At 39.1% G+C, this 60,948-nt stretch overlaps 1 protein-coding gene across 1 annotated transcript; it reads right to left on the reverse strand.

Annotated features, from left to right (window-relative positions):
* Positions 1–42,571: 42,571 nt before the first annotated feature.
* Positions 42,572–60,659, reverse strand: rce1a (Ras converting CAAX endopeptidase 1a). The gene is made up of 8 exons (XM_067580971.1): positions 60,363–60,659; positions 58,983–59,085; positions 58,733–58,816; positions 56,326–56,404; positions 54,774–54,941; positions 50,986–51,057; positions 50,806–50,868; positions 42,572–49,706 (listed from the first exon to the last, which is right to left on the reverse strand). The coding sequence occupies exons 1-8, from the start codon at positions 60,521–60,523 to the stop codon at positions 49,477–49,479; spliced, it is 960 nt and encodes a 319-aa protein (XP_067437072.1). The 5' UTR covers positions 60,524–60,659; the 3' UTR covers positions 42,572–49,476.
* Positions 60,660–60,948: the final 289 nt, after the last annotated feature.

Consider the following 60,948-nt stretch of genomic DNA (forward strand, 5'->3'; position numbering starts at 1 on the left):
GCTTAAAACTGAATAAAAGTCCATTTATGACTGTTTCTGTCGCCAATATATTATCCTGTATGGGATTACTCTTTGGTGACACATGCACACAGGATGATCACCATCTTGTGTGTGTTTACTCTTTGGTAGAGGAGGTATGACACCATTGACAGGTGACCAAATGAAACACATTTCCTTGATTAAAATGACTGATTTCAGGGTAATGTAAGTACACAACTGAACAAAATATATAACATAAGTCAAGTCATTTTAATGCAGAATAGTTACATTTTATAGCTTTAAGTCTTGCAAAATTGTATTTATTGTTTTCTATTTTGCTTTTATTTCATTTTGTTTGTCTGTGTTGTTTGAATCTTGCTATGTGAAGCACTTTAGCCTGCATGGTTGTATGAAAAGTGCTATATAAATAAAGTTTAGTTGAGCCTTCATCAATGGAGCTCCGACACTACGATTCACCATGACAACAGGTAAATAAAAGGCAGAGCCTCCATTTCAACCCAGTGGATGTAAAGACACTGATGCATGTGTATGTGGACAGTGCATATTCATCTTTTTTTTTAAAATCTCCAATATTATAGGAATTATTTTCTATCAGTGTGGCCAATTGATAATTATTCATTGATCTTACATGTCTAAAGCTTCATATCGATTTTGTAGATTAAACTGAGATTAAACATTATGTGCAATAAAGATTTCAGTGCAGTAGCTGCTCTAACAAACTGACAACTGTCTTGTGTGTAAAGAGTTAGAAGAAAAAAGAACTTCAACTCGCAAAAAGAAGTACATGCAGAGATGTTATTCTGAGCTGAAGGTGAATTCACACTGTGTAATATTTGAATGTGAGAGCAAAAACCACTAATGAATGTGCTTCAATATGTGCTTTGATATGGAGCGAATGAAGGAGGAAATGAAACTGTAAGAGGAAGGAGACAAAGAGAAACTCAGGGTTTGTTGAAGAAAACCTGCCAGAGAGCAGGTTAGATTGACACAGTCAGTTACCATGGTAACTGACAGAGAGTTTACGTTACCTCTCTTTATGGAACTGAACGCCCAGAGTTTCTCTCATCTCAGGGTGAACAAACTCAGAGCTTTTACTAAACCCACTCTCTGGAATACCACTCTGGTGTCATCAGGTGGTGTTTTTCAAACAGAACCTTTGTTGCTTGGGAACACAGATATCACTGTACTTTCTACTGGAAAATTGTACCCGACCACATTAGAAAAATAGGTTGTTGTGGCCAAAAACTTAAGTCTGGCTGGGTGTAGTGCATTATTGTTATTGCTTAGAAATCTAACTTTTGTTTTTTTTTTTTTATGAGAAAGAATGTACATTTTAATTTGTTAACTACATTAAATGTTAATTTTTGGTGCTGATGTAAGCACATCTTCTGGTTGAAGAGTGTTTAACTTATACAGAATATTGCTTTGAATATAAATGCTATTTTAATTAGTTTGTTCTTGTTGAGATGTTAATGCTGCCCACCATGAATATGATGGCCAGCTCCAGTTTCCTGGGGCCAAAAATTTTGACCACATCACTCCAGTTCTCAAACATCTCCACTGACTCCCTGCCCATTACAGGAGTGTGTGTGTGTGTGAGTGTGTGTGTGTGTGTGTGTGTGTGTGTGTGTGTGTGTGTGTGTGTGCCATGTCTGCCTGTACCCATGTGTCTGTAAAGCACTTTACAATTGCTTCTATATGAAACTGTACTCTACAAATAAGCTTGACCATTGAGGGGTAAAATTTCATATAACAGAGTCCAGTTTTCTTTGGATGGAGCTCTCACTCACTGCTGTTTGGTATTTCAGACAACACTCTCTATGTGGAGAAGGCAAAACAACAAGGACATCATTGGAGTAAACAGAACAAATGTACATGTCAGTGTGAAATGAAGGCTTCTTTAAAGGCTCTTACTTTGATTTACCTTGCTATGAAAGATTGTATTCATAAAAATATTGCCAGCTTTGCTTTAATGTCAAATGAACTTATTTAATTAAAATAAAAAATAAATAAAACAAAAAAGCAAATGAAGGACAGATGGTGTCATGTTCATGAAGTCTGCAGACCAAGTCTCTCATGGCCACAAAACAGCAAGCATCTTTGAGGAAATCATCTCGGCATTACAGTCTAGACACAAACAAGCTACAATGAATGCACACACAAATGACTGACACTGTAAATGTGCTGGATTTTATACACAAAAACAGCAGATTGTCAGTCAGTCAGCTCGGCACTGCTCTTGGAGACAGCAACACGAGTGATGGCAGTGGCAGGGGAAAAGAAACCGGGCCAGAGACAGCATGTACAACAACAGATTGCAGCACACAGCCATCTAATCCAGGAAACTACATCTCCCACTGCAGGATGTTACGGGCATGACTTCACAGACTTGTTTATCAGCCATCAATGTTTGAATAATTAGGGAGAAAATGAATTGATAGAAGCAGACTGTTTGTTTGTACGTATCCATGACTGCCTGAGTTGATGAAAGATGAATGACTGGGCTTTCTAAATGTTGATTAAATCGCTTTTTTAAACTTGTAGTAGTATTGAGCAAATGGAGACAAATGATTATTGTCTCTCTTGTCACCCACTACATCGATAGCCATGCTGAAATCTGCCAACAATCTTACATTATGGACATCACTGTGCAAGTTAAAGGTGTATTCTAAAAGCAGTAAAGATGATGCAGGTTCCATTTTACAAAAGCCAGAATCATGACTTTGTTGTTAATTGTATAGGTGGCCTCGTCATCAGCTCCTAACAAGACTGACTGTTGCTCTATTAGTTAAGTCATTGCGTTGCACCATCTTTTTCTTTTTGTGGTTCACTGCACTTAATAAGAAAATCAGCGCCACCAACTGTTTACTTCGATGAGCTCAACTATTAATATTTGCAAAAAAGAAATGGATGGAAATGCACATCTGAATTTTCTTTTATTGATTTTCTGTAATTTCAGTTAAAATCTGTGCTACATTTAGATGGCATGAAAACCTGACTAATGACAATTCTAATGTCTTGATGTTTAGCAGTATGTTTACCATCTTCACCATTTTAGTTTAGCATATAAGCATGCTAATATGTGCTAATTAGTACTAAACACAAAGTACAGCTGAGGCTGATGGGAACATCATTAACGTCACAGGTAACGTCACATAAACCAAAGTATTGGACCTGATGACTTGACCTGATGGTGTTAGATGAAAACAACCGACTGACCAACCAACCAATACCACTCTCCCTAGAGCCATGCCACAAGCCTTGCTAAAAATGTCATCACTGTTAATTGCTTCCCTGTTCTTTCATTAATTTTATAATTTTTTTTACAGGTTCAAACACTCAACTGCAAATTGTTTCATTGCAAACAAAAGGAAAACAGCTCCCCGGGCATTGCCATTGATGTCTGGTTGACAGGTCATTAATCATGTGGTTCGACTTGAGATAATAACTTGCTGACCTCAGCATAGATGCCTATATAAGTCTCTTGGCTGAATTGGCAAGAGGCATCCACCCTCTCATTGCCTGTATCATATACATAAAGTTTGACCCTCCTTTAGTAGCTGTATGCTAGGATGAAATGCTATCAGTTCATTTACATAAGTCTCATAAGGTGCATTGAGATTGAACACAAAGCTCATCTATTGTTGGGAATAAACAAAGACAATGTACTGACTGTACAGATAACCACATAGGTAGCTAGCAACATGTTCAACAACCTTGCTTGTGAACTCAAACTTTATGTATATTATGTATATGATGCAGGCAATGAGAGGGTGGATGCTTCTAGATTCAAGCCAAGGGAATTCCATAGGCATCTATGATATGCACTGCACTGTTCAGCTCTATGCTGAGGTCAGCAAGTTATCAATCTCTCAAGTCAAACCACTTGATTAATGACCTGTCAACATGTTCAACAACCTTGCTTGTGAACTCCACAACTTTCAGCTAAGAGTGTCAAGAGTAGAGGTTTCCAAACTGTGAGCTGACCCTATCCAGGAGGCAGATTTGCATCAAAGCTTGAATTCCTTTTTTGAGTTATAACTCAGGATAAATCTAAACACACAGACATGATACACATAATTTTAGATTAAGCCTGACTTATACTTCCCAAGGAATAAACATCCATGAATCTGCTCAGAAGTCACAGAAAAAAGACACTCCCTATTACTCAGAAATGTGATGATAAGCATAATTTTAATGGTGCCAAAATGTAAACAAGTACAGGCTAAAAAAAATGGGGCTCTAGTTGTAGCCCACAGCAAACTCACTGAATCCATGGCAACCTTATACATTCTGATTATGTCCCCCAAAGCATTATAGGAGTTGTAGTGCCAAAACTGAGAGGAAGATTATCCCCCAAATCGATGTAAGCTTAGGAACAAATAATAGTAACATGAATAACAAAATCTAGTAATATGATTTTTTTCAGTATTTTATGACATTATAATGCTAAGAAGAACAGACAAAAAACTGGGGGGTGTTGGGGGGCGCAATTGCCTCAGTTATGTCTGATGGGGGGGCCCACTCTGTCAGACTTTACAAACCCCAGAGCAAATATGGGTTACGTGTTTACAATCAGGCTACTTTCTTTGCTTCAGGTTCAGTCTGAACACACTTTTAGATGTACAGTGTTGCTAAATTTGTCTGGCAATATACCAAGTAGTTCAGTTTTGTTATAAATTCTGTGGGGAAAGTATTAAGGGGGTTGGGTGAGGAATTATTACTCACAGTTTTGGAATATTTTGTGGTAAGGAAGCTGTGTTTTATGGTGACGAATAGCCATCAGGATGTGTCCATGTTTAAGTTGGAGGACATAAAGTGTGGAATGGTTGGAAGGCTTTTTAAGTGTGTGTGTGTGTGTGTGCGCATCTTTGTGGTCAAACTGCCAACCCCGAAAATTACAGAGTGGAGACCAGCCATTTCCAGCCACCCACAGAACACAACCACCACTACGCTCAGCCATCAGCCTGACAACCACTAATCCAACCAGACTGTGATGCAGCTCCAAACCAGAGGCTGTAATGAACAGTGTATGAGAGCTCCAGAGGTTGTGAGGGGAGCCAAGGTAGCGCTCAGCCCTGCGAAGGCAGAGCACACTCAGTCGGGCTCTGCAGGGGCTGTGGGCCTTGGTGTGGGAGCCCTGGAGGTGAGCCAGCTCGGCTGTGGGAGAACTCTGGGAGATATTTACCATGCAAAAACCCCAGGGAGGTCCAGTCTTTAAATCCCACTTCAAATTGGCCAATCTGGAGTCTGCTTTGCCACTCCACCTCCAACCCCCACAACTACTTCCTGTCAGATTGTTTCTGGGAGGCATTATTTGACTTACGGTGTGATGAGTGACAGCTGTGGAGCTGTAGGCAGGCTGTAATGACAGGGTTATGATGACTCACAGTCACAGTAAGCCTCTGATCAGGCTGGTCGATGAGTTTAAGCCACCATGCCACTGTCTGGTGCTACATACACAAGGAAACCATTAGCCGAATTCATGTGGTTAAGTAATTGGTGAGAACAAGAATCCTTTTTTTCTCTCTTCCTTTTTTAATTGAACCTGTGTTAGGGGGGGAAAAAAGTCAATTTTCAGCTGAAAAGCATTACTATATATACACACACAGAATATGGTATCAGTCAGTCTTGGATTGTCTCTTTTGTCTCAACAGAGAACCAATCGAATCTGTATTATACTGTGACAAAAGGTATGAAATCCCTAATGAATCTCAGGATCTGTGTCCTCACATCAGGGCGAGGTTGCCATAGAAATGTCCGAAGCTATGTGTGTATGTTGCTTCAAATACCAATGGGTCAAGACAGCCTGCCCCAAAAGCATTCTCACGCTCCAACTGAGCTTTCCCCAAAATACAACAGGAAGTAGGGGGTTAGACCATGAGGAGAGGGGTCAGGCAGAGGGGGGAGTGGAAGGTTGGTTAAATGAGTCACTGAGAAAAACAGAGTGATTTGAAGGCACATAGTATTCTAGTGCCATATATGTGTATAAGGAAACTGCCTTTTCTCAACTCTAGAGTATTTTTAGCATTCTTCTGGCTCAGGCTGACTTGTATCTTGAGTTCCATAAATACCAATAATAATAACACCCAAGTGAAACTTTAACCTTGAACCTCTAAGACATTTTATATCTCCACCAGTATGAACAGGCCAATAAAAGCAACAACAATCTGTTCTTGTAAAAGAGAAAAAAGAGTGTACCTGGCAGCTGTCGTGCCTCAGGGCACCACACTCTGCCCTTAAAATTCTTGTTAAAACTGTAAAACATTGGTCCAGACTGAATATTTGAACAACTATTGGATGGATTGCCATGAAATTTGATGCAGACATTCTTCCTCTCTTGATGGTATTTCTGAATAGCTTGTCCTAAAAGAAACAAGCCTATAAATGAAGGAAATTTAAAAAAAAAAAAAAAAAAAAAAAGAAAAAAAAAAACACAGGCCCTGATTGATATCTATGTACTCATCCAACTCTTGGAAAGAAAGTGAACAAGATTATGCAGTAGGGTTTATACAGCATCTAATTCCACTTGCCATGTACACAGTAGTGCAGGTCTAGTTGCTCACAGGCACCCATAATGTATCGGATAGCTGTGTCATTTTGCCAGTTGCCATTTAGCCTGAGGTAGGTTTTTGAACCTGAAAAATGTGGCGAAATTCCTCTCCAGACTAAAAATGGCAGCACAGAAGTGGACACAGGCCTTCCATCCAACACAGTGAAGAGCAGAGGGGTTGCTTAACTAGCTAGTTTCAGTGATGTCTGCATGAGCTCAGTTACATCAAGTTACACTTATTTTCTATAATGTGGAACAGTTCCTTTAACTTTATGGTTTGCCCAGTATCTCTAGGAATTACTTTCATATCTGAAAATTCTGCAGGATATCATTTATATCCAGTGCCATCATCCAGTGCCAATACAAGAAGTAGTGCACCCTAATGGAACCATAACTATGATCTTTACCTAACCTTAATCAAGGGCTTTAAATAGTTACTCTAACCACACATGAACTGTACCATAACTATACTGTAGTTGTCATACATTGTGTAGAAATAAATTATGTAAAAAAAACAAAAAACATTGGCATCAATTGACCTGCAGTATCTCTTTCCTGGACACAAAGAGCTGGATGAGAAGATCAGTTTCATTTCAAAAAAGCAGTGTTTTCAAAAATGTTAGAGTGTTCTTTAAAAAGGTTCCATTTGAAGCTGCAGCCTCCCACACAGACAGGATGTGACCTCTAAACCTGTCTACAGACAGCTTTTGAGTACTAAGGGAATGAGGAGCAGAGGAACCCAGCATTCCAAATTGAGTCAGTGCTCTAGGTGTTAATAATAAGACCCCAAGATACAATGTTTGGCACCAGAGTGCTTTCAGCATGCACATTTGATTACAGGGTAGAGAACGACCTGCTTGTGACAGTGCACACACATAAATTATGGGCCCAAACTAGAACTATCAGCATTTTAATGGCCAAGTTAGAAAACTAAACAGGCATATGGAGATACACTTGTTACTGCTGTGAACACTCAGGCAGCTTTCTGGTGATGTTAAGCAACCCTGCACTGAAACAATCTTCATCTAAAATCATTTTTCTTAAAACAAATGTAGCCCATGGAATTAGATGCCACACAGGACACAATTACTTCAGAGTTCTAGTTGTTTCTTTAATGTTATTGTTGACAACATTTGCAACAGGTAATTTTAACAGAGTGCATAAGCTATTGAGCCCTTTTTAAGTCACAGTTTGTTGCGGTCTACAGCAGTGGGCTATGACTACTGACAGAAAACATAAAATAAAACCAGATCAATACATATTTAAACAACCATAAACCCACAAAAATAATCTGATAATGTACAATATATGATTTTAAAAAGGACACTTGCATTCCAAAAAGTTACCAACTCTATTTGGGGAAACAGAGTTAAAATTAATGTAAAACCTGTACCACTTCCCTAGTAACAAAGTACAATAGCACAGTGCGGCTTTATGCACGCTAACATTACTTTGCCATGCAATTTAGATCACAGTGGTTGACGGTTTGCACCAAAATTGCAGGACATGATATTCCAGTACTTTCTGAATCAAACCATTGTGTTAAATTATTGACAGATAACTTCCTCAAAGTATTTGTGCAGGAGTATTTTACAAGGTATGTCCGTATTTACCTACTACTTTACTTAACGGGGTCACAGCACCGTCCACACTGCAAATCTCCAGGTTGTTCCCAACAAAGAACGCATGCGTAAACATTTAAACTTTGAGAGCTTTACCAAACCTAAGTGGAAAATTACATCTTATTAGATTTACTACACAGCTTCACAAGCATTAACATTTGCCAGTCCGATAAAACTGACCAATATTTTTTAGTGCACTTCAAAGCCTAACACTGTCATAATGATGTAATTTAATGTAAAACTGACTTTTCATTTTCAAATTTGCAGACAATGTGCAACCTAAGCTTGAAGATGTAATTGCAAACTGGACCTTTATTTGTGAAACTGAATTGTCATGAAGCTGTGTAACTGTTCATTGTCTGGTTAATATCTAATCCAACAGACTGGGTGAGGTTGTGCATATAATGGAAATTGATCTGATGAGTGAAAGCTTTTCACAAAAATCTGTAAAGCTTTTTGAAGACGGTCCCTAACTTCAGCTCATCATTTTCTGTCTTTTGTCGAGTCACGCAAAGTTTTCAAAGCACCAGACTTTAATATCAGATCATGTAACATCAGCTAAACTCTATTTTGCACTGCACAACAAATTTGGTGAAAAGTGATGATGATCTTAGTTTGCTTTAGCTCCTGGCAGTTCCTGTTCACACTGCAACCATGGACTTACAGACAAAAATCACTGGAATACTTTGATACTGAAGAAAAAAAGTGTGAAGATCTGAAGTTATAAGAAGCAACTTTTTATTTTAATTCTAAGTGGATTTATGGAGTTTGTTCTTGATAAAAATTAGATACTGCTATCAGTAAAAAAAGGGTTTTTTCCATCCCAAATAAGTGCTTCAGGAGTACGCAAAAATATCTAACACAACTTGGGAACCACAGGAAGAGAATGTTATTTATCTTCACTATGGTTGCTTACTCAGGCCTGCACCATGCAGTCTCAACAAACAGCCCCTAAGATAACAATGAGATTCTTGGATATCAGGTGACAGGAAAAGATCAACTCAACATCAAATCAAATGATTGATCATCACGTCTAAATTGGCAGCTAAATGGACTGAGTATTAGACACACAGCTGTGGAGCTAGACTTATTTCACTGTGTCTCCTAGCAGTTACTGTGCTGCAGCCTTAAATGGGAAAAAAGAACATTTGATCAAAGATTAAGTCCCTGCAAACCACCACATTCTCAGCACCTCTGATCAGCTTCAGGACACATGGGACTCGACAAGTCAAAGGCACCACCGAGAAAATATGCTGGGTATTTCATGTTTTGAGACTCCTGATGTAGAGAGACGGAGGATGGAGGATAAACAAAAGCAAGAGCAAGCTAAGCTCTGGAGAGGAACAACAGGCTGCGGTTTCTCTATTTCTCAGCTGTGTTTCTCATCCGGATGAGGAGAAAAGAGGAAGGCCGTGGGCAAGAGAGGATCTGTTTATATGAGAGCAAAGGGGTGGAGGGACAAAAGAGATGCAGAGGATGACAAAGTGAGGGAGGAAAGGGTGCGTTCTGTCCTCTTCATCCCGTAAGGAGCTGACCTCACTTGCTCCCTAAGCCACTTTAGGGTAAAACTCCTCCACTCGGCAGCCCCAGAAGCCATGTCTGGGCCTTTACACGCTCTATAAATAGCTGCAAATGCTCCGGCTGAGTGGGAACAAGCTGTACCCGTCACCCCGAGGGGAAGAGAGGAGAATGGGAATCACAAAATCCCATGGAGATCCCATCAACAGGACTAGCAGCTTCTCACTGTGGATCAACAAGAACTGATGGTTTATGTCACCGCAAAGTCACCCTTAAATACGATTAGTCATCATGTGTTTGTGTTGGAAGACAAATTTGTTGGGACTTCTTAAAGCAAAGTTATCCACTTACTTTGAGTTCTCTAGCAGTGAACATCTAGCAACCTCTATCCTGCATTACATACTGACATTAGTAGCACATCACCAATCAATCCATCTTTATAAAATTAAAGTTGTTTTTTTTTCAGAATGTCATCTGCAAAAAATCTTTTTTGGAAAATTACAGTTAATTTGCATATTGTGTAAAACAAAAATTTAGGGTTGTCGTATTTTATGAACTTTTATGAAGGTTGTCGTAAGATATGAAGTCATTAGGAACAAATTGAATGACATAGTAATAAAAAATTGGAATGATAGAATAAAGCACCCGTGAGATATGACAAAAAATGTACCTCTGGGGTCTGCAGGTACACCAGCTGGTAGGATTAGGGTTAAACAAACTCTACTGTGTGTGTGTGCATGCGTGCATCTTATTTTTAATCCCACCTCCACCACCCCTAATTGGACAACAAATGTCTTTATTCTTTATTACACTTATTATTTAAGATACTGTTATTTTTTTCCTGATACATTAAAAGTGAATTATTAAGCCTAAATAATTAAAAGTCCCTGCAATTTAATGTCACAGTAATAATGGAGAGTAAATGTTTCAGTCAATTGTTTCAGTTGATCTAATCAGTTAATTACCACCCCCTGCCAATTTGTGCCGCTTGCATATGCACTATAATTATACCTTACAATTTTCCAATGAGTGATGATTTAAGGGATATTTCATATTTGTGAATTTAGCGATTCTTCACATCCAAGTTCCTATTTATTGTATAAATGTTTGTATAATTGTATCTGGTTTACCATTCCAAATAAAATGAAATATTTTCTGTTCTAGAAGTTTAAAGAAAGAGCCACTAAAGCTGGGTGATACTGTTACAACCCAGCCTAGGAGAAAACCTGGCGTGACATGAAAATGAGACTCCCCTCTTCCCAGCTCCAAAGAACCACCAGCAACAAGGGACTGCAGCCCTTTAAATGTTTATTTCAGACTTTTGGCTTCAGGGTGGGTTAACAGCAAAAACAAAACAGAACTTGAGCTAATCAACCTGAAATTGTCAACTCAGAGTAGAGAGGTCTAATTTCATTTGCCCTCCAATAAATATAGTTCTAATACTTACCAGGGAGACTGAGATTAAAAAATAATCAATATAATTCACTTGGTTGAGTTGCCTCCAAGTAAAACCCTTTCTATTTGGATTTTTTTAACTACCAGAAGTTCAGCAAGGCCAGTGCATTCATGATATTAAAGATTTGTTTGGAAGAGTTTGGATAGTAATTGCTTTAATGATTACCTTTTCTATCCACACAGAGATTTTGCACTGCTATAATCTCCATGTTAACTGGATGAACTGAGTCTTGCCAATCAAATTGAGTTTTCTAAATTTCTAAAAAAGAAATTTAAAAAAAACAACTCATTGTTATCTGGTGCATAGATGTCAATAATAGTGAATATTTTTCCATTTGACTTTGTCAAATATGAGCCATCTTCCATTTCTATTCAGTAAAATCATAACACCTGTTGCATTTCTTGAGATGTGACTGAAGAAAAGTTTTCCACCCCGTTCTCTCTGCCATAATATTTCATCAGAAGAAAGTGTGCGTTTTCCGTGATTTTTTTCTTTCCAGCAGTGAAATACAACATTCCTTTAACATTACAGCTGGCTACACATCACATATTTCCCCAGACATCACTGAAAGGGTGTTGTCTTCTGTATATTTTGACATACTAACCACACTTACCAGTCTGTGTGGATTGATACATTTGATCAAATGGTAGTGACAGACATCAAAAATGCTTCTTAAAAGCCTTTCTATGTGGATTGGCCATTGGTCTATTTGTTATCAGGCCAAGTTTGGAGAAGGATCCAGTTGCATTTGATACATTCAGAATCAGATAGATCCTTGGGACAATATCCATGTCCAGGAAAACATAGTTCCTTCTCCTTAAAGGGGACATATTATGCTCATTTCCAGGTGTGTTTGTATGTGTGTGTGTGTGTATTTTTATTCTGGCCCTTTACACAGCAAGTTAGAAAAGAACATTGCAAACAAAGCATTCAGAGCAGATTGAAGCCCTGGCTTTTGACTTGCAGGGAGAATTTCTACATACATTAATCACAAGTTTTAGAACTTTGACCATGTTTAGCATCATAACAGTATATAAATAACAGGAAATGACAAAAAGTTGAACATTTCCCCTTTAAGCAGAACAGAGGATCCAACATAACTGATCTGCAAACCAAGACTTAAATACAAACTGAACTAATCAAACAACAAGGAACAGGTGGCGACAACTTGTTTTTCGCTTTTATTTCTATATATATATTATGTGCCCCCACTGCATCCCTACAAAAACACTGTCATTGACTATGCTTGCTATAGATACATAAATAGACAGATAGATAGACAGATAATCAATGAAGTAATGCTGCTGTGCCTCAGGCGTAAATGTGCACAGCATCTGACTTGATGGGGAAATGAACTTATCATTTCTGCTGCAGGGTGGGGGGGTGAACGCTGCAGGTATTTAATAATCCTTCCGCTGTAGCTCAACCAGGAAACACTGTCAATAAACATCAATTAATATTAGATCCTAACCGGTCCTCTCAGCGTGTCTGGAGATTAAAATAATCAATGATGTTATGCCGCTTTCCACTTTTTCTTTCCCTATACAGTGTTTCCCTTTTGAGCTGCAGTGGAAGGATCATAACAAAATTAGGGAATTTGGCACTAAAACGACTGTAACGTTGCTTGAGTTTATTAAATACTTGTATAGATCACCCACAGACGCTGTGCGTATTTACGCACCAGGCACAGCGGTGCAACTTCATTATTTAAATCACCAGACACACTGTTTCTTCATACGAAAAACGGCAACAAAATAATGCATTGTATATTTGATTGTCCTGTTATCAAACAAGTTGAACAGAGCTTTGGACGGAGGGAACACAGACCCACAGCCTGTATCAACCAGAACAACTTTAAAGCACAAACAAGTCAACATTTCAAGGTGTTTGGGTTGTGTGTGGTGGTTCTTAAACTATTATGTGCATTATAGGCTAATAACAGATCATAATCGGCATATTAACCAAAACACAGAAGTCTGTCTTTCAAGAAAAAGGGATATGAGACGTTTTTAGTCAGATGATGTTTTTAATTTATCATGTTTGAAACGTAAGAGTACAGTAGTAACATGTTCTGCCTATCTTTCACACATTTAACTTTTATTTTCATACAATAATTGGGATTCAGGAGGCTTAGCGTGAACAAGCATTCTCAATGTGATAATGTCGTTTCAGTTTTGTGGCTGGTAGCTTATATTCCTTTTTATAATTCAATTCCGACTTTGGTAATGAAGTGATATTTTTCACTGTGTTGTCCACATTTATATAGCCTGCATGAAACAACACGGTAAGAAAGACCGGGGCAAAGTATCTAAGGTGTGCTTTTTGTAGTCCATCTTAAGAACATTGTAGTTTCACCACGGCAGACCCATGTCAGTAACCTTCACCGTTGTATAATTACGTAACCCAGTGTAAGTGGAGTCAGATTCTCTCAGCACCGCAGTTGTCTTTTCCTAAGTCCTTATGAAATCTCCTTCACATCTTTCCTTGACCTTGTGACGTTTTCCATTGAGGTCAAGGAAAAGTGGTTAGGAAAAGATAGGAGGGACTTTTCGACCACAGCCTGAGACCAGGGCACGGCTAACGAATATGATGCAGGGAAGGTGTGGAGGGGAAAACAGGCTGGGGAGGAGTGCAGGAACACAGAGCAAACAGAAAACCAAAACCCAGAAAACACAATACTCAAAAAACAACCCAGTATACATTAAACTGTCCAAGAAAACACATGAACACAAACCCAAATACACAACACCACAAGCTAACCAAGAGTGCAAGAAATTCTTTCAAACCAACAAACCAAATAATATAAACAAGCAAAACCAAATGATTAAAAGGATTGGACAACAGAAGTATAACACAGGAAGCCAAGAGAACAAAAACACAAAGAGTCCAAAAACCATGAGCCCATGACAACCTTGGAGGAAAATCAAAAGTTTTGTCCATGAGCTGATCATTCTCAATGTCACACTCAATTTCACAAACATACATTAAATGTGGCACTGACAAGCAAACTGTTCTATCACTGCAAGCCAGCTACAGCTCACCTCTGGAAGAAGGTGAAGGGATTCTTTGCATTTCATGACATCACGTGGCAAGTATTATTCATCTACGATATGTATAACCTGTGTTGTCAGGACACATGCAGCAGAGGTACAAACCAGTCTAAATTTACCAGGATTGTTAACAAGCACATGGATTTTAGATCCTGTTCAAACAAAAAGGGATTCAAGCAAGAAAGGTCAGCCCCGAAACAAAACTTCAAGCAAGCAGTTCTGCAAAGTAGAAGCACCAAGGCTGCATCTGTAGGTTTTTACCTAGCAGAGCTGAGGAACAGGCCCAGGAGCCATCACTGCCTTTTTGTTCACCATAATGGTTAATATACTTTCATTAGTGTGACTCATTAAGACTTAAATGCCTCAGCTTGCATAATCACAGTGATGGATGTCGGAGAGGAGGCCTTCTGAACACAGAAAGTGAGCCTCAGCAGGATCTGGGCACTGATAGATATCAGATAAACACAAAGCAGCTAATGAATGCAGATGTGTCTTGTTGCCTCTTCCTTAATGAAGTGAGGAGCCAGTGCCAGCTGTTTCCTCAGCAAAGCCCATGTCCCAGCTGTTTACAACTAGAGGCACCATTAAAATCATATTTATCCACTGATTTGTTTTCGAGTGGGATTACCCATTCACAATCATGTTGTATGCTGGCTGCTTCAGTTTCTTCTTTGTTTGCTGTTGTTAACCATGCTTTGGATTCCTTTTTATATGGAAATGCAAAATAAGACTTATGTGTCATTCCCATCCCCAAATGGAATGAACAAATCGTTTGTTCCTGTATTTTATTCCAATATGGAAAATTAGGTCTTGTTCACAAACAGTCTATAGGTGAAAATAAATTTGTCAAGGTCTGTTTAATAGCTGTTCTGGAGCTTTCATTCATGTCACATGATCTTCTTCATGAACTGCTGTCTCAATGGTCAAAAATGTACAGAAGAGGATTAGGGCTACATGTGGAAAAAGTCAGAATTATGATGTCAAACTCAGAGCTCAAATTTTTCACATGTGGCCCTAATCCTCTTCTGTAAGAATGAACTTTGAACATCAATTTTTAAACCTGCATCAACTGATTTCCTGGCAGCAGAAACAACCTTTAAGTTGATATGCTGAACTTGTTAGCAAACCTGGTGAATATAAGTCCAATACTTACTCTTTTAGTTCTGTTTTTGCTCTCTACCAACTCCTGAAGGAAATATCTGGCTCTTTAGCAGCTGATGCTCCATTATGTTCAAGAACTAGTCCACAGATAACTGTGCCTGTTTGCTGTTTGGTGCTGAGCAGGTAGTGTACAGTGGGTTTTTAGGGCTTTTTCTCTGAAAACAGCTGCCCTCTGCAGTCAAAAACCACACTGAGAGCAAAACTCTCAGTGTAAAGCCAAGGGGAGCTGCAGAGTTGCTAATAATTCTCTGTAGGTTCGTCACTATGAGCCACGACCAGAACATTACACACTGACATTTCATGCATTGTTTTTTATGAAAAATATAGATTATAGCCACGTTAATGTAAATTTGAACATCTATAGCTCCATGACAACTGGGCAAAGTCCATCTGCTAGAGAGGATTCTGTGGTATATTTAAAAGCTTCAGGAAAGCTGACAAATGGACCTTAGAGTGAGATTGTTGTGATTGTGTTGATAAGTGGTGCTTCAGGTTATCAGGAGAAGATTAAGTCTAGTCCAGAATCTTCTCATCAGATACTAATAGTTTAATCCATTTTTTTATTCACAAGGTTGGGAAATGAATGAGGAAGTGTATGTTATTGTGTGTCTGTAAGGGCCTGGGGTAGTGGCAGTGGTGGAGGCACAGAAATCACAGTGTGGATGTCCTGTTTTAATTCTTTATCTACAACATAATTCAAAGAACACCTTGACCCTTGCCATCTCATACACAATCACACATCTACAATACATAAGTCTGACAGAAGGCTCTTAAAGCCTATTTCTAATGTAATTGCTGTTTGGAGCAGCCAACTTCTGCGTGACAGAAATAGAAAATTGTAATATGGAGAAAACCTGTTGCCATCACAAACTGGAGGGAGGGAAAGGAAAGCAGCTGCACATCCTCTGTTTTCACACTGTAAATGTTGTTGTCTATTTTGTATGCATAAAGTGATGCATGTATGAGGTATATATCCAGACTATATATATATATATATATATATATATATATAGTCTGGATCTGGAGGTCCCACAGGATCTTAGCTTGGTCATTCTCAACCACCTTAGGTTCCATTGCGACCTTGGGATTTCCAGCCCATATTCAGTGCAGATGTTCCTGTACACTATGCCAGCCACTTAGTAGTGGCATTCCATGTACGCTGTTCCTGCCTGCATCTTACACCCTGCTATTATGTGCTGAACTGTCTCAGGAGCACCTTTGCACAGCCTGCACCTGGGGTCTTGTCTGGTGTGGTAGATCCCCGCCTCTATTGATCTTGTACTATGTGCCTGTTCTTGTGCTGCCATGATTAGTGCTGTCCTTCAGTCCAGCCTTTTCCAGCCACTGGTAGGACTTCTTGATATCAGCCACTTCTTCTATCTGTCAGTGGTACATGCCATGTAAGGGCTTGTCCTTCCATGATGGTTCCTCCTCCTCCTCTGCATCATCGGGTTTCTGCTGCCTGAGGTATTCACTTAGCAGTTTATCTTTAGGGGGGCATCTTCCTGATGTATTCCTTGATCTTGTTTTTTTTTCATCCTGGACAGTGGCTCTGACGCTCACCAGTCCTCGGTCTCCCTCGTTCCGCTTAGTGTACAGTCTCAGGGTGCTGGACTTGGGATGAAACCCTCCATGCATTGTGAGAAGCTTCCTTGTCTTGATATCAGTGGCCCCTATCTCCTCCTTTGGCCAGCTTATTATACCAGCGGGGTATCTGATGACTGGCAGGGTGTACATGTTGATGGCTCGTATCTTGTTCTCCCCATTCAGCTGACTTTTCAGGACCTGCTTTACTCTGTGTAGGTATTTGGCCGTGGCTGTTTTCAGTTTTTGGACTTTTTCTCTAATCTTTGATTTTTGGTGAAACATTGGATCATTTGAACATTTATTGAAATGAAACCATGTGAGAAGTTTAGAGGGAAAAATCACTATTTGGTGGAGCTGTTAACAATTCATAGACATCTGAAATGTGACCCTGACTACATGCTTTTTGTAAGACGTCAAAAGCCAAAAAGGTTGGAGACCACTGGTTTCCTCTTTAATGACTAGTGCAGTGCGCGTTCAAAATGTGCCTGTTCGGAAAAGGCCAATTGCTTATTATTTCTTGAGAACCACATACAGTGCTGCTTGAAAGTTTGTGAACCCTTTACAATTTTCTCTATTTCTGCATAAATATGGCCTAAAACGTGATCAGATTTTTACACAAGTCCTAAAACTAGACAATGGGAACCCAATTGAACAAATGAGACAAAAACATCAAACTTATTAATTTATTTATTGAGGAAAATTATCCAATCGTACATATTTGCGTGAAGCAAAAGCATGTGATCCCTTGCTTTCAGGCCCTTTTGCAGCAATAACTTTAACCAAACATTTCCCGCAACTGTTTATCAACCCTGCACATTTATCCTCCAAACCACCGGTTTGGAGGATAAACAAAACATTAACTTTCTTCTGCTTCAACCATACGACTTGTGTGTTTAGGCTCGTTATCTTGCTGCATGACCCACTTTCTGTTGAGCTTCAGTTCACAGATGGATACCTTGACATTTTCCTGTAGAATTTGCTGGTACAAGTCAGAACTCATAGCTCCGTCAATGATTGCAAGCTGTCCTGGTCCAGAGTCAGAAAAGCAGCCCAAACCATGATACTACCACCACCATGTTTCACAGAAAGGATAAGGTTCTTATGCTGGAATGTAGTGTTCGCTCATCGCCAAACATAATGCTTCTCATTCAAGCCAAAAAGTTTGATTTTGGTCTCATCCATCCACAGGACATTTTTTCAATCACCTTCTGGCTTGTCCATGGGGCTTGGGAATACCGTAGACAGCAGCAATGTTCTTGTTGGAGAGAAGTGGCTTTTTTACTTGCAACTCTGCCATGCACACCATTGATGTTCAATGTGCTCCTGATGGTGGACTCATGAACACTGACTGTAGCCACTGCAAGAGAGGCCTTTAGTTTCCTAGACGTTATCTGGGGTCCCTTGTAACCTCCCAGAGTATTACACGCCTGGTGTGATCTTTGTTGTTCGACCACTCCTGGGGAGGGTAACAATGGTGTTGGATGTCTTCCATTTGTACAAGATCTGTCTGACAGTCAATTGGTGGAGTCCAAACTCTTTAGAAATGGTTTTGTAACCCTTTCCAGCTTGGTGTGCATCAACAATTCTTCTAAGGTCCTCAGAAATATCCTTTATTTAAGCCATGACACACTTCCACACTGTGAAGCTCAGACTTTGATGGTAAAGACCCAGATTTCTCTTCTTTAAATAAAGCAGTGCCTCCCAGACTCACACGTGATCGTCATCCCATTGATTGAAACACCCGACTCTAATTTCCCCTTCAAATAAATTGATAATCCGAGAGGTTCACATACTTTTGCCACACACAAATATGTAACATTGGTTCATTTTCCTCAGTAAATACTTCAACAAGTGTAAAGTTTTTGTCTTCAGCTTTATCTAGTTGCAGAAATAGAGCAAATTCTAAAGGGTTCACAAACAAAAGAGTACGGTCTTGACATGCTCTATGTGAAAAGTGCCCTGAGATGACTTTTGTTGTGATTTGGCGCTATATAAATAAAAATTGATTGAATTGATTGATTGAAACTTTCAAGCAGCACTGTACATATGTATCAACTGACAAATGTATCGGTTAAAACAATAAGAATTCAACAAATTAAATGGTTTAAATCTATACATAGACTTCACCAGTGAGACTAAACTGAGGTTGAACCGTAGAAGCAGTTTATGGCCTTCCTTTGGTCTGCTGCCAACCAAATGTGCCTGCGCTCCTACCGGCTAGTTTTACTGCCTCCGACTCTGTTTATTTCTCCTGTGTGTGCTCATTCTTCTCTCTCAGGCAGTTTAACTGAGAGGGGTGCGTGACTTTGTCCTGCTCAGCAAGTCAAAGCACAGAAGCCCGAGCCTGTCTCTCTGTCGCTCACCCTCTCTCTCTTTCTTTTTCTCTCTTTTTTTAAAATGAGTCAGGACACCCACAACAAGTTTAACTTTCAATGAAGAGAGTCCCCTCTTCTCTCTCATGGCAGGGTTGTACAGATCTGATCATGATGTGCAGTCACAGAGTCCAGAAGCCCTGCCCCGTCACTGCAGAGCGAAATGGCTGATGGGTCATTTATTTAGAGTTCCAGTTTATTAATATTTATCATGCCGCATGTCCAAATTGCACCTAATTCGACACGGCACTTTGTTCCCCAGCAATGCACCCTCCAAGTGAGTCAATCAGATGAACAGGTCAAGAGATACACAAAGGACACACAGACATACAGACAGTGATTCCTTCCTTTAGTAGATAGATGTGTTGCATTTCAAAAGCTTGTTATATTATCCATTGTGTCAAATCTTCATCTGAAAAGTAACTAAAGCTGTCAAATAAATGTAGTGGAGTAGAAAGTACAATATTTCCCTCTGAAATGTAGTGGAGTGGGAGTATAAAGTAGCATCACATGGAAATACTCAAGTAAAGTACAACTACCTCAAAATTGTAGTTAAGTGCAGTACTAGAGTAAATGTACTTAGTTACTTTCCACCACTGTAAATGATTAAATTGATGTGAATGTGATGTGGATTCACTGTGACGAGCTCTCATAATGGCCATTAATTACAACCGCAGATTGAGAGAAAAGACGTCTCACCTTCATAACATGTTTCACTCACGTCTGTCTCTGCGCTCAATATAGCACAAGTAGCCTATTGTTTCTTTCAGTAAATGTCCTGTCAGGTTTGAATTAAAGGAACATTACCATAAAAGTCGTCTGAATGGCAAAAAGCCACCACTTTAACAACAGCATTACATATCTGAAGGGCATAAGGCAACTGGCTAGTTATCTTGTTTTTAGTAGTTTGAGTCAGTCTGTGTATGGTTTGAAGGTCAGGTAAAAACACTTGGAGATAAATTACTGAGGCCAGATGCATAAACGATGCATACACACAAAAACCATGCATACCCCATTTCCCACACATAAACTGGTAATAATAAACACAGAATGTGTGGTGAGAATGTGAACACCTCTAGCGTTCTTTAGACCAGACATACACATGTTTTTCTAAAGTGATCCAAGGTTGAGGTGGAAATGAAATATAAGCTGAGGGATGGAATCTTTTAGTAAAATATTGTTTAGGTTGACAACAGCTGCACTGATTGACTCTTTTTTTATTGAGTTTAAACAGAGATTTGTAAAATACCAATCAAAGGCACATTTATAAATGTCACATTGATTAATTATTTTTGTGTGATTAATTGTATCATTCTTTTAATTTACATAATAGTCAACATATTTCACTCAGGACAAGACATTTATTATGCTCTTTATATTCTTTTTATTTCATCCTTAGTTGTGTCACCTTGTAAAGTTGGTTTAGATATGAGCTATAAACTAATCCTTGATTACATTTCTGAGATCACTGCTGACTTGGGTTTGAACCCACATGCTGCCAATTCCCACATCAGCTCTGGTAAAAGAGCCAGCCATGCACACTGCATCACAGTGATGTGAGTAACACCACATCACAGTACCCATTTTTTCCTTTTGATTACTGCAGAAGACAGACCATCTTCTATTTCTGCAGAAGAACTGAGTTTTCCAACCAGTGGTGGTCTGTAAAGAATACTTTCATTTCATGATTCTCACACAGGCGGGCAGGCTACTGAGAAACTTTTTCAAATAAAAAGGTGGCATACTCCACCACACATCTCTGTGTTTTTTGTTTTACAGACAGTGACCTTCATCAAGACCAGTTAGCATAACTGCCAGTTATGTTTAATATTGTAGTTCAGTGTACTGCAGTAAGAGCCTGAAATTAGTGCTCCTTTTCTATCTATTGAATCAAGAATTAGAATTTGAATTTGTAGTCATTTCTGAATCAAATTGTGACAACAAGAATGAAAGTCAAATCACATGCTGGCTGTCAGATTGTCACTTTCAGACACCATACAAGGACCCAACGATCCAACTATCACTTCATTTGAAGCATACTGAGGCCTTGAAGCTGGTGTTGCTGACTTGTTGCTGATGTTTGACACCAACATGAGTACTTTTCCCCTCAGCTTCTGTAGTGTTTCAAATTTCAAAAAAAGAAGATTTTTTTTTTTCCACCAAGCAATATTTTCTCTGGTAGGTCTACATCAACTTATCTCTCATTAGTTGGTTGATTTACTTCCCAAAATAGAATGACAATGACACAGTGTAATTCAGTGTAATTCAGCCCTAAACAACCTGCTGACACACGTTTCACCGGCTTTGGACTTTCCACTGATGAGTTACTAGATGTAAAGTTGAGTCCCAGTGACATACTGTATTTTCATAAATGAATGGAGTCGTACAGGACCTGGTCCCCGTATATGACAGACTGCAGAGTGACATCACTGTCAGTTGAAAACTGGCATCATGGTTCTCCACTTTCCCTGAAATTAGACTAAAAAGAAAGATTAACAACTAAATCATTGGACTACAGTGAAACAAGTACTTACAGGCCATCATTAGAGGTAAGATATTTATTGTCTGTCCCTGTTGTGCTGCATGTTTTATTTTACTGGGTTAAGCTGTTGTTTCTGTGAACTCTGAAGGCTAGGGTGGGGCTAGAATTACAATATCCTCATCACAGGCCGATTTGCTTCATTCGGCTGCTGTTTTCCATATTCTCTGATTGATCTGGTCTATAGCACCCCCAGTTACCATAGCAACCTGTAATCCCCTGCTTGAGTTCATGTTGTGCATGTCACATGAGATAATGTATTTAATGAAGTAAACTGTTGATTATTTTTGCTTTGCAGCATGATAATTAATCATTGGAACATGAAACAACCTCATTAGAGGAACCAGAAACTAGTGAACATGCCATAGTGGAGGCAGAGAGAGAGAGTTACATCACCTGTGAGAGGTACAGCAGATCCTCTGCTGCTGTTAGCAGCCAGCAGCCTGAGGATGAACCAGGTGCTCAGCCTTGATAATGCCAGCTGTCTCTGGTATTCTGGCTATAGGTTACTTTTTCGGTCAGTTTTCTGAGTTTACCTCAGTATTTGAGCATCTGCCAGCCTCCTGTCTGCACATGGCTCCTATTTACCATCAGAGTTATTATAAATATTTACCTTTAAGAAAAAAAATATGCTTGTTATTGTTAGTGTGTAGTACTTATTAAATAATCAAATGTAGTTTGCATATGACACTCAAAATCGACTTTCAAATGCTACACGTTAGCATCTGAAGTAGCCTTATTTATTTATGTGAGTACTACAAACTCCAGCCAGCAGTAAATAACAGTCTCTAACTAGTCCCAGCCAGAAAAAAATATTTGGCTGCGTATGACAGTGTGGCAATTTGGCCTCTGTGTCAGCTGGATGCTTTTACTGCTTGTGCTGTGTTGCTGTGTGTGTTTAATGTTCATGCTGCTGTGGTTGTGGAAGACTGCTGTGTGTGTGTGTGTGTGTGTGTGTGTGTGTGTGTGTGTGTGTGTGTGTGTGTGTGTGTGTGTGTGTGTGTGTGTGTGCTTGTTTGCAGTTATTGCTGAGTGAATGTCAGACTCCATGAGGTGTAATGGGGTTTTTTGTGCCTCTGTACTTAAACACAGGTGGTTTAACATGTATTTTGATATTTGCATATTTTGGTAACAGAACCTTGCTCTCTTAGAATTGGGCCCACCTGAGCCCATCCACAATATGACTTCTGGCTACACCACTGACACTACAGTACATATTGTAACTATATTACTTTATTGATTTCGTATGCTGTTTTGGGTGGTTCACATCAGTATTGTTAACACAACAGTACATTTATAAAGTGGTTTCAGTTTTGATCAGTTGAGAAACACAAACACATGTCTGTGAGAACCTGTGTACTGACTGTCTCTGGCATAGATCTCTTGTTGTTTTTTTTTCTTTTTTCTCTTTTTTCCTTTTTGTCTCTTCTTACGCATGGTACGGGTACACTGCCAAACTGAATTGCCCTTTCGGGATAAATAAAGTTGTCTGTCTGTCTGTCTGTCAAAACGGATTTCATCTGGAAGTCTGTTCACTTAAAAGATGGGTTCACAATTTCTTAAGTCTGTCTAAAAAACAACAGTCAGGAGCCCAAATGAACAGTGAAACATGTTTTTCTTGCTGTAATCATTCCTCCTGTTCATACTGTTCATACCTTCATAATGCATTTACAATGGAAGTGATGGGAGACAAAATCCACAGTCCTTCTTCTGTTCAAAATGTATTTAAAAGTTTATCTGAAGCTAATATGAAGCTTCAGCGTCCAAATGAGTCAAATCAAGTAGATATCTTTCAACATTACAGTCTTTTTAGTACCAAAGTCCCTCTTTTCGTTACTATACTTCCACCGCAGCTCAACAGGGAAACACTGTCTGAGGAAAAAGACTGTAAATGTGTCAGATATCCACTTGATATGACTAACTCAGACTGCTGAAGCCTCAAATAAGCTTTACATCAACTTTTAAATGACTGTGTGGACACACTGGATTTTGGTCTCCATCACTTACATTGAAAGCAGATTTGAAGGATCTTTTAATATCCAGTATCGACAGGAGGAATGATTACAGCGAGGAAAACCTCTTTCACTGTTCATATGGACACCTGACTGCTGGTTTAAGAAACACTTGAAAAATTGTGAACCTGTCCTTTAAGTGTGTGATTTGACTTTAAGTTGAACAAATGAATTCCACAGTTGTGTTGTTCTGTTATACTCCTACCATTGATCCAAAGACCATGTAGACTGTTTGACTTGACATTGAGATAAAGACTGATAAATCCATCTTTCCATCATCAACATCACTTGCAATAGAGTAGCTGAGGTAAGAGGGGTTTTATTTTACCACTGCAGTCCTGTTGGGAATGTAAATGTACATACAATCTTCAGACCTCAGGTTGGGAACCTCTGGCTAAACCACCTGAGACTGCTGTCATGACACAAGGAGGCTGAAAGTCCGTCTGACCTTCAGTGAAGCTTTTAATCCCTAAGTCACACACACATAAAGAAAACACATTGTAAAGGCCTCCATTGTTAAGATGCCATGTTGCAAACAACAGACAACAATCTGGAATAAAAGCTAAAGTAATTCTCACACACACACACACATAGTACTTCCAAGTTGCCATGCTGTGATATCAGTGATGACAGGTGGACAACGTTGTGTTTCATAAAGATGGGCTCCCATGAATCTTATCACATGCTGTCATGCTCTGCAACAGCTGAGCAGCAGACTGTGATGAATGATAAGTGTGAAAGATGAGACTGATGCTGCAGCGCTGAAGGAGATTCTATCTTTCTGCGGAAGTTATATCAGCAGGCGCCCTCGTGCCTGGCATCAGGATACAGATACAGTGAACGGAAATGTGCAACATGAGGTTTATTGTACTGTTGAAACAATGTGTCAAAATGTTTTACTCTGTCAGAGGAGGCAGGAAAGGGCATTTGATCATTGTTAAATAATTTCTGAAAAACCAACACTGATTTGCTCTCAGCTTTACAGTTAGTTTTCTTTCTTGTTGCATACTGGACCATGGGTCCAAACTAGCTGTGATTTCATAAATCATGCTGGTAGCTACACATGTTCAACTAAGATTTAAGGTGAACACAGAGAAATGTTCCTCCTCCAGCAGATGAATGTGAAAACTCTGCACATACATCATTCTGCACAGAGAAGAGAACAACATCCAATGGTACTAACAGGAAGTAATAGCCAAACCTGAAGACTAGCTGAAACCTACAAAGACTGGACAAACCACACATAAAGATGCCTCAATGGCCAGGCATCAGACTATTTTCAGCTGTTAGAGTGTACTAGAGACTAGGTACAGTATATTACTAGGTAACATATGGCACTTTTGCATCTAGATCCTTTCAGTGTGTGGGGGCTAACATTTGGAACATCTGACCAGATGATGCGAGATCTTCAGAATCTATTACAGTTTTTAAGAACAGGTGTAAAAACTTTTTATTTAATGAAATGGAAAGAGGAGAGATGGGTGAATGTATTTAGTACTTTAATATAACTTGTATGATGAGTATGTAATTGAATCGTCATGTCACAACTTTCAGTCAGAAATGTAGCAGGAGCACAGCAGTCTGTCATTGTCATGATGTGAGGCCAGGATCACGATGGAAATGAGCAAATCCCATGAGGATGCCAATTTTTCGCGTGTTCTCGTACCAAAACAAATATGGGCACAACCAGGTGCTTGCATTGTTTACATGCTGTGCAATTTTCTCTGAAAAGGTAAAGAAAGAATAAAAAAGTGCAGAGTTTGTGTGGGATCCTGGATGGAGAGGCATGGGTAATGTGGACTGTACTTGGAGGTGAATGAAGTTTGTAAAATGAAGCTAACTTCAGATTCTGGTAGGCTGCATAGCACTTGATGTTGTAGAGACATTTGTTCTCTTTACAGCTCAATCAGCTTTTCCTCCATTTCACTTGTCCACTGCTCTCTGACACCACTTCAGAGCTCATCCCTTTATCACCTCTTCTATCAGATATCAGAGACACAGGCAGGATATCTAGACGCTCACTGAACAAATTCACTGAATGGCATCACTCAGGACAAGACAGTTCAGATATTCTTTTTGTGAGAACCACACAGAGTTGACATCTCTTTCTACTGGTGCGTTCAAGGAGACACTGACAACTGGACAAAGGTTTACATTCAAGTCCATGATGATATGTAACATGTCTAGTCAGACAGGATTGAAACAAATCCTCAGTTTAATTCAATCATTTAAAGTATCTTCAAGTGGAAAATGATGAATGTATATAAAATGTCTGATAATCCTGCCTTTCATTTTCAAACCTGCTATACAGTATACTCACATATATGTCTGTGTCCTTTTCAAGGACCAGGATCATTCAGGACTCTTCATAGATGTCAGGTGAGGAGTAACATTGTTGCATCTACCAGTTTTAAATAGTTGTTTTCAATAATTAATTATTTCAAAAGATACCATAATATCAGGTAGACCTAGCTCTGGCTGCTCTTTGGGAGCACACAGTTTATCAGTCCTGTTTATTGTTTTGACAATTACTTTAAAACTTGTTCGACTTTGTCAACATACATTTACCTCTTGTAGATGGTTGGTAGTATTGTAATTGGCAGATTCATGACTATATAATTGAGTTGAGGATCTTTTTTTCATTTTGGAATATACATGTTTTATCCCACATTGTTAAGTTTGATTGTGTCGCATCTTTCTTTTTAGCAAAAAACAAGTTTTTATTGCTTTTGTTTTTTAAAGAAAGGGTTGGTTCATGGCAGCAAGAAAAGCCTCATATTATTTCAGGGTTATAGGAGCAGAAACTATTACAAGACATGGTGTGGAAATAAAATAACTAGAAAATAAGTTGCACATACAGAAGTGAGAAATTCAGTCCACAATAAAAAGAAAAGGTGTTACAGTCTCAGAGGATTTTGGGCTATGCTTGAAATCTAAACAGGCGTGCTGTTAATCTTTGTACAGGTCAAAAAAAAGATCTGACTCTGTAAAAAAAGAAAAAAAATGTAAGAAGCAGTGACATTAATAATTTAATGGTAAAATACAACGATTTTCCGTAATTTAATAGTATGTAGCTTTAATATTACATGAAATCTTAAGTATAATAAAATAAAGTATGTTACATATAAAAATGTACAGTGCTATAATACAAATAATCATGCTTAAAATTACAGACATGTACCGTTTGAGTTGAGTTTTATACATAATTTTAATGTAAAATCTTGCATATTTAATCAATATTTAATGTAATAAAATGATATACCACCAATAAAACATCTGATTTACCTTTTAAGAAATTCAAGACTGGTGTGAAACAGGTAATCAGCTTTGTAATTGCAACAATCTACTGCTGATTTTAAAGGTGGCGGGCTGGGTGGCTGGTTAGATCCTAACTTCCAAAAAGTGGACTTATGGACTTTGCTGCAGGAGACCGCTGTTCACTTCCTGTTCACAACAGTGTGTGTCACATTTCCAACCGCAAGTCGGGACAGTTTTTTAACAACCGTTACTACAATTGTTGTGGTGTTTCATTTGGACCTCCTGATCTATGTGAGAGGTGTGAAGCTTATTATCTCAAAGCAGAAATAGAGGAAGATCTTCACAGTGCTGCACAAGGCGACACACAGGTTGTGAGAGAAAACTAAGAAAAAATAGTGAATAAAAAGACTAATTTATGTCTTTCTATGTTATATTTAGCATTTCATTTTCCCAAGCTTCTTATTATGGTGTAATTATTTCTTGAATGTGTGGTATTGTCTCTCTTAATTTTCCCTTTTATTCAATTTATCTGGATGAAATGATACCAGATTCAGGTAAGAAATTTCACATCATGTCATGTATGAAATTTAACACAAAGAATGTGATATGTTTGTTTAGAACATGGTCCATGTTCTAAAATACATGTAGAAAAAAGCTTCTCATAAGTTTAGAAGAATTTTAGGATGTTAATCAGCCATGAGATGTCACAATGTTATTGATAATCACTCTATAGAAAGCATCAATCTTCAGTGTATTTGTGAGAAAGTGAAGAGAAAGTGATCCAACCACAAAGTGGTCTTCTAGAAAGATTGTTACTTAAGTGTGAAGTACATAATGACTCAAATACAAGAGGCAGAAACATTAGTGCTGCCTGGTTTATGTTCCTGTATAGCAATTTATATTCAATGCCAACACAGAAAATAGTGTGTCCATTATGTATAGAGCAACCGTGTTTCCTAGAAATAACACTTATATGCAACTAAAGTGCAATGCAAATACGTTTTGCAGGAAAGTAATGATGAATGGTAAATGGACTGCACTTATATAGCGCCTTTCTAGTCTTCCAACCACTCAAAGCACTTTTACCAACCTGCTCATCAGGAGGATTTAATCATTGACACACACATTCACACACCGATGGTACAGCCATCGGAAGTAATTTGTGGTTCAATATCTTGCCCAAAGACACTTCGACATGTGGACTCATTCAGTTTGATATGTTTTATAACTCCAGCACCTCAGCTAAGTCTTATACTGAGTGAGCGTTGTATTTTTCTCTATTTTAGAAAAGATGACAACAAAACCAAAAACACAATATTTCACAAAGCACAACAACAAAACAGAAAACACAACAAAATGGAAAAGGAAGGGGCAACAATTCTTGTTTGTGATTGGACTAAACCCAAGTCAATTCAGGGTTCAATCACAATTCGTCAATGATACTATACAAAAGTAAACGCCCACTGACTGCACTGACTCGCCATGAATGTACAGTAGAATGCTATGTTTTTAATCATTTATTTAACACAGACTGCTAATTAAGGCAATTTATTTGTATCGCGCAATAAGGCAATCCAGAGTGTTTTGCATAAAACACAAAGGGCATTAAGAAAAGAAGTACAATGCAGTATAAAAAGATGTAAAAGGGGAAAAGGTGGATTTAAAAATAAAATGGAAGATAAAATAAGGTAAAATAGAATAAAACAGATCAAACAGCAGAATAAAAATTATAGTGTACCTACTGTGCACTTGGAAATGAACAAATAATCCCAAATCTTCTTTAATAAAAGCCAGCAGCAAACAGAAAAGTCTTCAGCATGGATTTAAAAGTGCTGAGAGCTGGAGCAGATCTCAAGTTTTCTGGGAGTTTCAGTTCAGATAAAAACTGAATGCTGCTTTTCCATGTTTAGCTTTGTCTGTCCCAGACACCTTTCACCTGGTGAAATCATTATATAATTCTGTGTGTCATCTGCATAATTATAGTAACACATTTTGTTGTTTTCCATAATCTGAGCAAGTGGAAGCATGTAGGTGTTGAACAGGAGAGGCCCCAGAATGGAGCCTTAGGGAACTCCACAACAGTTTTGTACACTCAGATATGCAGTTACCAATCGACACAAAGTAGTCCCTGTCCTGTAAGTAGGATTCAAACCAGTTTAATAACTGTTCCAGAAAGTCCCATCCAGTGTTCCAGTCGGCCTAGTAATATGTTGTGGTCAACCGTGTTGAATTCAGCACTGAGATCCAATAATACCAAGACTGAAAATTTTGCCACTGTCTGTGTTTAATTGGATGTCATTCAAGACCCTAAGAAGAGTAGTCTCAGTGCTGTGGTGTAGTGGAAATCCTGGAAAACATCAAAACAGCTGGTCAGTCCTAAGAAAATGTTGGCATTGCTCAAAAATAAGAACATTTTGGGTAGGACTCCAAAATATGCCATGTTCAAAATTGAATGTGAATGTATCACTATGCCCAGAAGTGTGTTTGCTGGGAGTTAAAGTGGATGGAATGAAACGCCCGATAACATTTCTTTCTGTGAAAAGGATCATTATTATGAATTGGAAAGTAAGGAAATCAAATTGTTTTTTTGTTTGAATTGCTAGCTCAAGGACTTTATAGAACTGATCATGATGGAACGTGTAGCCTCAGCCCTGCAGGGAAGTTATAGAGATAATGGCTTAGATTGACCATGGACACTTATAAAAGACTGTATAAATAAGAGACATTTAGTTTAAGAGGTGATTTGCAATGTTCAAGATACAAAGCCAGTACAATGAATAGAAACCCGAATCTTGTAAGTCCTGTCAAGAAGGATTTATGATGCAATGATGTCCTTAGCAAGTATGTTATATTTATATATTTTCTCTGTAATCTCTGGTATACTGTCCTTGTGTTGTTTGAGTTGTCTGTATTTAGACTTATGTTGAATTCATAAAATTCAAATAAAATTTTTTTCGCATCTTGCGTTCAGCTTTTCCACTCTCTTTTTTTTCTGTTTTTATTAGTGTGGCATTTCTCCATGATGCTCTTCTCTCTCCAGAGACAACCCTTACCTTATAAAAGGTTAGTCTCTCATTAAGCTCCAAATAAACTATCTCCTCCTGCTGCACCTCTTAAAACACTTTTAAAAACTGAGAAGTAAAAAATCGTTTACGCCTTTGTCTTCACTGAAAAAGCTACTAAGAGAACCTGGCTGCAGACAAGATAGCCCAGCAGAATCCCACTATACATTCATGACCAGTCAGCACTTCTATAGGAGTTTACTTTCATATAGTATCACTGACCAATTCATTGAAGTCTGAATTGACTCATATTCTAAGAATTGTTGTCCCTACCTTTTCTGTTTTGTCCATTGTTGTTGTGTTTTGCACCTCAAGGCCACTGTACACAAAGGACCTACTGCACTGTGCAGGGAAGCTGATATTGAGTTGCTACTACAACACTCATGTGGTGGTTGTATCTCTACTATAGCTTCCACTATCCCTTTTACTTCACAGTGGTGCTTTGATTCAGGAAATTTTAGCCTGGTGGATTACGTTACCATCCTCTCAGGTTGTTGAAGAAAGCCTTGTATCTGTGTTCATATACCCAGCTCTTCCTGAGATCAGTGGAATTACATATTTTGGATAGTTCTCCAACTGTTTGACCTTGCAAGTCAGCGGCCTCAACAAACAGCAGGAATCCAGCAGAGGCACTTCCTGTTAAGAAGAGGATGGAATCAACCCCAGTGGAAAGGGTTAAGGTCATCTTTACTGCATACCGGAGCAAAGATTCTCTCTAAATTAAATTAGCATGAATCCATGTTTATATAGGCCCAGTTCAGAGGTAGGCCTGGCTGCTGCAGGGACAGGGGCAACAGGTCAGATCACACTTTCCAAACCACTTGAGGTTGTTATTGCAGGAGCACCTCCCGACCTGTTTGCTTAGCTAACGCAACTTGAGACCTTAGTTTACGAATATAACATAGGCATCCATGCTAAAGTCAAGGAAATGTCTACCCTAACAAACCACACTCCTAGTGCCATTTATCATCAGCTATGATACTCAAAGCATATTAGGATTTTCTTTTTTTTGTGATTAAGATGACCATTCTTTTACCTACAGCCCCTCACCCTTCTTTTCTACCTCATTTCAGTCATTTCTTACTTTTCTCAGAATGACTTGTAGGGGTAATGCAAGTGGCAGCTGTAGCTCAGAGGTAGAGCAGGCCGTCCACCAATCAGCGGTCCGATCCCCGGGTCCTGCAGTCTGCATGTCCTTGGTTAAGATACTGCTCCCAAAGGCTGTGCCATCAGTGTGTGAATGTGTGTGTGTGTGTGTAAATGTGCATAAGATAAGATCTGATGAGCAGGTTGGCACCTTGCATGGCAGCCTCTGCCATTGGTGTATGAATGTGTGTGTGATAGGGGTGTGCTCAAATGCAAATATGTTAATCGGCAAAGCACAAATAGTGGGTTTTTTACAAATACTTGTTTCATACAAATATTTTAAAAAATATTTGTTTTCAGGAAGAAAAAAAACATGTCAAATACCAGCGTGCAGGTCAGTTACATCGCTATCTCAGTCTCTCTGCTGTTAAGTCTATCAACAGGTTTCAATGAGGGGAATCACATCCACCTGCTACATGACAAACATTTCCTTATTTGCATTGCATTCTGGTCTACTGAGGCTACTTTTACAGTTGATTTCATACTACATGATTGTAGAAAGTCTGTAAAGTAAAATGGTGACTCTAGAGAGAAGCCTTTGCTCTTTAAAGGAATAGTTCATTAAACTGTTTACAAAAATATGCTCAATCCCATTATAGGTGTAAGGCTAGTCTAGCATAAAGACACAGGTCCTGTGCTGTGCACACTCCTTCCTAAACAGAGTAGGCAAACATAAACATTCTATATGTCGTGAACAAGTAAAACATGTTAGTGGAAACATTTTAAAGCAGGTTTAAACACAACCCTGCTTACTTTACGCATAGCCGACAGAGCATGGATACCTTCCTTCATCATTCATTCATTTAAATATTTAGTTGAAACAGTGATAGAACTTGTGCACTTGTCAAACACTAACCAGCAAATTTCCAAACCCAATTTTGTATCTGTTTATTTAAGGATATTGTCTGTACTTAAAAGCATAAATGAGGTCTGCATAGGTTAAATGTATTAATCATCCTAAGTTAATTATTTGGACAAAATAAGCAGCAGCTACGGGATGCCAGCAGCTGCCGCACACATGAGAACACATCAGCTTTATTTTCATTCTACCATTGTCAGCATATTTGGACTGCTGCATATTAATATTTGGGGTGTCCTGAATGTATATTCTGGAATTTCAAGTGCTTCACAGAGGTGAACTCATTTCTTTTTCTCACCCAGCCTCTCTCCCCCGTTTCACCTATTGCTGCGTTTAAACGGAATGAGACAATGAGCTCATGTGATCATCATTACTCCACCTGCACATAATGCATTCCTCCCACTAATAATGTATTCAGTCTCTCCTCCACATTGCTCCTGGTTGCGTCTGGCTGAGCCCAGAGTAGGCCAGTGCTGATGGTTGGGAAAATTGCAAAAATGTGTTGGCCACACCCACAGACGCCATACGCCAGGAATTAAGACTTGGATCTGCGTCTGGCTCCAATTTCAGGAAAATAGAGCCCTAAGAGTCTATAGTCTTGCAGCTCTGTGAGGCTGTACTTTGGCACAGTGGAACATAGAAGGAAAAAAAAACCTAATTGACAGTGAAATTGATCATGTTATCCAATCTGTTGGATTTTGAACTGCAACAGTACTTAGTCTGTGACTGATGATGTTTCACAAGAACACAAGTACAGACAAGAACGCAGATTGAGAAAGGCTGTTAGTTTAGTATGTTAGCATGCTAACGTGCAAATTGAACACTGTTAAGGCTGATGGAAATGTCATTAGTTTCAAGCATTTGGTCGTAAAACAAAGTAAATTTTCTGATGATGGAGCCACATGAAAAGAGATCAGCAATTCATCCTGAAGGAGGCATGAATGCCTGAACCAAATTTCATGACAATCTATCCAACAGTTGTTGAGACATTTCACTCAAAACCACAAATATGAACTTCATTTCAATTCAATTTTATTTATATAGCGCCAAATCACAACAAAAGTCATCTCAGGGCATTTTTCACATAGAGCAGGTCTAGACCGTACTCTTTAATTTACAGAGACAGAGACCCAACAATTCCCCCATGAGCAAGCACTTGGCGACAGCTTGACTTGGTGGCAATAGATGAAAAAACAATCAATCAAAATTTTACTAGATGGATTCATCCAGTAGACATTGAGAGATTTTGACCAAAGTTTTGGATAAACCAGCTAACTCTGCCCTAGAGCCATGCTGCTGGTGTGGCTAAAAGTTGCACAAACTTGTTGTTGTAATACAACCCAGATGGTTAAAAGAAAAGTAAGTATTGTAAGTGTTTGAAAGAACTGTTCTAGCAGTTTGCCTCTGCTTACAGTCTTTGCTTTCCCATCTTGTACTAAAAGCGCAGAAATGTAAATGACATGGATCCTTTCATCTGACATCAGAAGGCAAACAAATGTGGAGTTCCCAAACTATGAGACAGCTCCTATAAGAGATAAATCAGACCACATTCCATGTCTGCCCCCTTGCTTTCCTTCCCCCACCCATAGCTTTAAAACATGAACACGAATGAATGAGGATCATAATCCAAGCAGGCAGGCATTCCTTCAGCAAATTTTTCACCCTGCAGAGCAGAGTCATGGCTATACACACACAAACAAGAGCCGTGTGAATGCTGTTTACGTTCTGCCTCGTCTAATGAAAATGTGACCTGGGTGTTAAAAGCATCTCTCATTTTTTCTCTCTGTTTGCAGAGACACACACATGCACATACCTCCTGTCCCTTTCTCTCTCTGCAGACACTTTTACACCTCAGAGTGTTGAGTGTGCCTTACCAGGAATTATCAGCATTCACAGCAGATAGAATAACAAGCCTGAGCCAGACCTGCTGTGAGATCACACTGGTATGTAATCACAAAGAGAGACGGCTATACTCACATGTTAGATAGAGCCTGTGTGTATATTTGTGTCTATACATGCACATACTGAGATGGTGAGAAAGAGGTACCAGGCCGAAGGGCGTGGATTAACCAAACAGTGTTCATAACCTGCCAAGTGGACGCTACCACGGCAACTCGGCTCAGTTTATTTACTGAACCTGGAGACGAGAATGACGCCATGCCAGTGAGCCACATATGTTGTGTGCAGTGGGAGAAGAGATAACATGAGGAGAGGACAGCTGGGGTGTTTCATTACAGAGAAAACCCAGTGGGACAGAGATGCAGTGTAGATACAGCACCTCTGTCAGATTTACACCACCTACATTCATAGTCTTCTTTTAAATCATCTCTCAAAATTTACTTCTACCATATGACTTTTGCTTAATTATTTACTGTTACTTATTTTATCTTTTTTTTTTATCATTATTTTATCATTACTTTTAACAGTTTTATCTGTGATTTTGTTTGTTGACTGTGATTTTGGATGTGATTGTTTTCCTTCTTCCTTTTACTTGTTTTCCTTCTTCTTCTATCTTGTTCTTATTACAGTATCTAATATTGACAGATAATGCAGGACAGACTCATCAGGATTGACATTTTACTGTCTGTGACCATCAGGTTTAAGCAATATGATAATCAGTATGAACAGATTTGTACTTACGTGGCACCCTAAAACCCTAAAATTCTTCTTTTTACTCTTTGGGAACATTTTTGTGAATAAAACTTACCCACAAACAGAGCAGACAGGTCATCTTATATGGACATTTTAGTGGCGTTGATTGTGCTAATGATGAAGTCTGACAAATAGGTGACATTCATCAGGCTGAAACCAGAGATTTACTACAAGTCTGAGCAGTTAAGGGACTTTGTTGAATCTGACTTGGAACACTCATATGAGCAAACCTCCCAGAGAAAAGTCAGAGATTTAGGAGAATAAAAAAATGTTCTTGCATGAGACCCAATGGTTCTCTATTGTTGGTCCTTGTTTGTTATTAAATTATGATGTTTCAAATGTTTTCCCCAGTAACTGTTCTTTTAGCTCTTGGGTGAAAGGGATGGTTCAACCAAATTACAAAAAAAAAATTACAAAAGCATGTTTTAATGCAGGTTGTTCCAGAGCCTCTGTGACCTGACTGCAAAGGCTTGTCCCCTCTGGTTTTATAAACCTCTTCAACCATACTGATAAACCATGAAAACAACCCCTTCACATATTACAAGCCATTAATTAATCTGTTAATTAATCCAAGGGGACCTATTATGCTTTTCCTTATTTTCAGTCATATATATGTTACAATTTTGGATGTTCATAAACGTGGCCAAAGTGTCAAGTAATGAGGTAAACATATGTAGGAGTAATCCCTGTGAGCAAAAAGCACCGGCTTCAGACTGCTCTGACTGCTTGGTTTCCAACATTTTTTCTCTACTTTCAGCCCAAGCTGACATCAGCTTGTGACGCATTTATTTATATGGTCATCTGTTACATGCAAGTTCACTGCTCTGCTCCACTAACATTATGGCAATTTTTCCATTGTTTTGGGGGTAGTCACGCTTAGCCATGACTGGAGTTGAGCTGGCACGCTGTGAGTGTTTTTCCATTACACAGCAGGGCAAAGTAGTAGTTTACCTGTTGGAGATGTGCTGGTCGTCTGCAGCTCTTCATCAAACATTATCACCACTGTGGCTGTTTCTGCTTGTACTAATTCTCTCTGCATGATTTCTAACTGATCTGCTGAACAAACAGCTCCAAATATCTCCAGATGTTGTTGTGTTGACGGGTTTTTTAGCGCTTAGCAAACAAAGCTCTGCTAATTCAGTCAGGAACACATTTCATTTCCTGTAAATTCTTCACAATACAAATCTCCTGTTATTTAGTCATTTAAAAGCTTTTAATATGAAGCAGTAAAGCAGGAAATGTTGGGTTTGCATTGGTGGTAACTTAACACGAGTCTGATATGTGCTGCCCCTTGGCAGGCTTCTGGAAAGCTGGCCAATCAGAACAGAGTGGGCTCATCAGGAGGGGGGCCTTAAAGAGACAGGAGCTAAGACTGCCTGTTAGAGAAAGAGGCTGAACTGAGGGGCTGCATAAAGGACCAGTATAAGATAAATAAGGAGTTTTTTGAACTGTGAATCATGTAAAGTTACTATAGTGGAGTCCCAGAATAAAAGTATAGAGCTGGAAATGAGCATAATAGGTCCCCTTTAATTGAAAATTCATGTTCTTTGGGTACAAATTAATTTGATTTTATTTTGTAAATCTAAGGTGTACATGTAAGAAAACTGACAACATAGATTTTTGTTTTTCTGGAGTTGAAAGACACTAATCGGAAGATCGGCGGTTCGATTCCCGGCTCCTCCTATCTGCAGGTTGAAGTGTCCTTGGGCAAGATACTGAACCCCAAATTGCTCCTGATGACTGTGCCGTCAGTGTATGAATGTGTGTGAATGGTTAGTTACCTCTGATGAGCAGTTTGGGACCTTGTATGGTCGCACCTGTACCCATTCAGTGGGGTGAATGTGACACGTAGTGTAAAAGCGCTTTGAGTGGTTGGAAGACAGTCCATTTACCATTTACCATACGATCTTCCCCAGGAGAAGCATGTGAAATGAGGATAAAATTGGTCCCAAAAGTGATCGTTCAGGCACACCATATTTGATGTTCCAATCAACCCACATACATATGTGCACTTTATATTTGAAGTACTGTGTGCCTGTAGTTGCATTCTGATATGCTGTGAGCCTGTGAAATCCTGCTCAGACATTCAAAAAACACTTCTCAAGAAGACACAGTTTGAGGGAAGAAAAAATACACAAATGTGTATCTCATTTAGTTTCTCAAAAGAAGGTCCTTTTATGTCTTTCAGACCACCAGGACCTGCTTTCTTATGCAATCTCACAGATAAAACAACATCCCTTAAGAGAATATCAAAGTACCATGAGACAACAAATGCCCTTTCCAGTCACCGCTTTATCAGATGAAATTGGTAATCACTCTTTTCCTAGTCTGTTGAAGCTTTCTCCGGGCCATTTTAATTCCCTCCATTGTAAATTTAACTTTGATTGTTTTCAACTGAAGCTGAGTGACTCTGACAAGGAAGGTAGAGGACTCAGGGGAAGATTGGGAAAGATGGAGGGAGTAAAAGATTGTGGAGAGGAAATAGATGAGGATAGGACTTAAATGGAGAAAGGGAAGAGTTAGAGGAGATGATACAGAGAAGCAGTGAAGGAGGATGAAAGGGACAGCAGGAAATCAAGAGGGGACAGAGAATTAAATGTTGCAGGTGATGATGGATGATAGAGTGATGTAGTTTATCATATTGGTGCTTACACCAATGTACATTGTTTTTTGAAATTCCCAAATCTCTAGTTATATACTGTATATTAGCTATAATATGTAATCTATGGGGGAAGGGAGTGTTTGGATTTAGAGGTGATTGAAATTATGTAAAGCTTATTTTGAAAGCTTTATGAAGCTCATGCTGCATGGCCCGATATACTGTACATTGGAAAATATTTAAATTTGCTATAATTTTCCAGTGGCACAGGCAGAGAGCAGATTGTTACAGACAGAATTACAATATGTATATTCCCTCTTCTTGATTCCCTCTGCCTTTGGAAAAATCCAGCTGAATTTTAATGCAGTAAAAGTGAACAAAGAAAGATGCTCGGTTACTCTTTTTCTTCTCTCTCACAGCTGTCAGTCACAGTTTTCTTCTCTCAAAAAAAAAGCCTTTATAAATCCAGCAGGACTGGAGAAGATAAACTTGTACATGTGGAAGTTAAGTTATGAAAAGAGCTGAGAAATTCAAGCCATATTTGTTTCCAGACAGGCTTTATTCTTATGTTTTCAGTTTGCTAGGCTCATGTTATGTGTATACATGGTACTGCCATTAATATACAATATATGGAACTTCTGATTAGATACTCAGAATGGATGTTGGTGACCCCCACAGAATGAATCCTAATGATTTTGGTGACTCCCTGACTTTAAAGCCCCTGGAGACTTGGTTTAAAATATTGAATATTTCTCTTATAATATCAAATATCAAAGACTATAGGTCGAGTCAAGCCGAGAGAACAGAGTATCTGTTCTTCACCTGGGTGAGTGCAGGGTTTAAAGGCAGCTTTAAGGTAAGTTAGGTCAGAGCAAAAGATTTGTGTTGCCTGTCATGGGGCCCAGCAGATTTATGATGGCACAATCTGATACCCACTGCAGGGCCCCTTGATAGGTCAAACATCATTTCACATGAATTTGGGGCATCCAGTGGAATGCTATCCCAACTTTTGGCACATTTTACTGTGTAATTATAACTGCTAGAGGAGCGGTGCTAGTACATCCTCTGTAACAAAACAACAAATTAGCCTCAAAGAAGATCTGTGGATGACAATTGTCAAGCAAATTGAACACTATCTGTTGATAACATCTGGCCACATCTGGTTTCTGTCACGAAATGTTTCCATACAGTCACGTAGTAATGTTGCTGGAAACTGAATTGTTCATGCAAACTCATCATCACAGATGCAGGTCACTGATTCTCAGTTCAGTCAGGAGAGCTTTGTTTTGCTCAAACGTTGGTTCATGACCTGCTGGTTCAGCCTGCAGCTCATAAAACTGACAATGATTTAAGCTTCCTGATGCTGAGGGCTGAATTTCTGTTTACACATGTCCAGCTGCACCCAGCTTGGACTTGGACTCTGGACATCCCATTTTGTTGTTTTGCTGGCTGTAGTGGAGGACAAGATGCAGAAATGTTTTTTCATAGAGGTTCCTCCTTTTTCAAACCTGCCTTGTTCAGTCCAGTTGAATTAATTGGTTTTCCCCCATGGTGCGACTCGTTTCAGCAGATCTGAACACAGCAATCGTACTCGCACCAAAACAACCACGCAGAGACCTTTTAGAGGAGGGGGTCTCTGTCCGGTCACAAACAAATCATATAGCGGTTTGTGGTGTGCATGCTGGGATGTGGATGAGAGAATTTAACAGTTGCTAGCAGCCAGCCGGAGAATAAATCGAGATCCAACCTGGACTAACAATAAAGAGCATTGCAGTTGGCCAGAGGACCTTCTTCCTGTATTTATGTGCACGCTGACCAATGAAATGACAGAACATTCTCATGTGGCTTTTAATGATGCATTGTGGTTCACTTGAATGTTTTCTGTGTGAGAAGAAACTGGACCAAGGGAAAAACGCACCAAGTTTACCAACTCATCTACTGATTTTGACCAAAGCAAACCAACTATAGGTTTGAAAACACCCTAAGGTAATAGTTTCAACTGTTCAGCAAGTCCCTTTACCTTTTGGTAGATTTGGTCTTCAACAAGAAACATGGCATGTACCACATTTTTTCTAAAGCAGAAATAAAGCTTTTTAAATAAAAAATAATAAACCATCAAACACTCAACATAGATTTACTGTGAAGAGTTTTAGTTTCCTTTTCCTCCTCTGTATTTCTCCTTGTCATTCATTAACTCAAACATCAGAGTAATGCAACAGTAGATATATATATATATATATATATACAAACAACAACAGGAGAAATCTGACAAATTTTCAAATACGGTCATCATTTTTTAATGCCTCATGGGTCTCACTGGCATGACCTGGTTGCATGATCTGTTCCTACCTGGTTCCTCAGGTGCAGTGGAAACACAAACAGGACTTCACAACAGGGACTTTTAGTTCCAAGTTGGTTCCTGAGGTTAGTTCTTCTGGTTCCAAAGTACCTGGAACTTTTGGTCGAAAAGAGGCTTATGTGAGTTTTGGAAAGTTCCACACTCCTGGAACCTGCTCAAAATGTCTTAATATAATCAGTTCTATTTGCTTACATATATAAGCAGTGTGCTGTTGATCAGTTCTATAATAAATATGTAACTGTAATATCAGACAATCTGAAAGATTTTTTTGTTACTTTTGTTACCATAACCCCAGTTCCACCCAGCTCACTGCTGTTTTGAAGCAATAGTAGACCTACAATATTTTGATTCATAAAGTCAGGTGAGAGGATAACACACAGATATAAGACTGATCTCACTCTGTAGAAGAAAGCATATTAATGTATTTCCCAAAATATTGGCCCATTCTTTTTTTTAATGTTTTGTGGGCATTTTATGCTTTTGTTGGATAGTGACAGTAGAGAGAGATGACAGGAAATGAGGGAGAGACATGGGAAACGAAGGTCCCCAGAAAGATCTCAACCAGAGATGTTGCAGTTAATGGTTGGCATGTTAACCCCATGTTAACAATTGTTGAACTATTCCATTAAAGAGTGAGCTGAGAGGAAATGTTAGGACTTGGGGGTGTGTCCACTGGTACAGACATGTTTGGCTGATATATTTGAGACTTTTCATGTTTTCTGTACACTGGCCTTCCTGTCAGCCTGGCAAGTAATACTTAAGGGTTTTGTGGGGAGTTCTCTTTATCCGAATCAAATATGTACAGATAGAGGATGTTGTATTGCTCTTCAGAGTGCAAAGCCCCCTGAGGCAAATTTGTGATTTGTGATATTGAGCTATACAAATAAAAATTTAATTGAATTGAATGAAAAGGGGCTTCTCAGTACTCCAAGACTTTGATAGTGGATTTGATGGACCCTGGCACATCATATGGTCCCACTTAGAAAACAGTCTGTCTAAACATTGTACTTGTGGTGGTGGTGGAAATTAACTAAGTACATTTACTCAAATACTGTACTTAAGTGTAATTTTGAGATACATGTACTTTATTTCTATTTGTTGCTACTTTATACTTCCACTCCACTACATTTCAGAGGGAAATATTGTACTTTCTACTCCACTACATTTATTTGACAGCTTTAGCTACTTTTCAGATGAAGATTTGACACAATGGATAATATAACAAGCTTTTAAAATACAACACATTGTTAAAGATGAAACCAGTGGTTTCCAAACTTTTTGGCTTTGGACGTCTTACAAAAAGCAGTGTGTAGTCGGGGTCACATTTCACATGTCTATGAGTTGTTAACAGCTCCACCAAACAGTGATTTTTCCCTCTAAACTTCTCACATGCTTTCATTTCAATAAATGTTCAAATGATCCAATATTTCAGCAAAAATCAAAGATTAAAGAAAAAGTCCAAAAACTGAAAACAGACTTGTGTATCAGAACTTTGTTTTTTCTTCTTTCCTCCCATTAATCATCTCACGACCCCTCAGATTTATCTGCTGACCCTTTGGAGGGGCCCGACCCCTAGGTTGGGAACCACTGGACTAAACTAGCTAACTGTATATAAAGTGGTTGAAACTAGCTCCACCTCCAGCAGCTACAACAGTAACATGCTGCTCTAACACTGATGCGTCACTATTAATAATCTAATGATGTCATATATAATAATATATCAGTCAGAGGGACCAAACCACTACTTTTACTGCAATACTTTAACTACATCAAGCTCATAATACTTATGTACTTTTACTGCAATACTTGAACTACATCAAGCTCATAATACTTATGTACTTTTACTGCAATACTTTAACTACATCAAGCTCATAATACTTATGTACTTTTACTGCAATACTTTTACTACATCAAGCTCATAATATTTATGTACTTTTATTGCAATACTTTAACTACATCAAGCTCATAATATTTATGTACTTTTACTGCAATACTTTAACTACATCAAGCTCATAATATTTATGTACTTTTACTGCAATACTTTAACTACATCAAGCTCATAATACTTATGTACTTTTACTGTAGTAGGATTTGTCATGCAGGACTTTTACTTGTAAAGGAGTATTTTTACATTGCTGTATTACTACTTTTATTTAAGTAAATCTGAAGTAGATCTGAATACTTCTTCCACCACTGTCTGTGTAAAAATTAGTGAAATTCTTTTTGTTTGTTTGAGGAGACAGATTCTTGTGTTTGTTGTTTTGGACTGGGTTCACCCAGAAATATATTGCTTCAGACTATTGTCACAAATTCAACTTTTTGTGGGGATAAATTATTTTCACATGAATTGCAATTTAGTGTTGAGAACTTGGTTTGGGGACCCTTTAACTTTTATGTTGTGCTTCTACCACAATTTTAATGAGCTGTTGACCCACTACTCGCTTTCATTGGTGTTATACATTGGTGTTGTGTGTTTGTGGTACTATGTGCTTTATTTTATAGTGTTGTGATTGGTTCCTTGAATGAAAAGTTACTTTCCATTGGGAAATTAAATTAATAGCTGTTGTTGGTGTATGTGAATGCATTAATGCATGTTTTTCCTTTCTATATCACAAAATTATACACACAATTATAATAAGTGTGTCTTAAGACACATTACAATATAATCAGAGAAAAGAGGACTGAGGATGATAAAAATGAACTGTTAATACAGCATCTGGACAGCCATGAAGTTAATGAGGCAGCAAGAACAGCACAGACACAGGCTGATGTAGAAAATGACATTATTTATTTACAAATAGATATTTTGCAGAGTGATTCCAAAGTTTCTGTAAAAGATTGTCATACTAAAACACGCTTCTCTGTTGTCTCTAACTTGAACTGTACAACAAGTGTGACACAGTGAGCATAAAATACATGCACATATCTGTACACTCTGTTCCTGTCACCAAAATAGATCTGATTACAAAATATAGTGCTCAATATAAACATCTGTGGAGTTCTGTGGCACCAGCTGACTCATGATTCATATTTCATAAGTTCTGAAAACGCACATTTGAAACTATGCTTCCTCTGGGTGTTGTGTATTAAAATAACGGAGCTGCTAAAGCTTAGCAAAAATAGATTCTGCAGTCTCTGTTGGTGCGGCTCTCTGCATATTATTACAGATGTGCAGATTTTGCATCTGCAACAGCAAATACTGATGTGTGATTGTTGGCTGAAGATGTTGTTTGAGGACAGTGTTTTTCTTCTTACAGCAGTAAAGGACTAGCGTTTCACCTCATCATCTTGCAAACGTTTAAGCCAGTGACAGAAAACTGACAGGCTAAAGATCAGGCGAGGACAAAGTATTCTGAGTGAGTCAATGACAGCCTGCACAGAAATAACATCTGGAGATTTTTGGTTGGGCAAGCATGATCAGACATTAGCTTTGACATGTGCCTCTTCTTACAGAAAAAAGACAGAGCAACTGAATTTGCTAGCACCAGCAGCAAATGTGAAGCTTTGCACAGAACAGCTGGTAAGATGTGTGCTGATTCAAACTATAAGGTCAATCCTTGTAATAGTTGTCAGCATGTTTTAACAGGATGAGAGGGAGGGAATGTATCTTTTAATTCTGCAGCAAGCGATTGTTTCCCTTTACAAAGTAGTGCTCCAAGGAACAGAAACAGCACATTACTGTATATCAGTTTCTCAACCTTTGAGTTGGCGTACCACTTTTTTTTTTTTTTAAAAATGGATATGAAATGATCTGATTTAGTTTTATTTCTTAAAAAGAAAGAAAATTAAAGCCGCTATGTGTAGGATTAAGATAAAAGCTAGATTAATGGATTCGTTTTTTGGTCAATAAAATGTCAGAAAATGGTGAAAAATGTGTGAAAAACTGTTTCCCACACCCCAAGATGATGTCCTAAAATGTCTTGTTTTGTCCACAGCTTATATATATTCAGTGTACTATCATAGAGAACTAAAGAAACCAGAAAATATTCACATTTGAAAAGCAGAGAATCTGAGATTTTTTTTCCCTTAAATAATGACTCGATACGATTTACCGCTTATCAAAATAGTTGGCAGTTATTTTAATGATAAACCGTCGCAGCTCTAGATGCTTTTGCTATGAAGCAGCTATAGCTACAGAATCTAAAAAATCTGTCTACAAAACAAGATACAGACACTGTGTTGGACATATATGGTCAGCAGATGAGTTTAAAGCATTGAGGTGAGGAAGAGTACAGTAGTGGATAAAGAGCTGCAAGACGACAGACTCTGACTGTGGTTTGTGAGAAGCAGCAGCCTTCAGCATCTTTAGCTCACCGTGCTGTCCAGTGAGACAGCAATTAGCGACTCAGCTCAGCCCAGGTACCCCCAACCACACCTTCCCACAAACAGCATTAAACCAGTTTTCACCAGAATTGGCTATTTTTTTCTACAAACATAAATGTATGGCTATATTCACCTAAAAACCCTACACATAGTGGCTTTAAATAGATCTGAAGTACATTTTTATATAATCAGTCGCCCTTGTTCTTGAGAGCAGATGAATACGTGACATCTTGATACTCACTAATGGCTGGATTCATGGGAATTTTAGGACATAAAAACAGGGTCATTAGCAAGAAGAAGAGGAAAGACCCTCATATGTCATTAAAACTTTCCAATGAAACCCAGACTAGCTGATAAATGTGACTCATTGTCTTAATATGAGCATTTTTTTATAACTACGAAAAGGGAGGAGCCTCCTTCATATCAGGGATATTTTAACAGAGCAATCGAATGCTCAGGATTTGAAACAATGTGGGAGTCAAACTCTGCTTTCAAAATGTTTAAAAAGGAAACTAGCATCAGCGAGAGTCTCACCACTGGGTTCCTCCCCTCTGCATCAATCTCCTCTAATGGGGCATAATTGTGTGGAAGCTAAAGGGAAAATAAGTTAGCATGAATTGGTTTTTCCAGTGACGGATGACTGATGTCAGACAGGCTGATAAACAGATGTGAGAGGTCCTCACAGCAGCACTGTCTCTGACAAAGTGCTCTGACGCCCTCTGGTGTCAGCTTCAGGTAGGTACAGTGCAACTCTCACATCATAACAGTTCCACATGTCCAAATTGTAAACTTCCAAGAACAAATGACTGACCCATATAAATAATATACATGTGTGGCCCTGTTTTTTACTACAGAATTGCTCAGTCACATATAAAATGGATCCAAAAACGTTACCACACACCCCTCACATATATGATTTATTGCTGAAGACCCAAGCAGCCCACTTCTTCTTCACAGTATGAGTATAGCTTATAGAGCATTTTTGTCTTTTGGAGTTCTCTCTTTCAGGAACACCTCAAACATCCCCAACTGTGAGCTGTAACTGCAACATGTGGAGTCAATCAGTCTGCTCCAATGAAGAAACCATCGTCTACGTATACGATTCTGTTGACTCACAGCAAAGACAGATACTCTATAAAGGCAAAATGAAATATCAGATTATCAAAGCAAACTGCCCACTCCATGTAAAACCAATCAGCTAACCTAAAAAGCCCCCTCACAGCGAGTAGTACACAGCATTATGCAGATGTGTAGTGCAAAGAACCGGAACCGTCTCAGATAAACTGTTATAGAAAGGTGAGTACTCATTGAAAAAACTTGAGCCTTATTTAGTTCGTTTTGGCCATCATTTCTATCGGTTATGATGTTTTACTGACAAACTTCAGTGCTATGATCTGGTGAAGCAGTGACTGACTGGAACAGCTTTTAGAACAAAGTTGCACAAGGCAACAACATGAGCCGTCAGGTCTGAAGTCCACAGTTTAACCATATTATCTGAAGCACTTATCTGTGTAGTTCAACTTTGTCTTTCATCATCTCAGAAGTGTTGTACTGCTCACACTACAAGATACTTTTAGTCCCAGAGTGTTGAGTGATGAGATGTACTGATTTCAACATTACTGTGGCTGGAGGGAATTGCAACTGGTGCAAATGATCATGAGAAGTCACTATATAAGGGGTTTCCTGCTGCGCTCTTATTGGATACTGCTCTTCTCCCATCTCAGACTTATGTCCAATGTGCTCCAACTACCAGGACATCTTGTTAGATTTACTTAAAACCTGTCTGACTGCTTGTGTTGCTGCCCTGTTTGAACATCATATGCAGCTGTGTTATGGAGTAAATAGTATCAGAACTGATAGGTATGATGGCTATGAAAACAAGACCCAGGCTGTAAATAAATGAGTTTCCCTCTCAGTCAGTAATGTGCTGGTGGCCAACTTCAGTGTCATCCAGTACATGTGTATACATATATATATATATATATGTATGTATATGTATATATATGGCTCTGTATTGTGAATATACAAGTAGCAGCATGCAGTGTAGTGGTTGGAGCATTCTTGCCACTATTAAACTACACCTGAGTGTTGGGGGTCTCAGTCCCCTGCACATCACCTTCACTACAGTTAAAAGCAAGACAAAACTGAAGCAGGAGACCAACCTGGAATATTGACTGGTTTAAGAGATTTGGAGCGCCTATGTGAAAGATGCATGGAATGGACAAACAATGAGGAAAATTGGCATATGAAAACAAGGCTTTGAGGCCATTTTAGAGCCTCAGAGGAAAGATCCCCGAAAGACAGCTGTAGCTTCACAACTTATCTCCAGCTTTAAGACCTAAACATACACTGTAAGGACACAAACACAGATGCTTCAAGTCAATTTCAGTGTTGCTGTGTCTGAAAATAAGATCCTGTTGACACCAGCAAGAGGAACAGGGAAATTCAGTTGTGTGTTCTTATGATTTTAGAGGAGATGGAAGAGACTACTCTTTCCCTCGGTCAGGTTTTTCATTTATCTATTTTGAATTTGAACTGAACTCTACACTGCACATATTTCCTTTCTCCATTGGAATGAGTTGACTTCACTCTGAGATTCTGCTGTTATAATTGCTGGTGTGACCGGGCCCTTACCGCGTCACCACATGTGTCTGCTTTCATTTGTGCTTGTGTTTTGGTTTTTCACAACTGTCCTGACAGCCTAGTGTGACCAGTCTTTGTATCGCCCACCTTGAAGAATCAGGTGTTTTTACTTCCACACCTTCAGGATGTAGAACCAGTTTGTCATTTGTGTTTGTGCACTTACATTAGAGTATGTTTCAGACTTTAGGGAACAATGAGCCCCTAAGATATCCCGTCACCGCCCTTCACCAACAAAACAACAAACTACCAGCACTGGAACATGCAGAGGTATATAAATAACCATTAATAGCCTCTCTACATACAAAACACTGAACCTTTTCAAGCAGAATGATCCTCTGAATCAAATCTGAAGCAAAAAAATTCCTGGTGTCTGAATTCAGATAAAAGGAACAAATCCAGCTGAAGTTTGACTGTTAAAAACAATTCCATAATATTAAAAACAACTATCGGTGATGTCATTGTTGTGACCATTTTGTCTGACGGTGTCTTTTTCTTATTTCCAACTGAAAACATCACACTGAAGCAATCACAGCAACCTTCCTGTACTCCAGTGCAGCTACTACAGGGTTTTCTTTGCAAACCAACAATCATAGAGGAGAGATCCCAGACTGAAGAGATGCTAACATGTCTAGAATGCAGCATTTAGACATGTTGAGTGTTGTAGTGAGGGTTGGGGACTCTCACTGCCTTCCCTAGAGAAAATATTTCTCCAACAACTCACAGCTGACAGCAACTAGGTCTATGCCTTCCCCTGGAGATGCTAAGAGCATTAAAGGATAATTTCGGTTTCTTACAACTTGGTAGAATTCATGAGCCAGAAGCTCAGACCCTAACCCAGCCCATACCTATGTCTACTGCCAAAGCTAAGACCCAAACTAGACCCAAACAGACAAATTCTTAATTTAATACTGACTGCATAAGTTACAGGTGAAAATAACCAAGATTAGGGTTTGGGTCGCCGAACTCTACAACTAGGATCTTATTTTTGTAGGTTTGATCATCATTTCCATCAGTTATGAGAACACAGTACTGATCAAAGTAACTGATATCCCCATTACAAAGTCTGACTGGGCTAGAAACACGATCAGACAGGTTAGAAACAAGCCTACGGTTTATTCAGGTTATCTATTTGAAGGTAAAACTGAAAGTGAGAGCACCCAAAATGTTGGAAATAATTACTTTATTATCATTATAATTATTATTATTACCATTAATAATAATAATAATAATAATAATAATAATAATAATAATAATAAACAATAATTATTCTTAATGTTGTTTTTCGGGGGCACTGTAAATATTTGAAAGCAAAATTTTAAGAAATCCAATAATAATATACTGTCCCACATTCATTTTTTAACATAGACTTGGAATACAAATAACATGTTTGCTAAGGATCCTGTATTATGTTGTTAAAAAAAATGTGACCTAACATACAGTATGTATATGTGTATGGACATTTTAATGTAAAAATAAACTTGCAAGTGCTCTCTAGTGGACAACCTATGTCATGGCAACACTGTCTCTGAAGTGCCACACAAACACACACATCAGCTATGTCACATGGTGTAGTGTAGCATCACATGTGACATCATGTGGCGTAGTGTAACATCACATGGCAAAGCGTGACGGTGGCATGGTATGGCTTCACGATGCATAATGTCACATAACCACACTCGGGACATGCTGTATAACCAGTAGTAGTAGTCTGAGTACAGCAGTTGGGATATGCCAGTCCAGTGAGGAAAGTGAGAAAGTTGCTCCTTTTTTTGGAGAGCTGGTGCTACAGATTTGTGTTGGCCTTTAATTTATCTCGAACATCTTTGGCTTTTCTGCGTTACTGTAATGTCTTGTTCGTTATCATCTGATATATATACACACACTGATAAAAATATATCTGTGATAAGTTCAAACTGACCTGTATTACTGGCCTTGTGGCTGTATTGGTTGGTCTCTAGTTATAATCCCTCATTGCACAGGAAAACCATGTGTGCACACGACTACAGTAAGTACAGAGTCAAAGCTTAAGCAGGAAGTGGCTCTGTAAACTGTGATGTTTATGACAGTTTGTCTTCCAAACAAGTTTGTTTAACCTGAAGCTTTATTTATAACCTGTCTGACTGCTCATGTTTCTTGACCCATCAGATGTCTCCATGTTTCCAGGTCTCTGGCATTAACTTGGTGATCTTATTACCACTCATTATGGGCAAAAATAGGACCTAAGTTGTAATAAACGAGAATAATCCTTTAGGGGGACAAGGAAGGCTGAGTGGATATTATGACGCTTCATCACAAAATGATGAGATCTGAGGAGGAATTGTCCTTCAGTGTTCTGTCTACACTAAAACCACATATCAGAGTGGCAGCTCTCCTGGAACCAGACGGGTCAGGTTCAGTCCCAGCAACATGAGCCCCCACCTGTTCACACTGAGTCACTCTGTATAAGAGTACCAGCCAGTTAACTGAACTATGTCATGGTAATGGATTGACATATCGAGGGTCACCCTGACTGTATAGAATGGCTCCAGACCTCCTCACCTCTCCGTGGCAACTTAGCCCACATGGCTGTTAGCGCTGTCGGTCCAAACTGGACCTGACCTGAACTCTAACTTGGCAAAAACAAAGCAACACCCTCGACTGCTTCATCAGTCATAGGTGGAGAGAGGACAGAAGTAAACAAAGTGTGTGTGGGGGGGGGGCTGGGATCAGGAGAGGCAGAGGGAGCTGGGGGAGGAGGTGAGAGTGCAGACCGGTGTGGGGAGGCCGTAGTAGGAGGGGTCAGTGAAGGGGAAGAGGAAGAGGAAGAAAAGGAGGACACCCAGCAGGTAGGAGGAGAGGACGGTGATGCGGTGGGGGTGCTCCATGGCTGTGCTGATGGCAGGGAAACCCATGTAGTTACAGAAGGAGTGGCAGAGCACCGGGCCCACCAGGTGACCTGCAACACACAGGAGGAGGAAACTGTAGAGGTCAAATGTTTAAAAGACTCCTACAGAACAATTCAATTCAATTATTATTAAATTTAATAGTCATTATTTTGTTTAGATTTTCCTATTTTAGCAAACAAAAAAGGGTTTTTGACTACTTAATTTGTAACTTAATTTGGGGAAATGAGAGGATCTGGTCTGTATTAGACATGGACATGCAGTAAAACAAAGCCAAAATCTCCCGAAGGAAGTGCCAGAGAGTTTAAGATGAGGCAAAAATAGTTCTCCTTCTCATTCCCACTCTGGACTGGATTGAAATCACTGGCCAGAGCAGGTAATAATCATAAATAAAATCAAACCACCTCACTTATAGAAATAAATCCAGTCTGAATGGGTCTTTAGACATGATCCATGATTTTCTGAGTTTCATTACTAAGGTGAATGTGACATTTCATTGTGATGTTGATTTTAGGTGGTACTGCACAATCCTATCTCATCCTCTATGTCAACAACTGCTATCGTAATTGATTAGAAAGATGGCCAGAACTATGAAAAACAAGTCTGTAGACAAAAACAATCTCACCAAAAGTAGCTTTCTCAACACAGTAGCTGGAGCTTTCAATCCTATCACACAATCTTCCTCAGCAGAAAAAAACTTTAATATTTGAACATCTGAATTTCCATGACAACTCCATCTGCTGAGGAGGACTGTGTGAGAGCGTTGAAAGCTCCGGATTCCTTTTAGCAGCTACTGAGTGGACCTTGTAGTGACATTGGGTTTGTCAACTGCTGTTTCTGAAGTCGACAAGAACTTTCAAATCTTACAAATACCTACCAAACAAACCCCCAAAAATGTGCTTCTTCCCTTAACTGAGCATACTGTTATCCTCTGGATGACCCAGTTTCTACATGGTATGTGACATCTGGATAATAATATCTGGGGGGCACGGCCATCAGGGAGGATATGTGGGATATTCTTGAGGGACTATGCTATGACGTGCAAAACGAGGGTCACATGACAAATGGAGATAGCTGAAGCCTTTTCAGTAGGCTTGCTAACTAGGCTCAACTTAAAAACTGAAGTAAAAGATGTAAATCAACGTCCCTCACCTGTTCTGATGAAGATAAAGGCAGTGTAGGCTCCAAACACTGCTGTGTAGGAGAACTGGAACACTGTTGCAGACCAGAGAAACATGTTCATCATCAGCTTCCTTCTACTATCTCCCAGTCTGACATTGTGATGCACACTGTACTCTGTGATTGGAGATCATTCAACATATGAGTTCTCACCTGCAGAAAGGAAGATCCCTGACAGTGTCCCCTGTCTGAAGCGCAGCAGCTCGATCACATGGTGGAAATGAGCTTGAAGAGGGACGACAATGTTAGAGACTCAGAAATGAACTAAAATGAATCACATATCAGCAGCAGCAATTCTGTCTGAGCTAAAAATGTTTAAACCGTTCAAACTCAAAAACCTGCACTGAGACTGCTTGAAAACAAGAATATCAGTGTACTTAGGTGCACTTTGACTTGTTATTGGTGATCTATCCGTGAAAACTGTTTTCCCAATTACGTAGCAATCATCAGCTGAACTTCATCTTGTCCCTAAGCAACTATTTTCTCTGTTTAAGCTGCATTTTTTTGTATTAACAATAGATTACATGACTATGTGCAATGTCAGAGGTGTTGTTCATGGTAACAAGCCCACTGAGAATTATCACCTATCTGCAGACAAACAATCTCTGCTCTCCAGCAGCAGCAGACAGCTTGATAAAACTGCTTTTCACTACCTACTAGGGATGTGCAGAGGGTTCAGTATTTGTATTTGTATCTGTATTTGTTGAGGCAGCAAAATTATTTGTATTTGTATTCGAATAAAAGTGGAAAGAGGTTAAAAATCCTGTTTTTGTTTTTATTACGCTTTTAATTTTAGAAAATTAAAGTGTTACAATAAGTGTTCATGAAGTGTAACCTATGTGTGCACTAGTATTTAACTTTTTTTTTTCTTTCCGAAAACAAATAATATTTTAAATATTTGTATGAAACAAATATTTGTAAAGAACCCACTATTTGTGCTTTGCCAAATAACGTATTTGTATTCAGGCTCACCCCCACTACTTACTCAGTACCAGACAACAGACAGACAAAGTTACCAACTAGCTGGTGAACACAGTGGAGCATTTAGCAATTAAAGAGACATATATTTTCCCCAGGAGTTGGTGGAGATGAAAACAGACAGTGAATATTGGACTTTAAATCATCAAGTGATACAAACATGACTCCAAATGAATGCTAATGTTGCTCTGTATCTGCTAGATGTGGAAATAAGTAGTGTGCTAACACATATGGTGATAATATGTCAGTGTTACGTTTACAGCTTGTTCTGCTGTCCCCTAGTGGCCAAAAAATACAAAAATGCAGATTTTAAAACGTGTTACACACATTTATATACCACTTTCCTACCATTCCAAGCCACCATTGTATTTCTTTCATTTTCTTTTTGTATGAAAATCAATTAGCAAACTCTTGAAACTTGCATATACTCATATACAATATTCATATTTATCATGATATAGTACATTTTCTGGAAAAATCAATTGAACTGTCTAGTTATTTAATCGTGGATAAAATAACCAGACTGGAATGTCTGTTTTTGGCACCAGAAAATTAAAAAGAGAAAGAAAAAAATCAATATCTAAATAATTCTAAAATCTAAAATATTTCAATTAAGCTTTGATTTACAACATGCCCATAATAGCCTAATACACCCAGAGATATTAAAGGGAGAGCTACTGCAGTATTAACAGTATGGCAAATCTGAAGGCTGATATTTTTATTGTTTAAAAGGTATACACTGCAATATTTTGTTTAATGTCTTAATTTTGATAACTGCGATAACGTATGTCAAGTCGAAGGATTCTATTCATTTTCTATGGAGAGCAGGAGATGTGGCTGTATGGTGCATGATGAATACCGTGGGGCGAGTTGACAGACCATTCACCATATCTGTATTTGCGTAAACACAAATCAACCTCATCTTTATGCAAATTAGTCTGTCCAGCACAACACACCTGGTTCACTAAACTCAGACTGTCAAACTAGGCAGTGCTGATCAAATATGAATCAAGACTATTACTGCACTGCCTATTTCTCGCCTCAATTGCTTTCAGAAACACATTTTGAAGTATTTTGCCTTGTGTACACAATCTATAAATCGGCGCCTAGGTCTCTGAAGCCATAAGCATTACAGAACCTCCCTTATCCCTGCAGACACAGAGTTACCACTGGTCTTGCTTAACCGGAATAAGTCTTTTTCAACTGACCCCAGACTGTCTACCCAGGGCTTTAACCTCACTGTGGGTCTCTTCTTTGCCAAGTGCAACCCGACGCTGCCCCAGAAAAAAAAGCGCTCTGTGTAGCACTGTGGGGGTCCAAAAAAACACACCAGTCTTTTTTTCCCCTCAAATCTACCAACTACTGCCCTCACCCTAATTTACTTGTACAAAATGTTTATAATATTGAATTAAACCATGTTTATCTCACTTGATCAATTTTGGTTTGAACATCCATTGCGAGGTTTGTATGGCACATTTGTCCTGAGCGACACTCAGCTAGGACACTGAACCGTGACCTTATCCAGGCCTTACATGCTCACAGCCAAATTACAGAAAATACACAATTTATTTGATATCAGACAGACCCAGACATGTCTTTTGTTCTATTGAGATCCTTGTTCACTGACGCCAATTTGTTATAGAAATCATGAGTTTCTGTCAATTCAGAAACTCAAGGAGATATGGATGTCTTTTGCAAAAGATTTATTGACAAAGACAAACTTGATCGACCAAGGAGATGGCAGTTACAATTCAAAGTGCCAGTGTAGACCCAGTGAAATGCCACAGCAAATATGAAGGAAGAGAGATGAACCACTCTCAGTTATTCAGGCAGCACCCAGGCAACCTTGTCCCTTGTCACATCACTATAAAATTGTTTACTTTAGTGCTGTCTCTATAGCAGCTGTCTCACTCACCTCACCTACCTCACTGTCAGCTTATCTAAGTAGCATTTTCATCAGGCTGCCATTTTTTCCTGCTTGAAAACGGAAGAGTCAAAACAAAGCACCGCCCAACTCAGACGCAGTACTTCTATCCGCTCAACTGCAGTGTTTCCGTGATAAGCTACATCATTTCTTTAGAGATTAAAAAAAGTGGTCCATCATGATCATGGAGGAAACAGCACCACCCACCAGCCAAAGCATTTAGTGGTTCGGTGCATCAGATGTGTCCTCGGAGGCGGTTTGTGCGCTACAATATCTTTTTTTTTTTATTCCACACATTCTTCTTCCTTATCAAAACCTGACACTTACATTACCCACAATGCTATTCAACTGCCAAAAGTTCAGTCAGAGGTTCAGGTATGTTATGTTAGTGCTGGCTAATGCTAGCCTCCAGCAGAGATGAGGAGATACAGAGGTCTGGTAACCTCACTTCTATCAGATTTTTTTCCTTTTCCAACTTGTAGTTTTCAGCCCCAACCCATGCTGACTTAAGTGACATCACTTGAGGCACTTCCACACAGCTCCCTCTGGAGACACAAAAGTATTTATGCTACCTTTTACACATATGTAGTGGTACTCCCCAACACCTTGAGACACTGATGAGGAAAATCAGCAGAGTTCCCCTTTTAGTGAAAAAATATAGTAATATGGATGAACTGGCCCTTTATTTATTTGTAATTGCCTGTGTGCTGTATTGCAGTGAAAATGTTAAGTTCTTGCTGTCTGTGTCTCCAGTGTTTTTTCTTATTTGAGCAGTAGCTTTCTGTCTGATTACAGCTCAGATAAACAAACCACATCTGAAAAAGACAGTGTGTATTCATGTAAGTCTTACTGGAACCCTCTTTACACAGCAATTTAATTTATTTATTTATTATGCTAAAATTCCCACTTTGGATTCACACAAGCATAAAGAAACTTTATAATGAATGGTGGAAATATAAGATACGTTTACTCATTAGGACTTGAGATTTGAAGGCGCTGCAGATGACTGCAGATAAATCCTGATGTTGGCAGAACTTACCCACTCCAAAGAAGAGCGGGCAGGTGAATATGGCAGTGGAAGGGCTGGTGCAGGGCACCAACATGGGTAACATGCAGGCCCTGAACACCAGCTCCTCTGTTAACGGTGCCACCACCTGATTCCTCAACCAGCGCATGTCACTGAAGCACAACATCCAAAACCACGGGTCTGCAGGATGGAGACAGAGAGGAGATTATGGTTCCTCTTTTTATTATTTTCCTTTTTTCCCAAACCACAACACATAATTATCTGGAATAACACCCAGTTTGACTTCTTATTATACATTTTTTTTGATCAAACAGTTCCAGAAACTATGGACCCAGTAACTAAATATCTCTTTTACACCTCTCTGTTGAGGCAAATTAATCATGGTGCTGCATGGACCTTATCTTAATACTGATACTAATGGCACCCAGTACTGCTTAATGTATGAATGACGCAGGGCCCCATTCTTTGTATGTAGATAACCAGGTTTTCCAGATTAGAATGTTGATGATTTGACATAATTCTGGATTTTTTTGGTTCTTTGAGGCTGCTTAAAATCCACCTGGAACTGTTGTCAGAGTAACAAGCCCTTAAGCTCAAACCTGCAGTTCATTGACAGTTAGCCAGATCACGACCAAGATGTTATAGGGTGAACCCCTTATAAATGAGAAAATATACAACAAACTAAAAGTTTGAGTTAAAAGGAATCAATCCAAATTCAGTTTGGTATACTCTGAGCAAAAGACACAAACTCACCTAAAAGATTCTGACTGTTAAAAGACCAGTGGAGCCAGTAAATATGACATTTAGTTTGACATTTGAAAGACTAAAACCTATTAAATAGGGATGGCCCTGAAACCTGGTTTTGCATTGGAACTGGTTCTAAAATTTTAAGAACCTGGGGTACTATTAAGGTTGGTTCTTTTATCTTATGGTCGCGAATGACTGATAGAGACTGATGTCTGTGTTGATGTCAGGAATATTATTCATTTTATTACCATGTTAGATTTATTTCCAGTGAGATATTATTGAGTTTATATAGTGACTTTGTTGTTGTAAACATTACTGTTGCCGCACTACAAACAATATTTAGTCATATTTAAAATATAAATCGTTTCTAAACTGTGAATTCAAAGGACCAAATTAGCTGGATGAGTATTGACATGATTATTTTAGCCTGATAGCAGCATGTTAGCCTGAATTAGTCAAGCCACATTTGAAGAACAGGGCCCTGGACACATACTGCAGCAGCCTCGGGTTTGTGTTTGACCAATCAGCCAAAATCACTGTAAACTCCACCCCCAATAGTTCCGGGCCATCAGAAAGTTCTATGAAAGTTCTCTTTTTTCAGTTTTTTTCCAGGTTCAAGTCAGGAACTACGGCAGAGGAACTAAAACCCTCTTGTGTAAACGCAGGTAAAGTTCCTCAGTTCCTCAAAATGCTCTTGAGTCCCTGGAAAAGTTCCTGCGGTGGACATGGGCTCTAAAAAGACTAACTTTGGAAGATACTCACTTAATTTGACTAACTCAGACTGCAAAAATAGAATCCAGAATGTTAGTTGTCTCACCAAAGGCTACCCGGATTCCATCCATGAAGCTCCAGGGACAGTCCATGGCTAACTGCATCAGGGGGCCCAGAAACAGGACCTGCAGCACAGGACCACACACACAAAACAGTTTCTGACTTTAGACAGGGGCTTGGATTTTACTGACAGCCTGAGTAAAACTATGGGCACATCCCAATTCCCTTATTAGATGGTTCCTCACTCCTCGCTTGACCTAGAAGCCATTCTGGACCGCCATCTTGAAGGCCATCCCAAAGCACTTATTTTTGCTCTGAGGAGCAAGGAGGATCCCTGAGGAGCCATGAGTAAGGATACACCAGATCAACCTTCACAGAAGTCTTTTTTAACTTTTATCAGTTATTGATTGGAAGCTGCAGCTGATCAGACTGATCTGATACATCATCACAACACAACTGAGTGGAGACAGAGTGCAGCTTAAACTCAAGTGTATCACTCCCAAATTTTATATTTTATGTTTTCTGATTCACCATTCTTCTCTCCTCGCATGGTTTCCGTGCGTCTCTCCATGCATCTTTGGTGGGAGTAACTAAGACGCAAGAAAACGACGCAAGTGAGAGAAACATGGATGCAATTAAGGGAATTAAGATGCACCCTATATCTGATCATTTTTATCATAAAAGCAATGCAATCATTAAGTATCCTGAAGTATTCATAAAATATTCAGTTTCCATCAGCACAGTCCTATCACCATAGCTGCTCCTTAAGTCTGGTTATTTTCTTTATTTTTTTTCATCAAATCCAATCTACAAACCCAAACCAACGATGAACTGATCTACTAATAGGGGTGCGCAAAAAAAACTGATTCACATAAGAATCGCGCTTCTATCTCTGGCGATTCAGAATCGATTCTTGGAATTTCTGAATCGATTCACATTTTTCAGTCTTGCCACGACGCTGTTTTCCATTTTTTCCTGACATGACTTAGCTTGCTAAATCCCATAGATGGCGCAATGACGCCACGCCGGTTTTCACCCCGACCCAACTCCAGGAGCAAGAAAGAAGTGAAGTGTGTGTCATGGAGAGACCGCGAGCAATGGAGTACTTGACAGAAAAACAAATACAACCTGCCCAATCGGCAATGAAGGCGATCATTTGGACATATTTTGAATTTTATTATCTCGAAGGGAAGAAGGAGCTTGACAAGACTAATGCCATTATCAAGCGTTGCAGCTCACCTCCACAGGTTTGTGTGGTTGTGGGCTTATTTATTTGTAACCGCTGTGAAACAATCAGAAAATAACATTTTATTGATCTGATTCACCAGCTTCCTCACTAATGTTACCAACGCTCCCTCTCCTCATCCACTCTCTAGCTCGCTCAACCACTGCTTCTCTCTCGTCTTTTTTAAAATGAGTCGGGAAGCCTAACTTTACATTTTTGATTTCCTGAATCGTGCATCCTATCTACTAACAAGTATTGTTTGTATCAAAGCCTCTGTGCCACAGAGCTCCATTGTTGTCCTAAAACTATTAAAAACACATCAGTGAGCCACACTGCTGCACTGAGTGACATGTTCCTTCATTACCATGAACACACACACTGTAGTTTATTTTGACTCAATCCCATACACACCATCCTGCATCCAGAAATACTCACAAGAACAACAAGTGTGGATTCATCCACTACTGAAAATAGTCCCCAACAAATGCACTATTTCCTCCTGTTTGAGTAATAAAAACTGCAGTGACCAGATGTTTAAGAAAATTACTGAGCCTTTTTTTTTTTTTTTTGAAATGAGCATTTTTATAGAGTTATGTCTTCAGTAGGAAACAACGGGCTAAGAGCCACAGACAGGGTAGAGAAGTCCGAAAGTATTGAGAGACGCACTAACACATTGTTGGTTTTGGCCTTTTCACAGGATTTGTTGATAATAAAAAAATATATAATATCATAACCCTTCTCCTTTAATCCAGAGGACTTCCAAACTCACAGCACCTTTACTTCACGTACGTCTCTCCCAAAACCTCCGCTTTTAACTAAATCCTTTGAGATACACTTTTTGAAACTATCAGCACCATCGTAAGCAGAAATTAGGTGGAGAACCCTGAAGAATTTTAGTAATTACTTAATTTAGTTAAATTAAGCACATACTCTCTGTAAATACACCCCATTTATGACCTCAGTTATTTTTGTTGTAATGGCACATTTGTTTGGATTCAACTGCAAGAACATAACAAGCACATAGTCCATCTGTTGCTATGGTGATTGCTTGGTGATGCCACTAATGGTCATCTTACTCTTATAATAAGAGCTCTTCACACTGCAGATTCTGACTTCATTTAAAGTGATGATTGGTGATTAAATTCTGGTATACTTCAATCCAGCTAGTGGATCATCATCATTGTCATCATCATCATCATCATCACAGAGCGAAGTGTGTGTATCTTACCATGGTGAGCAGCAGAGGAAGTATGATGGCAGGAATGAGGCCTTCAAACCGGATCCCCATGAGAGCCAGTAACGATGGGACAGTCTGACACACACACACACACACACATACACACACAAATAAGTAAAGAGCAAACTGCAAATGTGCCAGACAGCAATATGACACAAAAGCACATCCAAAGCCAGAGTAAGCTGTATAATCCTCACGTGAAGCTGAATGTGGTCAGAGGTTTTCTGAGACACAGACTCACCCTGACACCTGTGAATTCTCTCCACGCCCACACAAAGAGAGGCGACAGGCCCGACACGATCAGCACACTAGTGAAGCGTCTCTTTATCACAGCAGGGTGATCCCTGAGAACACACCAGAGGAGACGATCATCACCACCACAGGAGAGCGGGGGACACACAGCCAACTGAGCTAAACTGTCAGGACCCTCCATGCTCTCTAGCACCAGCAGCATGTTCTGCCTGATCCATTCAAATATCCAAATATAAATTATTGTTAAATACAGCTTTATCTTAATTGGTCAGATTTATCTTACTCTGGCATATCCACTAGTATTTTAACAAACTCCTATAACTTTTACATGTACTGTCTGCTTTAAAGTTTTTTTTTAATTTTATTATGAAAAACACTTTCAGTTTTTCAGTAAACTGGACAACTCTGAACAGAATTTGATGAGAAGTTCTTGCTGTACCAGACATAATGGAGCTTTATGAGGGTAACATTAGCAAGTACTTAAGTTATCTATATACACTCACCAAGCAAATGTCCCCCAGTTCACCACCACCACCCACTATGACCTCAATAATAAACAGAAAGTAGAATTATCATCTGACAATGTTAACAAAAACTGAAAACGTATTATAATTTATGGCAAAGTTGTTGTATTGGATTTTATTAGATTGCACAGGTGCTCCTAATAAAATGCTTGGTGAGTGTGTGTGTGCCGCAAAGGGGGGCACAGGTAGGTAGACATACAGGTTACTAGCTTGAAAAATACCTGCCCATGTACAGTATAACATATATAAATGTAAAAGGCTCATTTTCTGGAGAAGATGTGATGCTGCCATGAAGACTTGAGTCCTTTTCCCACATGAAACACATGACATTGTTGGCTTCATCAAGCTGTTACAGTGAGTCTGTTACATAAATGTGCCTTAGAGGTTTATTCAGACATAACAGGACATTTATGGAAGGAGGAAAAGTGTTTGCGGGGAAGAGTGAGGGCCCGAAATCATATTTCTGCCCTGGGGCCAATGATAAGTGAGTCTGACCATTGTTAGAGCCCCAGTTCTGAGTTTTTGCTGAATTATGAAGTGCGTCATCACTGGCCACACAGCGGCGCTGCTGTGGCGTCACTGTCAGACACAAGTACGAGGAGCACACGCTGTGTGAAAACCATCATTTCTAAGCATGTTTGAGAATTAGACATTTGTATGTAAAATCAAATGAACGCCAAAACGTGTGAAATAATAATATTAATGTCAGGAAGAACATAGTTTAGCTGAATTCCGCATTAAAGAGCAAGAACAACATATATGCACACAGGTTTTACGTGTATGTATACCTGCGCACCATCTGATATGGTACACAGGAGCCATACAGGTAGGTAGCTCAGCCTCACCGCGGCAGGTCACTCCTCCACACGTACAGACTGCCGACATAAGAACAGGCGAGCAGCAGGCAGGACAGCACCGACACCCCGCATAAACCCTCCGGAGGCACCAAAGCGCCATCGCTGTGTTTCACCTCCTCTGTCAGAAGCGAGAGATCCTCCTCTGCCATGACGACTGGCGGCTGAGACTAAACCAAACGACTACCATCTAACGAAATTAAACACCCGCCAACATAAGCTGCGAGGATGTCAACACTCTCCTTTCAAAACGAAAGCTAACGTTGCTAGCTGAGGTACTAGCATATCCGGCGCTGTATATCTACGTCTTGTTTTCTTCTTCTTCTTCGACGTTTCGCGGCTGCTGACAGCCCTATAGTTGCATTGCTGCCATCCTGTAGAGTTTATTGTCGATTAGGTTCGTTCGCTCCAAGCCCTGCTCTCTCCCCAAAAATACAACCATGGTGTGCCGTTTCCAGTACAAAAAATAAAATTAAAATTACATTTCTGGCTACAAAGGAGATTTTTAAGTCCAGGGCATAATTATTTTCAAAACTCAAGATATAGGATTGGTTTATCCAGCCCAGTCACTGGTAGC

Source organism: Thunnus thynnus, chromosome 22 (assembly GCF_963924715.1).
Source record: "Thunnus thynnus chromosome 22, fThuThy2.1, whole genome shotgun sequence".
Lineage (NCBI taxonomy): Eukaryota > Metazoa > Chordata > Actinopteri > Scombriformes > Scombridae > Thunnus > Thunnus thynnus.

Coding starts and splice junctions, on each gene's coding strand:
- rce1a (XM_067580971.1), bottom strand. CDS start 60,523: ATGGCAGAGGAGGATCTCTCGCTTCTGACAGAGGAGGTGAAACACAGC. Junction 58,817..58,982: donor GAGAATTCACAGGTGTCAGG/GTGAGTCTGTGT, acceptor TGTGTGTGTCAG/ACTGTCCCATCGTTACTGGC. Junction 50,869..50,985: donor AGGGATCTTCCTTTCTGCAG/GTGAGAACTCAT, acceptor GGTCTGCAACAG/TGTTCCAGTTCTCCTACACA.